Source organism: Gymnoscopelus braueri (genome assembly GCF_963280865.1).
Source record: "Gymnoscopelus braueri genome assembly, chromosome: 14".
Taxonomy (NCBI): domain Eukaryota; kingdom Metazoa; phylum Chordata; class Actinopteri; order Myctophiformes; family Myctophidae; genus Gymnoscopelus; species Gymnoscopelus braueri.
Genome location: NC_137619.1, coordinates 51,105,178 through 51,177,266, shown reverse-complemented (window position 1 = coordinate 51,177,266; position 72,089 = coordinate 51,105,178). Strand labels below are relative to the sequence as shown.

Here is a 72,089-nt window from a genome sequence, read left to right as displayed (position 1 = left end):
GGTCCCACCAGGGGCCCAGTTTTCCCTGTCCTTGGCGATTCCTATTCCGTGTCCATACTCGCTCTCCTGGCAATAAAGGGTTTACAGTAGCCCTGCGGTCATAAACTCGCTTGCGCTGCTCGGCTGCTGTCCCCATTCTCTGACTCGCCGTCCGATAAGCTGCCACCATGCGTTGCTGATGGTTCTGTACCCAATCGCCCACCCCCACTCGAAGTTGCGAGTTCGGCACCCCCAACTCTACGTCTACAGGACGTCGTAAATGGCGACCGAACATCAAAAATGCAGGGGCATAACCAGTGGCACCATGAACCGTATTATTATACGCATGAACTAATTCTGGTAAGTGTTCGTTCCAACGACCCTGTTTATCGGCCTCCAGTGAGCGCAACATATTGAGTAGGGTCTGATTAAACCTTTCCACCCCGCCGTTACCAGCCGGGTGGTAGGGGGTGGTGCGACTTTTACTAATACCATAGGTCTGACATAAGCTCTGCATAAGTTCGGACTCGAAGTTCGGACCTCGGTCCGAATGGAACCGGGCCGGGCAACCAAATGGCTGTATAATATGGGTCCATAGGGCACGGACAGTGGTATGCGCGGTCTGGTCTCGGGTCGGAATGGCCCAACTATACCTAGTGAATAGATCAGTAGCTACTAGAATATTTTGCCATGCGTCATGGGGTCGGCCTAGAGTGAGGAAGTCTATGGCCACTACTTCTAACGGGAAGGACACTTCAAACGGCTGTAAGGGGGCCCGAGGCTCTAACCTGTCTCTTTGCAGGCTGCAGACGACACAACCCTGCTGGAACCGACGCACCGCCCCCTCCATCCCAGGCCAATAGAAGCGGCGCCGGAGTTGCGCCAAGGTCCGTTCCACTCCAGCGTGCGCCGCAGCCACATGCAACCCTCGCCATACTTCCTCTCGCCGGAATCCTGGACAAATAAGCTGTGAATATTCTTCTCGAGTATATTGATCAGTCACTTGACGGTACAGTACATTGTCTTTCACTCGTAAACGGGTCCACTGTCGCAACAACTGACGAGCCTCCTGCGTCCAACCCCTCCTTTCCATTGCCGTCGGGGGTTTTCTCCGCTCCACACACCTTTTTACCACTTGTATATCAGGGTCCCGGTTCTGCGTTTCGCGCCACTCGTTCCCCGCCCACCCATCTCTCAGAGCTGCTGGCGTCAGCTCTATGGCTCCCACGACACCGGTTTGTATAGGGAACCTGGATAACGCGTCTGCATTGGCATTGTTTTTACCAGGCCGATATTTAATTTCAAAAGTAAACGACGCCAACTGAGCCGCCCACCACTGCTCCACCGCACCCAACCTGGCTGTCTGGAGATGCGCCACAGGATTATTATCGGTGAATATGGTAAATTGGACACCGGTCAAATAATCTTTAAATTTTTCGGTCACTGCCCATTTAAGGGCTAAAAGTTCTAATTTGAAGGAGCTATAATTGGCATCGTTCTGTTCGGTGGGATTGAGGCTCCGGCTTGCGTAAGCGATTACGCGCTCTTGTCCATCTTGGACCTGGGCTAGGACCGCTCCCAGCCCACGGCCACTCGCGTCAGTGTACACCACAAAGGGTTGGTCATAGTCAGCGTAGGCCAACACCGGGGCCTGCGTAAGAGCAGCTTTTAGCGCATCAAAAGACGTTTGGCATTCGGGGGTCCATACTATCTTACACAAATGGGACTTAACATCGTTGGGAATACCTATTAGTAAACTGTTCAGAGGCCTCGCAATGGCGGCGAAAGAGGACACAAAACGACGATAATACCCGGCGAGACCCAGAAATGCGCGGACCTCTCGCACAGTAGAGGGTGGGGACCAGTCCCTCACAGCAGCCACTTTCTCGGGGTCCGGGCGCACTCCCTCTCGATCAACGACATGGCCCAAGAACTTTACCTCCTTCTGTAAAAGTTTGCATTTGTCCAGTCGTAACTTCAGCCCGTGTTTTGATAACCGCTGGAACACTTGGTCCAGGTGCTGCAGATGAGAGGAGAAGTCAGGTGAATATACGATTATATCATCAAGATACACTAAAAGAGATTCCGTCACCTGACCACTCAAACATTGCTGCATGAGTCTCTGGAAGGTGGCTGGTGCGTTACACAGTCCGAACGGCATCCTCTGAAATTCGAATAGCCCCAAAGGGGTCGTGAAAGCAGTCTTCTCTCGATCGCGGGGGTCCATCCCCACCTGCCAGTAACCGCTGGCCAAGTCAAGGGTGGAGAACCACTGGGCTTTGGTCAGGCTGGTCAACGTCTCCTCGATCCTCGGCAGGGGGAAGGCATCTTTATGGGTCACGGCATTCAGTTTCCGATAGTCTACGCAGAACCGCCAGCTGCCATCCTTCTTCTTCACTAGGACGATGGGTGCGGCCCATGGACTGCAGCTTTCTGCGATGACGCCCTTCTCCAGCATTTCGCTCAATAGGGTCTTCATTTCTTTATACATCGACGGGGGCAACGGTCGGTGCCTCTCCCGTATCGGTGCAGCGTCCCCGGTAGGTATCTGGTGTTGCACTGTATCAGTTCGACCGAAGTCTTCATCGTGGACTGCAAACACCCTCTTCCATTTGTGCAGCATCGCCCGCAACTCCTCCTGCTGCTCCTCAGGTAAGTCAGTGCGCTCGGCCAGCGCCCGCATCTCTTCAGGTAAGTCAGGTGTCGGTTCGTCATCTTCCACACTCACAAAGGACACTTCCACTTCTCCATTGGCCCTCATGGACAGGTTCAAGTCCCTGTGTCCCTGGATGTCGGCCTCATCGACTGGATACAATCGTCCTAACTTCTGGTGGCGGCCCACGAACAGGCTGTAGGCATGGGGGTTACAGATCCGCACCGGGACTCGGCCACCTCTCACCGTGACCAGTGCACGGGCTACTCCAAGATCCCCTCCGTCTGGTAAGGCCTCCATCAGGGCTTCATAATCGGTTCCACTTGGTCCTTTCCAGGTCCGGCCCCACACCACCACTTCACTTTTGGCTGGGACTCGTATGCGCTGGTGGCCGACCGGCCACACATAACCCAGGGATCCATCCTCGTTGGTCACTGCCTCCACCCTCCTGCAGGCGGCGAAAGCGTCCTTCCAGAGAGTCCTCTTCTGCGGGAGAGGAAAAGCAGACCTCCCAGGCCATTTGAATAATGCGTACCAACACGCTTGTACAACGTTCATGCCAATGATCAAGGGTTGTGTACAGTGCTCATCCTTGACAATTACGACCCCCCTCCCTGGTATTTCCACTCCTTCCAAATTCATGTCCAATACTGCATAGCTAGTATAAGGTAGGTCGAGACCATTTGCGGCTCTTAATGTGAAAACCAGCGGCTTTTTCCCCAATTTTTCTTGCGAGAAATTTTCATCAAATAGACTTTGTTGCATTAGTGTGACTTGTGACCCCGTGTCTAATAAACCCTGCAAGTGGACCCCCTCTATGGTCACTCCGATGGTCGGACATTGTCCGATAAATACTTCAGTAGCCCTGGACTCCTCAATTGAGTGTTCAACCCCTGTTGCTCGGACCTCGGCGACAGGGCGTTTTAGTTTAATTGTACCCGGTCAGCTCTACAGAACCTAGCTATGTGCCCCGGCTGTTTACAATGGCGACATATTGGCCTACCTCCCTCATCCCATTCGTTGCGCTGGAACGGCTCGTAACGGCGTTCATGTCGAGGTGGAGTAGGCGGCCGTGGAGCGGTTGGAGGCGGGATGAGCGGTCGAAGCTCCTTCAAGAGTTCCTTGGTTAAACCTTGCATCTGTGCTTTCACATCGTCCATGATTTCTCGTTTCAGATTTTCCTTCCAAGCAGAGTCCTGTGGGGGTTTGGGAAAATTAATAGGGTTAACAGCATGGCAGGATATTTCAGTAGCTCTCGTACCTCCATGTTCAGTTTCTAGCAAGAGGGTCTCCGTGCGTAATGCGGCGAAGTCCTCATCCGGGTGTCGTCGGGCATATACGCGTAAAGCCTGGCCAAGGGGCCCTTCAGAAAGCCCCATAAGCAACTGTTCCCGGAGGATGACTTCAGAGGGGGCGGTGCCTGGGTCGTCTCGCCGCAGCCCGCAATAGAGCTCTCTAAGCCTCAAAATGAACGATTGTACACCCTCTCCTACCCGCTGGGTGCAGCTATAGAATTCTGACCTGATCTGTGAGACGGGCACTGTTTCCTTATATAAAGTGTCAAGATATTTAAATATTTTTGCCACAGTATCTCGGTCTGCCTCATCCACTACACTGATCTGCCGTTTGGCTTCGTCTGTCAATGTTTTTATCACCACAGCTACTTTCTTTGCTTCAGTTAAATCCTGCGTACTTAATAACCCTTTTATTTGTTCTTTCCATTCTCTATACTTTCCCTCACCTTCTGTGCCTCCAAACCTCGGCAACCATGGTGCACCTGGATAGACCGGCATCATCATCATTGTCACCACTTTTTCCAATACAAGAAAAAATAAAAAATAAACAAATATAACAGTTCAGTTTCTCCTGGTTTGTGTTGTTCTCTTTACCCAGTCCTGCCGCGCTACGCCAAAATATGTGAGCTACTGCCGACTGAGTCACATGTAACTGTGTCAATTTACTGGTGGGATAAATGACACCCTTTAATATATTCACAATTGGTTTTGGCAACAATAAAATATCAGATACACAATAAAGTGCGGGGTGCGTAAATGTTGCTTATGCCAATGGAATAATTGATTAACCTTGCAGACTACGCCACTTAGGTTTGGATTAAAGGAGCCTAAGAACTCCTTGATTAACTCTCTTTCTTTCAACAGGCTTTTTACAGGTTCGAGATAACTAGGTAAGTATTTAACTTTAGGAGAACAACACAACTTAAAACCCAGGAGGAAACTGAAGTCGACACAATGGATAAAAAGGGTGAACATACATTTATTTGAATTATCCCTGTTACAAGAGGCCTCTGTGCCTTTAAAACCAGCATACAAAATAAACAACAATCCTAAAATATAAACCCTAACCTCCTATGGCGCCGCTAAACTAACTAAAATGCAAAACAATGGGCGAAACAACAATAATAGCAAGAGCGCAAATAAACAGCATAATAGGCAACAGTACTTTTACAAAAGTAAAGTGCGGTGCTATATAAAGTGCGTTCAGTACTATGTGGACTTTAGGCCATTCAAATGCAACACCGGGGGTTCTCTTCGGCCAAATATGCAGAGTGTGCAAAATAGCAAATGTGCAAATTAATAGCAAGATGTGCATCAATTACTTAGGGATAAGTAAAGTGCAGGTGCTATTAAAATACAATAAAAGATGCTATAAATAATTAAGACAAGTGTGTGCAAATACTGGGGGAAAACAGGTGGAGGGAAGCCAAGCCAGGACTCTTCAATTGTTCGTCTGTTTCTTTATCACCGCCTGGAAGTACAGAAACAATAGGCCAGTTCAACTGTTTACAGGTAAGGTACTGTGGGCTGCTGGCGGTGGTGGCTATCACAAATCGAGTGTTGCGTGGATAGAAACTTACTCCGAAGGCAGCTTTCGCTGCCTATTGATGGAGTTGCGCGTCGCAACACTTTAGCCTCTCTTTCGTCCGCTCCTCTCCAGGTCCTGCTTCACTCTTTGTATGGTCTGGTCGTCGCTGCTTTCGTCCTCTCCTTCCCCTCTGCACACACAGTCTTTCTCGGGTCTTTCTATAATGGAGCCGTCTGCCAAATGTTTGCTCGTTGCTTTCGGTGGCTGGCAGCACGCACTCTCCCGTCTCTCACACCCTTTACCTCGGCTACGCTCTGGGACTTTCTGTGTCGCACCGGTCCTTTCACACACACTCTCCTGCTCCCTGTCCTTCTCGCTCCTCTTCCTTTTTGAACTGAGCGGTTTATTCTCATTGCACAGAGACACCGCGCCCTTCTCCGTCGTGGTTGGCTGTCGATGACGTGACCTGCTGTGGGATTGGGCCGTGGGGACCGCGCCCAAGCGTCAGTCAATCTCACAGCTGTTTGCTGTCATTGTCAATTTGGGGCATACCAAGTGGCTCGGGGACCGGGGGGAAAACATGTTCATTCATAAATAATACAGTGCAGTCATCACAATAAAGGTTAAAAGGGTGTTAAGATGATGAAACAGTGCATCAATATAAATAACAAAAAATAATAATAATGTCCCGTTTTCCACCCTGTCACATTAAGACAAATTGAAAACACGTCCCTGCTTCTGTTGTTCTTCTAATGAATGTTAGACTAATTTAAAACACACGTCCCTGCTTCTGGTGACTGATATTGTCCTTTTGGTATAAGGCCAAACACCCTGGAGTGGTTCACACAGGAGATGCTGAACTCTCTCCTCGAGGGGGGAAGTGTAAATGGCTCTGATTCCGCAGATAATTTGCTGGATCAGACTGTGGCCTGTGTTGACCGATGGTTGGAGAATTACAGAGAGCGTTGGCTGAATCTGTGTCTCCTTTTAAACCGTTGGTTAGAGCGCTTGTGTCATCCTGACATGTCATGATGCGTTATATCCATATATGGATTCCTGATCCTGAGGTCAAGCCATGTCCAAATTTAGAGTCTGTGATGTCAGACTTAAAGTCACAGTTATCTCCATATATGGGGTTCTGGGTGGTCAGTCATACCCAAATATGGTGTCTGTGAATGTGGACCCCACTGATAGCAGTCTAGAATGTATACGCAATTACGCATATATTATTTTTTATTATTACTATACTTGTGAGGACATCTACATTTTAGCAGAGGTGTAAAGTACTTAAGTACATTCACTCAAGTACTGTACTTAAGTTCAATTTTGAGGTATTTTGACTGAACTTTTTAGTCTGAACTTCTCAGTGTACTTTTTCTTCTACTCCACTACATTTCAAAGGCAAATATTGTAATTTTCCTCCACATTTTTTTTTTGAAAACCTTAGTTAGTAGTTACTTTGCAGATGTAAATTATTACATTATAAAACATATTTTATGCCTAGGCTATTTGAAAAATAGCAGATCTACAAGCTTACAATGCATCACGATGAGCTTGTAGAGCTGCTATTTTAAAACATTTTTGTACTTTTACTTTAAGTATAGGCTATTGTGAAGCCAATACTTTTGTACTTTAACTCAAGTAACATTTTGGACACAGGCCTTTTACTTGTAACAGAGTATTTTTATATTGTGGTTTTGCTACTTTGACTTAAGTAAAATATCTGAGTAGGCTACTTCTTCCACCACTGTATTTTAGGCAATTTTTATGAATAAGATTTTTTTTTAAATGTATTTTTTAAGCCTTAAGCCGAAAAATCTACAAGCTCACAATCTATTGCGCTGCAACATGTTGAGAGCTTATAGATCAGCATTTTTTTTGGGTGCATGACACTGGCACGCTACTAAAGTATAAAATCATAACTTACATTATTAGCCTATGATGTATATTCTGGTGGAAAGAGTGGCTGAATTAGTCTCCTGGTGAAAGGTTCAAGAAGGGAAGTCCAGTCCAAGGATTTCAGTTAGGTTTCTTTTTATTCCACCCAACAGGCAGACTGCCGGGTTTAAGGTCTGATTCAGCAGCGCACAGCATCACAGGTAACAACAGTACTTTATACCAGATTCAGATCCTACCCCCAAGGGAGGCCCAAGAGTTAAGACCCGCCCTTACTCCTTTGTCGTGGCTCGAGTCCCCGCCCACAGCCTGGTATAACATTAGCATTGTCCTTACAGTGTAACAAACTTGTCTTATTTCCAATTATCAAGCTTTACTATTACACAAAGGCTTGTTTAGTCATTCTTGTTCAACATCTCTTAAGCTTTAGAATAAGACCACACACATTATACATTCACCTTGTATGAGTGATTTAGACAAAAAGAGATGATTAAATAGCTTGACCTTATTCCTTAGATTCAAGAAGAGAAGTTACGTACAGTTAGCTGGTTTCTCCTCCAACCACTTTTCACCAAGGTTCACTCTTGTGTATTTACTACAAAATAAGCATTCAGTGTGAAATCAGAATATTTACAAGACTTCAATCTGAGTCTGCATGTCTTTCTAGAGACAGAGATCTTCTGGAGAGAGAGATAGAAAGAACAGCTGCATTCACCTTAGCCCTCTCCCTTGCATAAAGACAATAGTACTGTAATCAGCTCGAACCAAAACAAAAGAATGCTCTGTTGGACTCCAGCCAGCTTCAAACATTCTGTATACAATAGGACAATAGGTCTCTTTCCTGTAGGTAAACACACGTTTCTTTGGTTAATCAAATCAAGAGGTGTCTCTGTACTTTCACGGACCCCCACTTATGTATTCCATTTTCTCACCACACCTAGGCTTCTAACACAATGGCCAGAACTTTAGGGAATGCAAATTGATCGCATCTCAGCTCAGCCTTCATGAACAACTGGAGAAAACCCCCGACCAACATCTAAATTCATCAGGGTGTCTTTACTTCAAGCAAGTTCTGCTGTCTTATTATATCCTTACTTATATTCAAATATCACGCTTATGTTTGACAAGTATACATCAATCCCCTCTTGGGAGACTTAATAATGTCTACCATAAAGAAACTTTCAAACATTGGAAATAATAAATACTGTTAAACACTCTGGGTTAAAGTCTCCGCCAGCCATCTGTCGAACTTTGACAACGAGTGTCCTTTTCGTGTCCACGCGCACAGAATGTTCTCTGTCTTTCTTTTTTCGCCTGAGCTAAAAAACGCTGGTCTGTCTTCGTCTTGAGTGTCCAAGTTCTACTGGGGAATATTCAGTCCTTAAATCAGAAGCTGTTCACAGCTTGGGACATGAGACAGAGGGAAGTGGAATGTGTAATGGATCAGAGGTGGGGGTTGGATGTCATGTTTCAATGACACCTACAGGGCATCTCTCTCCACTGAGAGAGTGTACTGCAACTTTGTTGAATCTGGAAGGCCTGGACCTGGATTCCGGACCATGGCAGTATATCTGTGATACCACACCATCCAGCCATCTGTTTGATGGATGTGCTCCATCCGTCCTGTAGTGATGTAGTTCGAAGGCTTCTCACCGCTCCTCATCTGCTCGATGCCGCTCGACCTGAGACACTCACTCGTCGGCTGTTATCCGGGACCAGTAGACCTCCTGACCCCTGTAGAGATGAGTAGACAGACAGCCCTCCATGGACCCTCCTCTCTGAAGGGGGATGAGTTGTTGACGGTTCACCCCGGCTCCTGGTCCGTTTGAGCTGCATCTGCTGGTTTCCTGCCGCGGACACGCCTCCAGGTCTAGAGTGGGACTTTTTGAGGGACCTGGCATGGCATGGTCGGGGGCGTGCCGTTGCAGAACTCTGCTGTCCACTCAGCCTGATGTCCCCTCTTGGTACTGCATCCATCAGCGTCTCCAACTTTCTCCAACGCCATCAGTTCCTGACATGAAAATACTTGGAAAAAACTTTCCCTATACTTTCCCTAGGAAATTAGACATCCTTTTACAAATATCACATTTTAGCTATGCTTTAGACAATTTATTCCTACATAAATTACTCTGTCTCAATCTCTTTTTGTTATTTTTTACAAAACCATGATTCTCATTTGTTACTCATGGACCAGACCGTTTTAGCATTTTCCTAATAGTACCATTTTCCACAGTTTTAGCAACTTTTAACTCAATTTACCTAACAATACTTCAACATTTGTGTTATGATAATCTCTGTATAAGCGTCACCCCTCTTGGTTCTAAGTTTAGTAATATCAGAATTTTTACTCTCAATATTTTCAAAATGTTTACACGGTTTATGGCCTACTCAAATCTACTCTACTTAAGTACAGATTCACAAAGATCAGTGCTGGCGAAGTATCGGCACAAGGGTGTATATCCGTTTAAACAAATGTAACATAGACCTCCCTATCTGACTATCAGGTATTAACTAATCTTACTATCTTTAACCTATCGTTGGCCTCTTGAGCACGAGGATAAATCCTCCCCAGTTGCTTATTGCAACCCTCAAGGTCTGGCCTTTTACTAAAAACTATACTAATTACTTAGGTCTGCCTCAGAAAATTTGTCATCTCACCCCTGTAACCAATCGTCAACCAGCACTCACCCTAATTCTGTATTCTGTCGTCCAATGCGCTCTTTCTCTCAGCTCCTGACTCCTAACAGACACAAGGAAACAAAACGCATGATAACTTTCAAGAAGGACACAGAACATCTCTTATTTGGTGCTTGGGTTATTGTAAATGTTATCTGTTCCTCAAACAAGAGAGAGGTACAGCCTAGGTTTAGCCCCAGTGGTGAACCACTGAATTAGGTATTTTATTTCACTATCGAAACGATCCGTGAAGGTTAAAAGAATAGTGATTCAGACTGGGAACTGGTTACAAGCTGTCACTCAATTGAGGCAAAGTTTACAGTTTCATTTTAGCACAAAAGAGAAAAGACTGTGTTCTTAAGAAAAACATGAAAGAAAGGGTGTAATACCCTCACTTAACCATCAGAGGTAATCCATGGTTCTGTCCTAAGATCTCCTAAAAATAAACCAAATTTCAACAAAATATGGATCACATAAATCTCCCTGTAGCACATGGCTCAAAGGCCTTTTAGAATAAGCCTCTGAACCCGTGCATCCAGAAAGCCTGTGAAACTTCTACATAACCTTCAATTATAACCAAATCATTCGTTTCTAAATCCACACTGTCTATGTACCCATTCACGGCTGAGTCAACTAAATAAAGTGTATCTTTTTAGTTGAAGCACACATGCTAGCTTATCACATGTCCCCCAATATTTAAAGTAACACCAACAGATCCTAATGTGGTCATGTTATGCTTTTCCAATCTGTGATCAAACCTTGGTATTCGAAAAGAACACAAACAACCCTGTTTCTGGCCAGATAACAGGATCTCCAAAGGCATGCATTCCCAGGTTGTAGTCTCTCCAAAAACAGCCATGATCTAACACAAAAAGGACAACACACTCATAACAACATATTAGACCAGTTAAATAGTTAACACCGTCGCGGATAAAGCACAAATGGGTCAAATTCAAATTATAACAAAACCTTTTCCTTGTTTTAAAAGTACTCAATGCCTTACTTTAGCACAGATTAAAATAAACAATCTAAAACTCCTACTTGTATCTTTTACATTAGTTCACTATTTTCGTCCTCTTTCAACCACATTTAACAATCCATGCAGATCATTGTCGTTGTTTTACGGCCTAAATATCACCTATTTATTCAACACAAGTCCTTAGATAATCATTTTCACATTATTTAGCTAATCAGCATTCACTCCCCCTCTCAACTGTGGTCAACAGACCAGAGTTGGAAAAAAAAAAATCCAAATCATCCTCAATAGACTATAAAAATCAAGCCACTTCAAGCACCCACAGGCACCCAGTATCCCAACTTAAAGTCAAAAAAATTAGCACCTCCCCAAGACACATCAACAATCAAAATGTGTCGAAATTATCTTCCAACCCGCCAATAAGCCATTCGTGGCAACACCACAAATACAGCCTATGTAAAAATGTATACCAGACCAACCGCCTGCATGTACCTTGCAAAACGTAGTCCACTCCAGTAGCGTCCACCAGCGTCCACCACTCACAGCCTCCAGTCATTCAACACCTCACTGCATCTTCAACATTCATACAAGACTCTCACCGTGACTCACAAACATCCCCGCACTCACAACAAAGACTCATCAAAACACACTCACTGAACACATGCACACAAGACTGATATCCAGACTTACAAACACACCACATCACTCACAACACACTACACCTTTCCACTCACCTACTCACACACAACTCATACACAGAAAACACGGCTTAATCACACACATCCACACACAGGAGAAACTCCCAAGGTAGCATTATCACGAAAAGTGATAATTAAGATAGCAGTACACAGCCGAAAAGCCACAATACCACACATCGCCTCCAGAACCACAGTGTACTCACACACAAAGTACAAATGACCAGACGCTCCCAGCCTCCACCGCGCGCAGCCCCTGGTCACCCAAATCTCCACACCGCACCACTGCACTTACAACAACGCCTCATCACAAGAAAGCAGCCTTACCACGAAAGTGAAAAGTTTAAGAAAGTAGCACACAGCCGAAAAGCCCTGACGCCACATGCAAGCACATGAAGGACGAAAACCGGCCCGCCGCGTCTGCCAGCCAAACCGGAAAGCCCATAGCAATGACGAAATAAGGACTTTAGCATCACCACTGCCAATCCAAATCCACGCACCATTTGCAAGAGTCGCAGAACGGTCACCAAGTAAAGCAGCATTACAAACGTAATACCTAAAAACAAAAGGTCTACTCAAGAAAACACCTTCTGACCATCACAAGACATCTAAGTGCTCAGGGAAAAACATTTCTCGAATAAAACACATCAACAGAACATTATCAACCAACTCCGCCAAAAACATTAACTTTACACTTTCAATACAAAAAATAAAGTGACAGCCAGCACTTTCTCCAAGGGAAAGGTCCGGGTAATGATGGGACGTTGAATAACTCCCACTCTTCGAAACCCGAACAATGACTTCAAAGAAAGTAATATTTGCCACTTCAAGCCCCATTTCATCACATTTCCATCATTAATAAAACCACAGGCATTTTACGGGCATTCGACTCACGAAGTTCGACACGCGCCGATGTATCTGGACATCTGTACAAATATCCAGATCTTATAACCGGGACCTGTGGACTAGACCTTTCAAAGTCCGCAAACACAGTAAAAAGGTGCTGAATTATGCCTTCACGCCCGGACCCATACCGCCGGGCGGCCAATATACTCAGTGTGCGCTCCTTGACACATATCAGGCACACACAATTTTTCAAAACACCGGTCAGAGGTATCGGAAAGGGTTTGGAGCAGAGGCCCGGCTCCTGAATCCTAGAATCACCCACAGTCTCACTATAATATCACGGTACGCTAAGCCATATAACACAAAAGATCTATGATCTCCCGTGCGCATAACCCGCGCGCCCTGTTACTATATATATTCACCGCCTTACCAATGTAAAACAATTATCTCAAGCCCAAACTTTTTATCGCCTTATTATAGTTTGTCAGAGACACTACAAAATCTATTTACACTGTAAAAAGGTGGTGACCTATGTCCTCACACCTGGGTCCAGGCGGCCAATCAACTTAGTGCGTCGTCCATAGACGCATATCGGACACACACAATTTGTCACTAAGCACCAGTCAAAATCAGTAAAAAGGTCCCGAATTATGTCCTCACGCCTGGGTCCAGGCGGCCAATCAACTTAGTGCGTCGTCCATAGACGCAATATTGGACACACACAATGTTTCGAAACACCAGTCCATTTAAATGAGTCTGAAACATGAAGGCCTATTACATTGTTATAATAGGTATAAAATAGAACTTAGTAGCTTCCAGGCTTTTAACGGTCCTACAAGCTATTTGTGCCACAAAACACTTACCTTAACCTGGATTCCCCAAAAACCACCCCCGCCAGGAAACCAGCCCATCACTTCCGAAACCAAAAACAACAAACAAGGTCCTTTCGCATATTCTTCCCCCCAAAAAGAAGGAAAAAATAGTAAAACGACTGCCGACAAACGCCATTTCTGATGTATATTCTGGTGGAAAGAGTGGCTGAATTAGTCTCCTGGTGAAAGGTTCAAGAAGGGAAGTCCAGTCCAAGGATTTCAGTTAGGTTTCTTTTTATTCCACCCAACAGGCAGACTGCCGGGTTTAAGGTCTGATTCAGCAGCGCACAGCATCACAGGTAACAACAGTACTTTATACCAGATTCAGATCCTACCCCCAAGGGAGGCCCAAGAGTTAAGACCCGCCCTTACTCCTTTGTCGTGGCTCGAGTCCCCGCCCACAGCCTGGTATAACATTAGCATTGTCCTTACAGTGTAACAAACTTGTCTTATTTCCAATTATCAAGCTTTACTATTACACAAAGGCTTGTTTAGTCATTCTTGTTCAACATCTCTTAAGCTTTAGAATAAGACCACACACATTATACATTCACCTTGTATGAGTGATTTAGACAAAAAGAGATGATTAAATAGCTTGACCTTATTCCTTAGATTCAAGAAGAGAAGTTACGTACAGTTAGCTGGTTTCTCCTCCAACCACTTTTCACCAAGGTTCACTCTTGTGTATTTACTACAAAATAAGCATTCAGTGTGAAATCAGAATATTTACAAGACTTCAATCTGAGTCTGCATGTCTTTCTAGAGACAGAGATCTTCTGGAGAGAGAGATAGAAAGAACAGCTGCATTCACCTTAGCCCTCTCCCTTGCATAAAGACAATAGTACTGTAATCAGCTCGAACCAAAACAAAAGAATGCTCTGTTGGACTCCAGCCAGCTTCAAACATTCTGTATACAATAGGACAATAGGTCTCTTTCCTGTAGGTAAACACACGTTTCTTTGGTTAATCAAATCAAGAGGTGTCTCTGTACTTTCACGGACCCCCACTTATGTATTCCATTTTCTCACCACACCTAGGCTTCTAACACAATGGCCAGAACTTTAGGGAATGCAAATTGATCACATCTCAGCTCAGCCTTCATGAACAACTGGAGAAAACCCCCGACCAACATCTAAATTCATCAGGGTGTCTTTACTTCAAGCAAGTTCTGCTGTCTTATTATATCCTTACTTATATTCAAATACCACGCTTATGTTTGACAAGTATACATCACCTACATGAAATGTAGGCTACAATATCAACAGCAATTCTAGGGCTAGACATGTTGCCACTTGCAGTTTGTTATTATGTTTTTTGGCTGTATAATATGGTCTGGTGTCTGTTGGTCCTTTACATAAATAAATAAATCATATCCGTGCTTATGTTGTATTTGAATGATGCTGTTTGATGCCTCGTGCATTTTCTGTTTACATTTCTATTACTCGGCCATATTGAGTGCATGCATACACTTCACAAGTAGCATTACTGTAAACTATCATGTCAAAATGTGCTTTCAGAGGCTTAAATCCTCTAAAATTGCCAACAGTTTAATATCTAGACAGAGAGTCATGACACAGAATGTCCAGCAGAGGGCAGCAGTAGCACATAAACAGGTTGAATGTGTCTGGCGCTGTTGCTGTGTGTTGGACAGGGGTCTTCAACGTTTTGCAGGCTAAGGACTGGCCCTTAGCTGAGACAGATTGATTGATTGATTGATTGATGTACTTTATTTAGTAAGACATGAGAACAACAGTACATGGAAGTACAAATTCACAATACAAGGTGAACTAAACTGGAAGACTCATTAAGCACTGAGCTTGTTTAAGTTTAAGATGAGATCCCCATGCACACAAATCATGATGACATATAAGAGACAGACAGATATACACACTACTATACAGAGCGTCATACAATCAGCTTACAGGTTACTGGTATGAAGAGTGAAAAATATAGAAGAAAAAAAAGAGGAGGGGGAGGGGGGGGTTAAAGGGATATTTCACTTTCAAATAAAATAAACATTTAAAAAATATATTAAAAATAAATGGAAAAAGTAATGGAAAAATCACGGCCCCCTCACGCATTAGAGTGTCCTACTAATGTGTGAGGGGGCCGTGATTTTGCCATAACTTTTTACATTTTTTTAAAATATTTATTTTTATTTTTTATTTTATTTGAAAGTGAAATATCCCTTTAAGACTTAGACAGGGTCCATTTTTGAATTGCAGCCTCCTGAAGGTGTATCTAGGGCAGTTTTGAAAGTGAGTAGGGTTTTACACTCCTTTACTCCTTTTGGTAGGGCATTCCACATTTTTGATGAATAGCATGAGAACGAGTTCATTCCCTTAGTTGTGCCAAATCTGGGTTGAACATGATTCGTGGAGCTGCCTCTGGTATTATGATCGTGGACTTCATTAACGTTTTGGAAGTATTTTGACAAATACAGGGGGATCCCAATGTTGTGGTGTATCTTGAAGACCAGGCCCATAGCAAGTTGCTGTACTCTGTCCTCAACCCTAAGCCATCCAATCCTAGCAAAATGAGCAGGGGTTAGATGGGTTTTGGGATTGAGGGCAAGAAGTAGCCTTACTAGTTTGTTTTGGGATGTTTGGAGCCTTGTTTTTAAGGCATTGGAGACGAAGCTGGGACCCCCCACTACATATTGTAATAATAAAATAAAATAATCTTAGACTTGTTTGACAGTACTAATATCAGTGTTGTGTAAATTTGTGTTTTTTTGTTTTTGTTTATTGACTTATCTTTTCTATTAAAGGACGACTTCACCGCTTTTTTTTCCTATCACTCAAAGATTTGGAGTTGGACACCCCCCTGTAGTAACTCTGAGGACCCCCTAGGGGTCCCGGACCCCCTGTTGAAGACCCCTACAATATAAATGATAATGTATTCACATTCTGAAGCTGAATTAACAACTACAGCAACAACAGGACTGCAGCTTTGAGTATAACACCAGGAAATGTTACTCTTTTCTTCCCCTTTAGACAGGGGCTGTGGAATGATGTAAGAAAATGTAAAAAATCCATGAGATTTTGACAGTGAATTATTTTAGAATATTTAAATAGGAGGCATTCAGTTCATGTTGTAACAACTAACACCTTGAACCATCTGTCATATAAACAGCTCCTGTCTGCTGTCACTACTACTACATATACCAAAACTTGAAAAAGTGCTCCTCGGAGCACAGGTCTCCGCCAGGTCAGGTAGGATAGTGTGGGGCAGCAATGTTGGGAATTCGCCAATCAGGCTGGAATGTGCAAAATCAGGCAGATCGGACGGATCCGTCTTGATCAGTTGACTATAGAGATCATGTGTACCGATTTGCGTGAAGTTTGGATAAAATCTGAAGGAGTAATATAACACAATGAGTTTTATATAAGTTGGCCTCCTGGTGGCGCTATAATAGGGCAATGTTGAAAGGGTGGCATTTGTTTGTCAACGTAGTGCAAATGTGCGTGCGAAGTTTCACCGCAGTCGGACGCTGCGTTCGTGATTTGCAACATTTTGTTCAAAACGGGCCACTCCTACAAACTTTAGATGTCAATCTTAGCCAATCAGGATGGAATACAAAAAAATCTAACAGATCCGTCTTGATCACATGACTATAGAGATCATGTCTACCGATTTGTGTGAAATTTGGATAAAATGTGAAGGAGTAATATGACAAAATGTGTTTTATATAAGTCGGCCTCCTGGTGGCGCTATACAATTGCAGATGTGAAAAATGCAGGGCAAAGGTTTTTCCCTGACCTCTAGGGAGTGCATATACAAAGTTTTACACAGATGGTGCAGTTATGGGTAAAAACAGTAATCGGCATGTTATAGTGCCACCATGAGGCTGATTTGAAAATGTTCACGTGGTATTTCCTCCGCGGCATAGTGGGAATGTGCGTGCAAATTTCACAGAAATTGCATGCTGTGTTCATGATTTGAGGCATTTTGTTCAAAACGGAGCACTCCTGCAAACTTTGGAAGCCATTTTTAGCCAATCAGGATAGAATATGAAAAATCTGAAAGACCGTTTTGTGTAATGACTATAGACAGGGATGAGCTGTAGGGGGTGCTATGGGGGGTCGGCGACCCCTTAGTTCTGGCGCTGGCTGGGGGGCTGGGAGCTCCACATGCACGCGCGAGCACGCACCGTCAGCTGCGGTCTTAACACCTTAAAGTTTAAACAATAGCCTCTCAAGGTTCGCGCCGTCAGCGGCGAGCCGTTCTCAATAGCGTCTACCTGGCTGCTTTGCATAACATTAGGCTACTCGAAAAAAGGCATGGACTTGAATTGAATGTGTACATTCCTCTCACTGCAGAGTGTGAAGGGGAAAGAGGTTTTTTGAGACAAGACAAAGACAAGTTCTCTGATTATTTTAAGTACTTATGTGTGGGTGAGTCTATGTGAAGGGCTTTTATATAAAACTAAAAGGAAAATAAAATAATTAATTAATTGAAACAAAAATAAAAACAACAAATTAACAATGCAACTAAATAATACGATATAATTACATTAAAAATCACATGTTGAATACAGTATTTCAACTAGCACTGAGCTGATTGGCTATGTGCACATGCGTGCACGTGACGTCAGAAAATATAGCCCCCCTAGTTCAAAAATCCACAGCTCATCACTATAGAGATACTGTGTACCGATGCGCGTGACGTTTGGGCAAAATCTGTAGGAGTACTGTCAAAAAATGTGTTTTGCAAAAAGCAGCCTCCTGGTGGCGCTATAACAGGCCCATGTGAACAATTTGGGGCAAAGGTTCTGAATTGGCATCCAGGGAGTGTGTGTGCACAGTTTCGCTGCGATCAAGCCAACGGTGCCGGAGATTACCTGTTCACAGACGGACACACACACGGACACAAACACGGACACACACACGGACGGACGGACAGGGTGCAAAAGATTCTCTCTCGCCATGCCTTTCGGCCTGGCGGAGACAATAACATTTTGAGTTGGGGGCGGGAGTGGCTCGGGAGGTAGAGCGGTGCCCGTCTCGGAATCAGAAGGTTCCCGGTTTGATCCCCGGCTCCTCCTGGCTGCGTGTCGAAGTGTCCTTGAGCAAAACATAAACCCCTATAACTGCTCCTGATGAGGGGGTTGGTGCTTTGCATGGTTTCCTCTACCTCTATGGTTTCCTCTTCCTCTATGTGTGAATGTGTGAATGTGTGAATGTGTGAATGTTGTGAAATACGTTTGAAAGGCCAGACAGACTAGAACTGGTGCTACAGTGCAGTGGTCCATTTAGGCAACGGTTCTCAAACTTTTTAATTTCAAGGACCCCCAAATTAATATGTATTTGGCTGCGGACCCCAATGTGAAAATATTTTGTCCCAGATTTGTGCAAGATTTGTGCAGAAGGCCGAGCAAGACTGTAGAGCAGTGGTCCTCAAAGTGGGGTCCAGGTACTCTCAGATTTCCTTCAGGGGGGTTCTAAATGGACCCTTATAAGTGTGTAACTCTGATAGTGTACAATTGGACCATTTCTACACTGTTACTACAGTGTACAAATGGTCTACACTGAGTTAAGGGGCATTCTTGAAATGTAAAAAATTTAGAAACACTGCTGTAGTATACCCAAATCTCCTGGTTTCTGATTCCTGGTTTCCTAAACCATATGCGTTATCGCCTTCTTACTCTGTGTTTTATTTTATTGTATTATTGTCTCTGCGAGGCCGAAAGGCATGGCAAGAGAGTATGTTTTGCACCCTGTCCATCCGTCCTTCCGTCCGTCTGTGTGTGTGTGTCATTCTGTCTGTGGACAGCTAATCTCCGCCACCTTTGGCATAATCGCAGCGAAACTGTTATAGCGCCACCAGGAGGCCGCTTTTTGCTAAACAAATTTTTTGATAGTACTCCTACAGATTTTGTCCAAACATCACGCAAATCGGTACAGAGCATCTCTATAGTCATTAAACAAAACGGGTCTTTCAGATTTATCATAATCCATCCTGATTGGCTAAAAATGGCTTCCAAATTTTGCACGCACATTCCCACTAGGCCGAGGAAGAAATGCCACTTTTTAAAAAAAAAATCTACCTCATGGTGGCGCTATATCAGGTCGATTCGTGTTTTTACCTATAACTGCACCGATCTGTGTAAAACTTTGTGCACTCCCTAGAGGCCAATGAAAAACCTTTGCCCTGCATTTTTCACATCTATCTTTTATAGCGCCACCAGGAGGCCGACTTATGTAAAAAAATAAAAAAATATTACTCCTTCAGATTCTATCCTAATTTCACACAAATCGGTACACATGATCTCTATAGTCATGTGATCAAGACGGATCTGTTTGATTTTTCATATTCAATCCTGATTGGCTAAATTTTTTTGCAGGAGTGGCCTGTTTTCAACAAAATGCCGCAAATCAGGAACGCAGCGTCCAATTGAGGTGAAACTTTGCAAGCACATTCACACTACGTTGAGGAACAAATGCCACCCTTTTAACATTGGCCTATCATAGCACCACCAGGAGGCAGATGTTTGGCAAAACATTTAAATTGAACATTAAATATTATTCCCACATTTTTTTGTCCAAACATCACGCAAATCAGTACACATTATCACTATAGTCAAGTGATCAAGACAGATCTGTCCTATTTTTCATATACCATCCTGATTAGCAAATTCCGAACTTTGCTGGCCCACAATAACCTACCTGACATGGCGGAGACCTGTGCTCCGAGGAGCACTTTTTCTAGTAAGTTATATCTGTTACTCCTAGCAGTATCTTTTTTCTGTCCTATGTGTTTCATAACTGCAGTACTGCCATGACAAATTAATTTCCCCCAAGGGATCAATATAGGTCTAGTATATAGTATCTATCTACTGTTGTGACAATAGCAATGAAAGATGTATGCACATTGATCATAATTTTAATGATGTTTGTTACTTTTCTTCATTTGGTATCAAACTTAAGCCCATGAATAATACAATAAGGATTTAATAAGGATTTAATAAAGTAAATAACATTGCACCATGCCCCAATATCTCCAATAAAACAGAATATTATGGATACACAAAATAATACAAACTTGTCTTCATTTTCTGTTTAGTTTTTTGGTTAATTTGTTTTCATTAGACGACAAATCATCTTCCCACATCAGACAAGTTTGTAAACAAGAGCAACTCAGCAACAATCATTTAGCCTTTTTAGTAAGCGTTGCAATAGAGTCCTGAGTCAAAACATTATTACATTGAACGTAAACATATATTCATTGATGTACAACATAATATTCCTTTAATCTGATAAAGTATTTCTGATATCATATTTATCACCCCAGAGACCTGTATACTCTATGCATGAAGAAAACACTTCTAGTATCTTCAATATCTATTGTACTGTACGTAGGAGTGTAACCAGACTATTTGGAGCAGGCAGGTAGCATCATCAGTAAGCCTGACAATGGGTCTACTTTGGAGCGATTCATAGCTTACTTGTAGTTGATCTTCTCCTTTGTCAGCGGGTTCCACAATGTCCTTAGTATAGTTGGTGTGGGACTGATTTAACAGAAGTACTTCTTATTGTCTCCTGCAACCAGCAGTGAAAACTCTGAAATCTTAATTTTGCCATCCTTGAAATTCTCCACATCATGCTGTGTCAGCCTGCCGTCCTTCAGGGCGTTTTTGATGGGGTACTGCCTGCCACTCTTACGATCTTGTAGTGCAGATATCCCACCATCGGGACCCATAGAGCCTATCACCTCCCAGTCACAATACTGTTCCTGCAGGTTGATGTACTGCTGACGATCCATCAGACCGGACAGGTAAGCTTCATATGCAGACAGTTCCTGGAGTGTGTCTGGATCCAAAATAGTGATATTGGTAGTCTTTGTTGTACCTAGACATAGGAAATGTACAAACAGCTTTGTGAACGAGGCCCATTGTGATTAGGTGACATAATACCTATATAAGACATTGAAGTTCATAATATTTAGAGAGAGATCGTACATTTTTACACTCCAGGCAAGAACAGGGGTGTGAAAAGGCTCTAAATTGTGATTTCACCAACTTCTATGATTCACCTCCAAATAAACATCAGAAGAAATCAATGGCTCAGGTAGGCACGGTGGTAAAGTGCCTGCCTATATTGATATGTTTTATTTGAGAATTTTCGTGTGGATGGGAGGGATGGAGAGATCAAATAAACAGACCCGATGAAAACTGAGTATTTACTGGAGTATTTCCAATTGTCTATACTTTTACTTCTACTCCACTACATCTCAGAGGCAAATATTGTACTTTTACCCCAACAATTATTTGAAAACTTTAGTTAGTGCCTAGTTACTTTGCAAATCTAAATTATTATATTATAAAACATACACTTTAGTTCTATTTTATACATAGGCTATTTGAAATTAGACGATCTACAAGCTCACAACGCGTCGCATCTCAATGCGTTGTGAGCTTGTAGATCTGCTATTTTCAAACATTTTAGTATTTTTACTTTTGGTACTTTAAGTACATTTTGATACCAATACTTTTGTACTTTTACTCAAGTAAATTTAGAATTCCGGACTTTTACTCTCAAGTCTCATCCTACTGACCTGTCTTCAATTTCTCCACTTCAGTCTTCAGATCACAGGTCTGCTGAGCTGCAATGACAGATATTTGTACATTTTGATGAACCATCAACTGAACAAGCAAACGATAGGCAAGGTTTTAAAAAATCAATTTCTCACCAAGACGTGTGTTTTCAGAGATCCTCCATCCTCAGCTCTTCAGCTCTCTGTTTCCGTTGTTGGTCTTTCTCTATTAGTGTTTTGGCTCTCTGTGTCAGTAATCTATTACTTTCTGTCCGTTGCTGCTCTTTTTCTGTCTGTAGTTGGTCTTTCTCTTTTAGTCTTGTGTCTCTCTCTGTCTGTTGTTTTTCTTTTTCTGTCAGTAATGTAAACTTTAAACCTTTTGTAAGCTGGTCTATTTCTGCCTGCAGTTTATTACTCTCTGTCTGCTGGTCTTTTCCTGTTAGGCTTTTGTCTCTCTTCATCAGTTTCTGGTTGATCTTCTCCAGTTCATTCTCTCTTTTCTCCAGTAGTTGATCTTTCTCTTCTAGGCTCTTGTTTCTCTCTGTCAGTAATGTATTACTTTCTGACAATTGTTGGTCTTTTTCTGTCAGTAGTTTATTACTTTCTGCCAGTTGTTGGTCTTTCTCTTCTAGTCTCTTGTCTCTCTCTGTCAGTAGTTTATTACTTTCTGCCAATTGTTGGTCTTTCTCTTCTAGTCTCTTGTCTCTCTCTATCAGTAGTTTATTACTTTCTGCCAGTTGTTGGTCTTTCTCTTCTAGTCTCTTGTCTCTCTCTGCCAGTAATGTATTACTTTCTGCCAGTTGTTGGTCTTTCTCTTCTAGTCTCTTGTCTCTCTCTGCCAGTAATGTATTACTTTCTGCCAGTTGTTGGTCTTTCTCTTCTAGTCTCTTGTCTCTCTCTGTCAGTATCTGGTTGATCTTCTCCAGTTCACGCTCTGTTTCTGTCAGAACATATAGATAAAACCAACCCGGTCTCCCCCCAAACACGTTTATATAGCACGGATTCACCAAATAAAATCCGTGCATAGATTACTAGAAACTCTGAAACTCCGTGCATAGGAGACCCATTATCCCCTCCATTAACTTCAATGCTAGGCGGAGACAGTCACGTGACTCTTTACGCTCTCCCCATCACGGTGAAATAACACAGATTTCAATTCCGTAAATACACAACTATAAACCCCCCCAACCCCATTCCGCTGGCGTAGCGGTCCGGGCACCTAGGCTCCAAAGCAGCCTGACAGCGTTTGTGAACGGCGCTCTCTCACAAATGCCAAATATAAGCTTGCCCCAAATATTAACTAGGTGTCCGAAGTATTTGTGCAATATATTAGTCCACGTTTTTCAATAAAGAAGTGTTCTAATCCCGTCTGTGGCCGAACGCCATTTCCCCCCCTCGACTTTCTGTTTACATTGAATGTAATTTTGGCTTTCACCGGATGCGTCCCGTCTCAGAATCGGCCACAGACGGGATTAAAACACTCCTTTTAATTAAAAAATATGGATTTATACATTGCACAAATTCTCCGGACACCTAGATAACATTTGGGGCAAGCGGGTAAGCACCTTATATTTTACATTTGTACATGTTTGGAGAATTACGGGCTTTACTGGTGACATTGCAGGGCAAACTGCGGGGGCTACGCTCTCCCCATCACGGTGAAATAACACGGATTTCAATTCCGTAAATATACAACTAGAAACCCCCCCCCAACCGCCTTGCCCGGATCGCTGGCGTAGCGGTCCGGGCACCTAGGCTCCAAAGCAGCCTGACAGCGTTTGTGAATGGCGCTCTCTCACAAATGCAAAATATAAGCTTGCCCCAAATATTAACTAGGTGTCCGAAGTATTTGTGCAATATATTAGTCCACGTTTTTCAATAAAGAAGTGTTTTAATCCCGTCTGTGGCCGAACGCCATTTCCCCCCTCGTTTACTTTCTGTTTACATTGAGTGTAATTTTGGCTTTCACCGGATGCGCCCCGTCTCAGAATCAGCCACAGACGGGATTAAAACACTTCTTGATTGAAAAATATGGATTTATACATTGCACAAATTCTCCGGACACCTAGATAACATTTGGGGTAAGCGGGTAAGCACCTTATATTTTGCATTTGTGCATGTTTTGAGAATTACGGGCTTTACTGGTGACATTACAGGGTAAACTGCGGGGGTTATAAAAAATAGCACGGATTCACCAAAAAAAACCCGTTTATTTACTAGAAACTCCGTGCATGGGAGACCCAGTATCCCCTCCATTAACTTCAATAGCGCGTATGCAAATTAGCCATGTGGTCTTACCAAAATTGTTAGACCAAAATTGTACATAAGTACTACTTAAGTTCAATTTTGAGGTATTTGTTATACTTTTTTGGAGTATTTCCAATTTTCAGTACTTTTACTTCTACTCCACTACATGTCAGAAGCAAATATTATACTTTTATATATATTATATTATACTAATATATATATAAAAATATTATACTGTTAAAACTACAAGTTACTTTGTAGATTTGGATTATTATTATTATTATAGAACATACATTAACCACTTCAGCATACATTTCAGCCATTTAAAAATAGCAGATCTACAAGCTGACAATAAGCTTGTAGATCTGCAATTTTCTAGTTCATTTTAAAATGTGTAAACTGAACTTTGAACTACATCGTGTGTATTGTATTCTAATAATAATAATTATTAATATCAACCAAAAATATTATTTTCATTTTCACTTTCTTTAGCTCTGGTCTGGTAAACCGAAATCTGGTGGTGGTCAGGCCATTGCATGTATTTATGAATTATCATATCATTTGTGGCAATGCGTTGTAGGCTCTTATTGATAAAAAAAAAAAAAAAGTTAATCTAATAAAGTTGACTAACGCGTCAGAGAAGAGGATCCGGTTTTCAATGAACCGGAAGCAGTATCGTCAACGCCTCCAGAGGTCGCTTCTTGCTCTTTATTGCGTTACACGTAGGTAAGATTAAAATATCTTTTTGTTACGAAATCACGGTATCAATGTAATTAATTTCGTTGTGTCAGTGTTATAATTGTTTTGCATCACGTTACATGATGTTTTGGAATCATTGCATTGTCCTCGTACAGCTTATATGAATGAGGTTAGCTTAGCTTAGCATATTAGCTGCCTGCTAGCTTACGTGGGCCTAGCAGTAGAAGCTACCTGTTTTCTTAATGTGCAATTTGTTTTAATAAGTACCAAATCTTGGTGCGACATGTTGTACGACTGTAGAGCAGGGGTCTTCAACGTTTTCAGGCCAAGGACCCCCTAGCTGAGAGAGATATGAAGCAGGGACCCCCTCTATATTGTATTAAATTTTCCCTCGACACATATCCCAGTGTCAAAAATAGCAGATCTACAAGCTCACAGAGCTTGTAGATCTGCTATTTTTGGCTTAAGTTCTCCCCAGAATAGGGATGCTAGGGTTCAAGTGATTAATGTAAGAAAGAAAAATCATACCACACAGAGATTTCGCGGTCCCCCTGTAGTAACTCTGAGGACCCCCTAGGGGTCCCGGACCCCCTGTTGAAGACCCCTGATTAATGTTAAAGCTAGCAACCTAGATTTGGCTCAACAAAGGGAATGAACTCGTTCTCATGCTATACAACAAAAATGTGGAATGCCCTCCCTAAAGGAGTAAAGGAGTGGAAAACCCTACTCACTTTCATAACTGCCCTAAAGATACACCTTCAGGAGGCTGCAATTCGAAAATGGCCCCTGTCTAAGTCTTAACCTACCCCCCCCTCCCTGTTTTTTTCTCCTCTTGTACATATCTTTCACTCTTCATACCAGTAACCTGTAAACTGATTGTATGACATTCTGTATAGTAGTGTGCATATCTGTCTGTCTCTTATATGTCATCATGATTTCTGTGAGTGGGGATCTCATTTTAAACAAGCTTAGTGCTTTATGAGTCTTCCAGTTTAGTAGACCTTGTATTGTGAATTTGTACTTCCATGTACTGTTGTTCTCATGTCTTACTAAATAAAGTACATCAATCAATATGGTTGCTCTTGGGCAGAAACCTTGTATCTCCATATTTCATTTTCATTGTGTAAATAGCAGATTAAGCATGTAGAGTGGATATTTTCTGTATTTTAAAATGTTTTAATATAACAACTTTAAAAAAGGAAGTGTTTTGGACCTAAAAGGTTTCCACCCAACAGCAACGATATCTAAAAATATGCAATAAAAGGTATACACATATCATGTACGTACATTATGTGCAAAAATACAATAAGTGATATTACAGACAAGACTGAAGATATTATTTATTCAAGAGCGTTTATATGGCACCTCTCATCACCCCATATGGTACAAGCAAGGGAAGTGTGGTTTGGCTCTGCAGACTGTGCTAACAATACCATCTAACGTTAAAGCTGCACTATGTAACTTTCCTCTTCTCCCCCAGATTTGAACCTGGTTTCCTGTGCAATTGTAGAACGAATAGAGCCGTCCTGTTTGCCCAGGGGATACATTGAATCCTGAACATAAGGTACAAAAATGTGTCAGGTCCTGTGTCTCACTGTGTCTAGGTGAGACATGACCTTTTACACCATCTAAATGTCACAATAGAAGAGCTTGGAGACAAAATACAACCACCCCAATTGTAGAATTTATATTTTTATATTGTATTAACATACTCTACTATACAGATTGCTGGAGGATGAACCAGTAATGTTTTTAGTCATTATATCCACCACCTTGGAAGAGTAGTTAGGAATACAGTATATGGTGTAGTTATATGGTAATTATGTCCATATTATTGCCAGCACTGTGAAGTTATACACATAGTTACTGTGAAGTAATACTTTAGTGTGGTATGTAATAATTTACACTTTTCTTGTCTTTTGTTTCAGTAAAATGTCAACCAGCCGAAAGAGCGAGTCTTTGTCGTCCAAGGCCAAATTGGAAGCTCTTGCTGAGGTCGGGGATGCATTAATTGAGAGCGAGGTAAGTTACATTCTCGTTGTACATACATGTGCAAATAATTTAACTCCTGTTAGTTGATGCCTATTTCTATACATTTCATGACGTGTCCATATAGAGAGCTACCAGCCAGCAACGTGCAGGTACAACAACAACTAAGACGCCTGTCCCTCGGGTGACCTGGTCAAAGAGAGACAGTGATGGGTTGCTTGTTCGGCCCAGCCCAGCCCAGCCCAGCACCAGCAAACGTAGGAAAAAGGCCTCATCCAATGGTTAGTCTCTATCTCATAAAATTAATGGCAAGGACTAATTCATGGAGAGTGGTGTTTGATTTGGAGTAGGTATAGGGTAATAATTTTTAAGTGTTTGTGCTTTTGTTGTGATATTTATGCTGGCTAATATTTGGTGTAATGTGGTTTGCTATTTTTACTTCCAAACAGTTGGTCCATCTACATCATCTGTCTCCTCACCAAGTCTCAGCTGCCAAGAACCTGGTAAGTGTAAAAACTACTTAAAATACACTCCTCAAAAGAAGACTGGCGCTGATCCATCCATCCATCCATCTTCAACCGCTTATCCGGAGTCGGGTCGCGGGGGCAACAGTTCCAGCAGAGAGCTCCAGACCTTCCTCTCCTGAGCAACATTAGCAACTTCCTCCTGGGGGATCCCGAGGCGTTCCCAGGCCAGTGTGGAGATGTAATCCGCCCATCTGGTCCTTGGTCTGCCCCGGGGTCTCCTCCCAGTGGAACGTGCAGCGAGGACCTCCCTAGGGAGACGCTCGGGAGGCATCCGTACTAGATGCCCGAACCACCTAAGCTGGCTCCTTTCCAAGCGAAGGAGCAGCGACTCTACTCCGAGTCTCTCCCGGGTGACCGAACTTCTCACCCTATCTCTAAGGGAGATGCCAGCCACCCGTCTGAGAAAACTCATTTCGGCCGCTTGTACCCGCGACCTTATTCTTTCGGTCATGACCCACACTTCATGACCATAGGTGAGAGTAGGAACGAAGATTGCTCGGAAGACCGAGAGCTTTGCCTTCTGGCTCAGCTCTCTTTTCGTCACCACAGTGCGGTACAGCGACTGCAATACCGCTCCTGCTGCTCCGATTCTCCGGCTGATCTCCTGCTCCGTCCTCCCCTCACTCGTGAACAAGACCCCGAGATACTTAAACTCCTTCACCTGGGGCAAAGCCTCATTCCCTACCCGGACTGCACAATCCACCGGTTTCCTGCTGAGAACCATGGCCTCAGATTTGGAGATGCTGATTTTCATCCCAGCTGACGCTGGCGCTGATGTTGCAAATAAAGGTATGTTTGTGTTTTTCCTGTTTTTCTCTCCCTAAAGATTTTAATATGCAGAGGCTCGAGGAGTTTCTACAGGACTCTGCATGCACTGATGTGCAGGATTGTGCTGAGCTGCCAACATCGTCCTCTTTGATAACTTGGAGTCAAAGGCAGAAGGCGGTTCAACTAGGTTGGCAACGGGCTAGAGAAGATAATGTGGACAACTTGCTGTCAGCGGAGAGCATTGTGCATATGACGTGTCAACACTGTCACTTGAAAGAAGCTGTCATCCGTTGTGGGGAATGTATGCCATCAGAGAACTTTTGTGTAGAGTGTGATCGTTTGGTACACCAACGCCACACTCTGCACAATAGGCAAACCACCATGTGTGGTTATTATAAATACATTCCTCCAACAGAGTCAGTGAAACTCAGTGATGGTAAATACACCATATGTGAACAAGGTTTGTGTCTCTTTAAATTAACAGACAACATTGTCTCCTATTAAAACCTGTTATCCACGTACCTTCACACAACCCACACTTTTCATCCTGATTGTCCTTTGCCCTTTCAGATTGTTTGCTGCCAACAGCCTTTCCTGCAAAGATATGCACCTGTGACACATTTGACGTTGCAATCTCTGCTGGTAGATCCATCATACTGGTTTGCATAAATGGTAGGAATTTAATTATCTATGTAGATACACACACAGTATGGATACAGAATGGTATGTGTTTAAAATACATTACTTTAGTTCCTTGTTACTTATGTCTCTCATGTACTCTCAGGCCGTTATGATCTTCACATTCCGGTGCTAGAATGCAAACAGTGCAGTAAGCAGTGGTCTCCAGAAGTCAGGGACTTTATAAGAAGTGGCTACTGGCCTGCAACCATGCAAAAACCAACACAGACACTGTTCGATCAAGACATCTTCCATTCCTTTGAATCGATGAAGACAGCAGCTCCAGGAATGTCTAGACAAGCCTTCACAGCAATGTTGGACCAGAGAACTAAGCATTTTGGAAGAGTGAGTAATTAGTTTGATCATGTCGTTAGACATTTAAACTGATTGTTATCTCATTTGATTTTTATGTATTTCTTTCAGACTGGCAAAGTGAATGCAGATTCTTTTCAGAAGGGCTTTCTGCAGTACATGTACTGCAACTCTGTTGAGAACCAGCTTCAGATAAAGGAACACTTTGTCTGTCCAGCCTGTTGCCCTGAAATGGTGGCTGTTTCAGTTGATGGCAACAGAAAACTCTACAGGTTCCAGAAAACAAACCAGTTAGTTTGTCGTTATGTCCTTCCTATTAACATTATCGTAATACTATTGTAATTTTCTAATCTGATACTTCAGCTGTTGAATATAATATCTCTAATCTTTGTGACCTTGTTTTGACACACACATTTTTTTGTAGGAGTGAAGAGCCAGGGTTCTTTGATGGACTGTTCTTGGCAAAAGACTCTGAGGTGTCCACTTTTGTTGAGGAGGTCCGAGGAGTTGTAAAGAGTGTAAGTTTTAAACAAGTGAAAGATGGTTCAGCCAATAAAGAGTCTTGATTGTAATATTTATGTTTGAGTATACAGCCCTGCTATCTATTGTCTTGAATCAACTACTAATATGTTCCAACTATGTACTTTGGTAGACTGCAGGAAAAGCGATGTGTGGGGATTCTCACTGGAGAGCCGCAAGAGAGACATCCAAGCAGACCAACAAGTTGGATGAAGAAGGTGTTGAAATAGCAGTTTGTAGACATGGAATCCTTCTCAGAGGTTGGTATTAGTATTGATGTAGTCTTGATGAATTGAATAGAGAAATCATAGATGATAATCTAAAGCCCCTTCATTGTGTAATATGCTCCCTAATAATTGTTTCCCCCAAAAGGTCTAAATATGTATAGAGGCGAAATCTTCGCATATCCGATGTTTCTCCAAAAAGCCTTCCAGAGGGCTACATTCTTAGCCATGGATGTGACCTGCCGATACGTGCCATACCTGGAGAAGGTGTCGGAGAAACTGAGCCATCTTCGACCCCTTCAGCAAATGAGACCTTGCTTGTCTGTGATGCATGCCAAAGCACACAATACCAAATGCGAGGTGACGCTTCTTACTGCTTGTTGTTCGACATTTTCGTTACGTAAATTACTAATTTAAATTGTCACAATGAATGACATTATTAGCCACACAACAACGGTCTGAACTGACCCAAAGCATAACCCAAGTGACTTCAGGCTATGCATCAATATTGATCATGCTGTCCACACTCGGTGAAGAAGTCGAGCAGGTCAACAGTTTCCTCTCCAGATGTGCCCTGACCACAAAGTATATGACAAAGTCAGGTTTGTAAGCTTATTTAACCCCCTGCTAGCCTGCAAAGGTACATGTACACATAAAACATTTTCAACATTTTAATTTGCATTTGTGTTCTTTACAGTAAGAACTGACATGCTTACTGTCCATGCAATGGGGTGGAATCACCGTAAACAGAATGGCCTACACATTGCTTTGTCTTCCAGATACAAAAAGGTATGTACATGTATTGAAAAAGTGTTAACTATTTCAAGCAGTTACATGTGTAACTCTGATTATGATTGAACTTCAAATCCTATTTTGTGAACACATTTTTAAATTACGGTGTTCTGTGTTGCAATTTTGCAGACTCTAGAGAAGACTGTGGAGGTAACGGAGAACCTCAAGAAGTTGCAGGAGCAGTTGCATTGCAGCGATGACATGCTCAATCAGTGGGTTGTTGATGTCAAGCAGTGGGCCAGTACCGGTACATTTCTTTAAAAAAAATTCTATTTGGCTGTAATGCATATAGCTGTAGCCTATATATGTTATGGTGCGGGGATGGGTACTGTAATTAAGTCATAAGTGTGTCCATTGAGATCCAGTTCACTGGGCGCTAGGGTGACGCAGTGGTAAAGTGCCTGCCCACCACCGCAGATGTTGTGGGTTCGAATCCACCGTGTCGAGCGTCTATACGAACACAATTGATCCGTGTTCAAGGGAGGGAAGCCGCGGGGAGGGTGATATTTGTCACTACACTTATTCCTACGTGCTGGGGCGGCACCTTTCGGCAGGGAGTGTTGTCTTGTATTGATATGTAATGTATTCAATTCTTATTTGAAACTTCATCTTGTTAAAAAAAAAGGAACATCTCGGGTACGGTATAGTGACACAGCAACGTGCTTTTGTTTATCAAGACTGGATATTTTTGTCCTTTTTTGTTTTTTTGCAAACTCATCAGCATAAACAACCTCTGTTATGCGGAAGGAGCTTGCTGGTTGGTTAGTCAGGGAGTCACAGGGACCAAATCTGATGGTTGACAATGAGTCCATAATCAGAATCTGTGTGAACATGTATTTATTTTTTCTTAGGAAGTGCAGCGGACAGTGCTGTGGAACTTCATGCTTTGCAGCTGTCCATTGAGTCGCTTTTTGTGAGCATCTGCCAGAAGAAGCACTACATTTACAGACAGAATGGTATGTATAGTTTAAGCATAAATTATTCAGCTGGCACTTGCAGTATGTTGATTGTGTTCATTAAGAGACTGTCTTTGTGAAAAAACACTGTAAACACGGCAATTCAATTGCAAACAATTCAAAACCTACGTTGCTCGTAAAATAATAAAAACAAATACATTAAATTCATTCATTCATTCACTGGACAGAGCCCCAAAATCTCATCACAGCTTTTTGTAATGCTACTCTTTTATAGATCGCAACAAAAGGAGGCAGAAGATCAGCCAGAAGATTGGCCAGGAGAAGAAACGTTTGCTGGACGATCTCCAAAAATACAACCAACAACCTGGTTCATGCCCTGTGGACATAAGCTCTGTTGTGCAGAAACTGTCCAACAAAGCTGCAGAGAGCATGATATGGCCTTGGCAGGAAGAGAACACAGGTGTTGAAATAATATCTCTGTTAGACTTGTTTGAGATGTAACTTTCTGTATGTATTTATAATTAATCTTTAAATGTTTTCATTATTAATGTTGTCATTCCTTCACAGATGCTGTTGACATTCTCACCAAGAAGCAGATCTTTGACCTGGTGATGCTTGGATCACGTCTGGCCGAAGAAAAGCTGATTCTGGTGAAGGAGATGATGCAGCACTGTGGGTTCCTCAAGGACTCTGTAGCAAAGGTCCAAGCACAGATGGGCACACAGACAAGAAGTAAGTGTAACTCAATCTGGCTTTATTATGCAATTGTCAAGTGATGGCTATCATGTTGGTATTTGGTCAATAACAAAGGCAAAATTACCTGCAAATATTGTATGCTTATAGATATAGATTGACACTATTTGTGAAACCCACCTCTTCAGGAAACACTGCCCTTCCTCTTTGCCTGGCCTACTTGTTGTTAACTAGTTGTACGAACTCTTGTTTTATTTTTGTATTGTTTTATTGGATCTTGTTTAGTCGATACACTTATTTGTTTTAGCTCGTGCTCATTTGATTTTGCTATTTTGTCTCATCTGTTTAAGAAAGTAGGTAGCTGATATATTGCACTTTTACCTTAGCGCTAGGTATACTCTTGTTGGTTGCTTGTTTTTGCAGGAAATGCACTTAAGACTTCTGGTGATTAGTAGTTTCGTTCCCTACCTATGTTGAATGCACTTATTGTAAGTCGCTTTGGATCAAAGCGTCTGCTAAATGACTGTAATGTAATGTAAATTGTCTATGTATTTAAGATCTATACTGTCAGAAAATAAAATGTTTAGTGTGAACTTCATTCCATTACGCTTCCTTATTCTTATTTCTATTCTTGTGTATACATTCTAGCTTTTCCAAGTGGATTGACAGAGGAGGGTTCCAGGGGCCTCATCAGTCTGCTGAAGAAAAGATTTGAGGACCTTAAACACCAGCAGCAGACTGCAGGGAGAGCTTACAAGGCCATTCTGGAGCCAAGTCCAAGGTTGTTGGAACAGGAGATGGAGGAGGAAAGAGACTGGCAGTGGCAACAAGACAGCTCGGACGAGGACGATGATGATGACACAGCTTCCCTGTGAATTTGTTCCCTCTGGTGTTAATGCCCGTCTCTCAGTCCCCTCCAGTCCCCTCCCTTCCCAGTGACTTGTGGTGTTCCGCAAGGAGGTATACTAGGACCTTTACTGTTCCTGATATATGTGAACGATATGTCTTCAGCTTGCGACTGCAAACTGTTCCTGTTCGCAGATGACTCGGCTCTGCTGATCTCGGACAGGCTGCAGGTTGAGAAAACTCTCAGTTCTGAACTCAACAAGATCTGAATCTGGCTCTCCGACAACAAACTATCATTACACCTGGGTAAAACTGAATCCATCCTCTTTGGGTCCAGTTCTAACCTTAGCAAGGCTGAGAGTTTCACGATCAAAGTGGGCGATGATGTTATCACAAGAAAGGAGGAAATTACCTACCTGGGTTCCATCTTGGAGGCAAACCTCTCCGGTAACAAAAACGCCGAAAGAGTGATCAAAAAGGTCAACCAAAGAATACGCTTTTTTTATAGGATTGGACGTCTAGTCAGTAAGAATACTCTGAAGATTCTTGCAGGGGCCCTCACACAAGGTTATTACGATTATGCATGCACCTCATGGTATAACAACAAAATATCACCCAAAACAAACTAGTAAGGCTACTTCTTGGCCTCAATCACAAAACCCATCTAACCCCTGCTCATTTTGCTTGGATTGGCTGGCTTAGGGTTGAGGACAGAGTACAGCAACTTGCTATGGGCCTGGTCTTCAAGATACACCACAACATTGTGATCCCCCTGTATTTGTCAAAATACTTCCAGAACGTTAATGAAGTCCACGATCATATCACCAGAGGCAGCTCCACGAATCATGTTCAACCCAGATTTGCCTCAACAAAGGGAATGAACTCGTTCTCATGCTATTCATCAAAAATGTGGAATGCCCTACCAAAAGGAGTAAAGGAGTGTAAAACCCTACTCACTTTCAAAACTGCCCTAAAGATACACCTTCAGGAGGCTGCAATTCAAAAATGGCCCCTGCCCCTGTTTTCTTCTCTTGTACATATTTTTCACTCTTCATACCAGTAACCTGTAAGCTGATTGTATGACGTTCTGTATAGTAGTGTGTATATCATGCTGTATAAGCATTCTACTGTGAAGCCAAGCATGTTTAACCTGTGTAATGATGATTCTGTGTTCTCTAACATTTCAGCTAACACCCCTGATGTCATTGTTGTTAATGAAAACCATAGGGAGGTGTTCATTCTCGAGGTTGGCTGTACTTTTGATAACAGCTTTATAGGAAGCCCTCCTAACCTAAGTGCTAAAATATCATCAACTAGAGCAGACCATCTCTCAGCTAGGCTACAGATGTAAACTTGTGTTTTTTGTATCTTTGGTAGTCTAGGCCACGTGCACAACTTGGTTGTGAGGGGCCTCCAAATGGCCGGCCTCTCCAAAAGGAGGGCTAAACAATTAGCAAGGTACTGCTCAATATCAGCGATAATAGGAAGCTGCTCAATTTGGTGGAGGCATTGTTTCCTTTACCCATGATTGTTGTCCGACAAGTATGCCATCTTTTGTTTTGTATGTACAGTAACAATGCTCTGCCTTACATGCACTTTGTAACACTTTGTCTGACTGCACTGGCAGCGTTTCTGTCCTTTGTACACCTGCTTATGTGGACATAAATAAATATTTCAAATGTGTATCTGTCTGTCACTTATGTCATCATGATTTGTGTGAAACTGTTGCTTTCATTCCTTTATAATTATCTTCTAAAACAGTGGTTTTCAACCTTTTTCATGGCAAGGACCCCTAAATTGATATACATTTGGCCACGGACCCCCATCTGATTTTTTTTTTGTGCCAGGGACCCCCAGAAGAGAAGATTTGTGATAAAAATTCTTCAAACAATTTCAAGATTCGAAAATGTTCAAAAATAGCAGATCTACAAGCTTGCAGCGCCGCACCAAGTGATGCGCTGTGAGCTTGTAAATCTGCTATTTTTTAATAGCCAATGGTTACAATATGGATAAAGGGGTGAAAATGTATTAACACCCTTTGCTGGGGACCCCTCAAGGACTACTGGTTGAAAACCACTGTTCTAAAACAAGGCCCATTGCAAGTTGCTGTACCGTCTTCTACCATGAGCCATCCCATCATTGCAAAGTGAGTTGGTGTTGAGGGTTTAGTAGTAGTCTTATCAGTTTGTTTTGAGATGTCTGTACTATAGATTTTAGTGACATCGATAGGGAAACACATGGTAGGGATCTACCATATGGAATAGCTATTTGGAGAAAAAAATCCTACGCAATATCAATGTTGAGGTATATGGTCCAAAATATGTATACTATTCAGGAACAACGTACTGTATACAGTTTATTCAAAATTTCTAAGAATGTTATTCAGCATGATGGTATATATAAACACATGTTTATAGATGTGTGTATAAACATACGTGTATAATGAAAACATACTTATGTGTTTGGATAAACACTCAGATGTTTAAATGTAAATATTGTTGATCTTACCTGTTTTTCTCTTCTTTTTTCTTTTTTCTATGTTATAATTACACAAGGTCAAGTATCATATTGCTGGACACCCATTTGTTTCTCCAAGTATTGCTAAGTGTATTAGAATTGTCATAGTTGTAATGCATTGTAACAGCGTTAGAATGTATTATAATCCTTGTTATTGTGTGATTATCAATCATAAGTGGTCATTGGGTGTTTTAAGTAAAGTAATTACATTCATGAAGATGAATTACATTCCCTGCTTCATCTCTCTCAGCTAAGGGGTCCCTGCTTCATCTCTCAGCTAAGGGTGCCTGCTTCATCTGTCTCAGCTAAGGGGTCCCTGCTTCATCTGTCTCAGCTAAGGGGTCCCTGCTTCATCTCTCAGCTAAGGGGTCCCTGCTTCATCTGTCTCAGCTAAGGGGTCCCTGCTTCATCTGTCTCAGCTAAGGGGTCCCTGCTTCATCTGTCTCAGCTAAGAGGTCCCTGCTTCATCTCTCTCTCAGCTAAGGGGTCCCTGCTTCATCTGTCTCAGCTAAGGGGTCCCTGCTTCATCTGTCTCAGCTAAGGGGTCCCTGCTTCATCTGTCTCAGCTAAGGGGTCCCTGCTTCATCTCTCTCTCAGCTAAGGGGTCCCTGCTTCATCTGTCTCAGCTAAGGGGTCCCTGCTTCATCTGTCTCGGCTAAGGGGTCCCTGCTTCATCTCTCAGCTAGGGGTCCCTGCTTCATCTGTCTCAGCTAAGGGGTCCCTGCTTCATCTCTCAGCTAGGGGTCCCTGCTTCATCTGGCGTCAGATCAGTCAGAACGTCTTTCCTGCATCTCTTCCTGCCTGGCTGCTCTGACACAGCAAACGCTCTCTTGATGCGCACTTGGGAGCGCAACGGCGTGGGTGCATCCGTTTTGCATTCACTGACAACACTACTTATAAGTTATACTGGGGATTTGCAACATGGCAACAGGTGACGGCAGGGTCTCTGGTTTCTCTGACACAGAGAACACTCTCTTCATACGCACTTGGGAGCGTGACGGCGCGGGTGCATCCATTTTGCATTCACTGACAACACTGGGTCTATTGTTTTAATTGAATTCTATGACTGTGTATACGGCAAAAATCAATATATTGAACATATTTGGCCACTGTATAGGCCTAACCCAGGGGTCTGCAACCTGCAGGCTAACACTTGCTATGCATACAATGTCTATAATACCGTATAAACATAGTTATAATACATTATAGTCTGCTTATAACACTGTATAATTAGTTATAAGAGCTCATAGTCATAATTCCTTATAATGATAATCATGAGTGAAAAGGTCAAGTATAAATGCACTGTTATATGCATATAACACTGTATAATTACAGTTATAAGCAATCATAAGTAGTCATAATGAAATCATAATACATTACAAACCAGTTTTTAATGACACTTTCTATGTTCATTTTGATAGTTCTAAGACATTATAATCATTTTATAATACTTTATAATCACCACTAAAATGCATTTTAATCACTGTTAAAATATATTATACTGTCATAAGTCGCTCAAAGTGGTCATTTGTTGCTTTAAAACATTAGACAAAATTATAATAGTTGACCGTATAAGTCATTATAGAATGCTTTATAGTGTATTATGATTATTCTTATAAAGCATTATGAGCATTAATGACTTCTTACCTACAATTATACAGTTAGAATACAGATTATAATACATTATAAGTATGTTTATAATGCATCATAGACATGATGCATTATGGATAGCAAGTGTCCATTATCAGACCTAAATTAAGCTTTCAACTTGTCTATTCCCCATATGACTGGCTATCCACAGACTTTGAAGCAATTACTTTAAATTGTGGAAACATTACACCTTATATGTCAACTGTTCAAATCATGCATTTACTTCTTACCATTTCTCAAATAATATTATTTAGCATTCTTCGAGGAAAAAATAACCAATATAACATTGAGGTGCCCACGCTTCTGGTTATCTGCTGTAGTACTTGCTGAAGAGAAAAGCAAAAAGTGCAATATGGACATCAACAGTCTACTACAATGAGTTACGGTTGTTTATATCCCATCTACATCAGAGCCTCAACACATCACTTTCAAAGAAAATCTATGGTTTCTGTACATAGGTTTATTGATACCAGTGTTGATTATTTCATGCATGTCTTGAGTTCCGTGGCAACACTTAGCCCTACTGAGCAAATGAATGAATGAATGAAACAGTGATTTATAATCAAATACTTTATTTGTACAAAAAAATACCAAGAAAAAAAACTCAATCCACGCCGTTCTCTGTCACCTTCAGCTGGACGTTTTCGGTCAGGATCCACTGTGGCGGAAATGTTTTCTTGCTGAAATAAAAACAGATGATAGTCCTTACTAATGCCAAGGAAGTGTAGCATATCACTCCAGTTCTTAAATCCTTACAGTGGCTCCCTAGATTTGAATTGAATTGATTTCAAAATACTACTGTTAGTCTATAAAGCTTTCAATGCTATAGGGCCAAAAAACATTTCTGATCTTGTACAATATCATGAATCACCCAGACCTCTCAGGTCATCTTGGAAAGGTCTAGCCTGGTAAACCATCCCGCTCACGTGAATTCACATTTTCATATGTCTTATGTAGACCGGTCTGGCCCCAAGCCGTGTTTTGCCGTCGCCAAAAAGTGGAAGAGCCAATCGGCGTTTGCGCTCAGGGCCCTGTGATTGACAGACGCTGTATGAATTGATGCGACCAGGATAGTTTACCAGGATAGGAAAGGTCTGCTTTCTGTCCCAAAAATAAACGTGGGGAAGCATTACTTAGTTTTTATGCACCACATCTCTGGAACAAACTCCCAGAAAACTGCTGGTCTGCTGCCACTCTTATGTCTTTTTAAAACACAACTAAAGACCTTTCTGTTTGCCTCCCTCTTTGATTGACGTTATTTTCTGTTACTTTCTTCTGCTCGGTTATGTTATTTTTATTTTAAGTTTTTTTCCTTTGCTTGTTGATGTGTGCAAAGCACATTAAATTGCCTTGTTGAAATGTGCTATACATATAAAACTGCCTTGCCCATAACCCATTTGAAATAAGCCATTTCTAACCAACCTATCTCATCAAAATTATAGTCACTTTGTAAGATGCTTATTACAGAAAACATAGATAAAACATGAATGTTAAAGCACATGCTTCTTAATTAAGGTGAAATGTCCCTTTCAGCAAAGCTTATAAGTCAGAGAAAAAAAGTTACCATTCAGGGCATGGGGCCCAATGTACCCGGGACTGCATCTGGCCCTTGGGAAGAAGGAAAAGGGGACAAATAATCAAACTTTTATTTTGATTAAATAATTACTAACAGCTTCTAAAATCCTGTCAACATATAACCAAATTGTCACAGGTTTTGTTTATAATCAGAGCTCAAACAGAAAATAATTCACATTTCAGGCAAAAGGCAACATTGTAACCAGTTCATATACACTGCATACTAACTTTTCTTGTACGGGTCTTCGGTTCCACCGACTCAATGGGAAATGGCGCCATCGGGTTCTGGTGATACTGGCAATCTGAAAATAAAAATGATCACATTTTAACTTTCTTTTAATGAATACAATGTAATTTTGTCCAATCTGTATAATCAATTAACTGTATTTGTGTAGACTCAGGGGTCGAATAAAAACAGACAACATAAAAACACCATACATACAGAAAGAAAGAACATCCCTATACCATAAAAACATCAGCTATTACAAGAGACAATCGTACCAGTGTTTCCAAAATGTTGACCGATACCTGATAACACTGAGGCTGGGGTTAGACAGCAGCATAATAATAGAATTGCAGAACAACAATGCACCATCTTGGTTTTCTCCAAAGTATACATACGCAATCATTATAAGCAACCAAAAGCTTATACATGCTTGCCTTCCTGAACTTAACCCAACAGGCCGGGCGGTATACAGGGGAGTACAGTATGCTCTGAAGAGTTTACCTTCACATCAATTTAACATGAGTAGAATTTCATCCCCAGCATGTTAGCTTGAGCTTATATACAGCGCTGCCTATACAGATCATCATCATCAGTCAGTTGGTCTGTTATAATATGCACCAGATACTTTGCAATACTACAAACAGATAACACTTGACCTGAGAGTTCCTTATCCCCTCTCGTCCAGAAAATCATTACAACACTCTTTTTGACATTATAGTTCCTCTTCGCCTTGCCTACCTGTTGTCAACTAATTCTACAAGCTCTTGTTTTATTGGTTCTTGTTTATTCGATACACTTATTTGTTTTAGCACTTGCTCATTTGATTCTCCTATTGGTCCCATCTGTTTCAGAAAGTAGGTAGCTGATATATTGCAATTTTACCTTAGCGCTAGGTATCCACAAGTTTCCTAGGCTGTGAGGGCATCACTTCCTGTCGATTTCATTGGATATCATTGGATTTCATTGGATCAAATCGACAGGAAGTGATGCCCAGACAGCCTAGGAAACTTGTGGATACTATTACTTGCTTGTTTTATAAGAGAATGCACTTAAGACTTCTGGTGATTAGTAGTTTTGTTCACTACCTATGTTGAATGCACTTATTGTAAGTCGCTTTAGTTAAAAGCGTCTGCTAAATGACTGTAAAGTAATGTTATTCTCATCAAATGCTACTCCATAGTCAGAACGTATATGTAGCAGCTGTTGAAACCCAGCACTGCTAGGAGAAGGTATAGCCAAATCGTGCGCGTACATAAGATGGTTCACTAAGGTGTTTCCAATCATGCAACCTGTTTTACTGAACAGAAAGATTATTCATGTACAAATTAAATAGGGCTGGCGAGACTTCTGGCTTCGATATTTATCAACCCCTTCTTTCAGAGCATAGATACATACATACAGTAGATCAGTACCATGCTTTGCCTTGGACCCAAACTGATTGTCTGTGGTACCAGAAAAGGAACAAAATAGATCTAATTAAGTTCTTTCTAGGACCTTGGACAATACACTGGCTAGAGAAATCGTTCACTTGGAAACTCCCCAGATTGCCAGCTTTGTCCTTAATCACTGGCACCAAAGTGACAGATAACATGGTGTGGCAGCAGACCATGTGTTATGACACCAGTAAAACACATGGCCAGAAGAACCGTTACCAGCTAGCTGTGCTATTGCTTGCTGAACCTCATTGGCTGTAACTCTAACAGCATCAATACTATGAATGTTGTCCACTTTACAGGGGTCACTCTTTACACAATTAAATAGGGCAGCGTAATGCTGCCTCCACAGCTCTGCTATATTGTCAGCTCCAGAGACACCCTCTATGGTGCAAGGTAATGGAGGATTACTCCTGTTCAGACTCAGAGCACAGAGCTTATGACCCAGGAGCTTTTCAGCAATAGAGTCTGCTCTCATAGTTCCTTCATTTGTACTAATATAACGTACTGCCAAGTGCCAACTAATACCTGGCATTAGTTAGCTTTTGTGGTCCAGGACAGGTTCCTGTCCGGGCCGACCCGTTAGGACCCAAGGCTAATATAGGCCCTCTTTGCCTCTGCAAGGTGATATTGTTAATACAATATAACTTATACAATTGGGATGTTTGTATTTTGTCTCCCTGCTATTCTATTGAGACATTTAGATTGTGTCAAAGGTCATATCTCACCTAGACACAGGATCTGACTCAAATATTTACCATAAGGTCTTGTGGTAAGGTTACCACAACATTCAATTTATCCCCTGAGCAAGCAGGCAGGCGATATTAGCTCAATGGTAAAAATGGCAGCACATGCACAGGAATCCAGGTAGACGAGGAAAATTACATAGTGCAGCTTTAATTATACAAATATTTATAACAACAGTTATTCATACCATCATCCTCCTGTTTCCTTTTTTGGTCCGGGTCCTCTTGGCTGCCACCGTCACCAGAGCCGTTCTGTATGGAGGAGGAAAAGAAAGAGTGTAAAATGGCAATAAAGGCCTGCGGTTTTTAGCATCGCAAGCCAGGTTCTCTGACCTCCTTAAACGCCACGTCCCTTCCCTCTCCTTCAGGTCTGGTGCATGAGTTTTAAAACTTATTTTTATAGAGGAACAGGAGTATTTTAACTGGCACAGCCTTGCACTGGTAAACAGCATCTTCTATTCCGTATCAGCGCTTACCGTTTAGTCGCCCCCTTCTTCCTCTTCTTCACTTCCTCTGCCTCCACCATCTCTTCTTGGTCCTTGTCTGTCTCCCCCATAACCATCTCTTTGCCCTCATGTCCAGCCATTCCTTCTCGAACCGAATCTCCTACCACAACTTCCCCCATCTGTCTCCCCCCTCCATCCTCCATCCCTTCTCCCTCAGAATCTCCTACCACAACTTCCCCCATCTGTCTCACCCCTACATCCTCCATCCCTTCTCCCTCAGAATCTCCTTCTACATCTTTCCCCATCTCTCTCTCCCCTCCATCCTCCATCCCTTCTCGCTCAGAATCTCCTACCACAACTTCCCCCATCTGTCTCACCCCTCTATCCTCCATCCCTTCTCCCTCAGAATCTCCTTCTACATCTTTCCCCATCTCTCTCTCCCCTCCATCCTCCATCCCTTCTCGCTCAGAATCTTCTTCCACATCTTCCCCCATCTGTCTCCCCCCTTCATCCGCCATCCCTTCTCCATCCTCATCTCCCAAATCTCCTGTAGCATCTTCCCCCATCTCTCTCCCCCCTCCATCATTCTCTCCTACCTCTTCCCGCATGTTGTTCCCTTCAGTAAAATTGCAAGCTTTGAAAACACAAAAACACAAAAACAAAGAAAAAAGGTATAGTTAAGATGTTTAAAAAAAAATTGTTTTAAATCTGCTCCATTTGGACATAATACAGGACCAATGTCATGAATATATATATTGTGCTCCAACCTACCTTTCAAAAGGTGTTCAAAGAGGAGAAGAACCTTATCAAGGACCACCTCTCCCTCTCTGGGTAACTTGTGGGCGGAGTACAGTTCTGCCCCCCAATTTCCACCCTTTTTCATCTTGCCCCAAAGTAGTAGGGGAACGTAGCCCAACGCCTTCATTTTCTCCATCTTTAACAATGACAAGCATAAAAGCAAACTTAGAGACATTTTCATGGTAGGGTTACAAAAGCTAATGAACGGCTATTTCAGTTTAATATTAAGCCATTATGATACTCTGTCTTAAGCTGGTGTCGCTCACTGAAAAAAGCAGATCAACATGCTCTATATGCATCACTTCCAATATCGGCTAACAACACAGTCATACATAAATAAACTAGAAAATGTGCTCCTCGGAGCACAAGTCTCCGCCAGCAGACCTGTGCTATTTTAATAGCACGGGTCGTCTTGGTAGAACGGGTCGTCTTGGTAGAATGTGCGTGGTTTTTGGTGTTCTATAGGGGCGACTGAATATGTAGTGTCTGCATCTAAAAAATGTTCTTCTTGAAGCAATGTGTCATATGGGAGTCCTCGTAATTGACTGGTTTGTTCAAATGCTTGTCTGTCTTCTTCATCTTCATTGTCTTGAACAGTTTCAGCAGTTGATTGGTGTGTTTGATCTATGTCAGTTTTCTCTAGTGCTACATAATGTATTTGATCAAGGTGGCCAATTGTTACAGTATTAAGACTTCGGCCTTGTTGTGGGATCAATTCAACTCTATGGTCCTCTTCTGTGTTACTGTTGTAGATGAGTATGCTTTCTTAGCTTTGGCCTTCTGCGGCTTTGCTTGACCAATGTTAGGTGTTCTCAAGACTGATTGATCCTGTCTTACCTCACTTCAAAAATGTAAACAGCTTTTTGAAGTGACACACCTATTTATAGGATTGTATTTCGTCATGCGTTCCTCTAGCCAATCAAAGGCATTGGTGTCAACATATTGACACGTGTCACGTGGAGCTTGACCAATGTTAGCTTGGCTAACAATGTTTGCTCACACACGGCGGGACGAAGCGAAAACATACTCTCCACCTACGGCGGAGACAATAAACATTAGTCCTGTCCAGATACATGTCTATTCGGTTCATTTGCTATAGAGTGCACAAATGTACCCTTAAGTGGCCCAGGGTCTCTGCAAGTCAGTTTTAAGACTATTTTTCGATGTTTAACACCACTTTGAATGACGTTTAAGACCAATGGATTAGAAAAGTAAAGACTGCTGGGTTAATTTATGGGGTCTATATGTGAAAAGGCCCTTTGTAGATTGTTGTGCCAACTGGAACTTGCAATGACTGACGAAACTAGAAAAACAAAATGTTTTTTACCTGTACAAGCGAACGGTCCACAACCTTGGACTGGTTTCCGCTCTTTATCGTTTTCTTTGCCCACATTTGGGCCATCTTACGGACTCTTTCCAGGGATTTGGTGTGCCGAACCTTACGGGCCAACAGCTTCCCACACTGTAAGTGGGTGTAAGTGAGAGAGAGCTATGAGGCATAATAAAAATACAAATGGGTTCTAACTTAGCTGTGATACTTTCTTTCGAGACTTCTATGAAAGTAAACTTGGAGTTTAAATTAAAATTAACTTAATACACACAAAATATGCTGTTAAGTTAATACACCACATGTTTTAATCATATTAAAGGTAGCGTGGTAGAAATTGTCCATTATCTAGCCAGGCATTATGCCATAAGCTGTCATTAATACAATGCTAGTGGAGATGCTGCCATTTTTCTGTATTCCTAAAACAAAATATGGATAATTTCAATCACCTGAGTGACCACAGTTGAATACTAACAGACTCAATATCCAATTTTTGCCATAATAGGATGTAATTTATACAAATTACAGTCAATTTCTATTTCAACAGGTACCTAGCCATCAGTTGAGAAATGTTTTGAAAAAACACTAATGACAATGCCTAGTGTAACAAAGCAAAACTCTTGTCACTGTATTGCTCTGTCGACAAAGACTGAGGTATTTAATGCCAATGCAGTTCATTTGAACTTGAACTTAATGACTCTGGATATAATGTATGAAAATGGGGATTGACTGTTAATCAGGACTGTAGGCTAAAGGCTATTATATATGACCTACCTGTTTGCACAACCTTGTGCCACATGGCATTTTGGCTTTGCAGTGGGGGCAACTAGTTTTGTTTCGCGGCATTACCACTCCAAAATGTTTCTCTAGTGGGAAAAGGGGAAAAAAGCATTACTTAACGCAGCACTATATAACTTTTTTTAATGAATAAAATGTAATTTTATCGTATCTGTATAGTAATGCGTTAATACAATATCAATTCTACAATTGGGGGTTAGGTTAAGACTTTGACATTGACGGGGCCAGTTTGGAATTGCAGCCTCCTGAAGGTATTTTTTTAGGACAGTTTTGAAAGTGAGTAGGGTTTTACACTCCTTTACTCCTTTTGGTAGGGCATTCCACATTGTTGTTGCATAGCATGAGAACGAGTTCATTTCCTTATTTGTGCCAATTCTGGGTTGAACATGATCAGTGGAGCTGCCTCTGGTGTTGTGACTATGAACTTCAGAGGATCTGACACACATTTGTACCTGATGTTCAGGATTCAATGTATCCCCTGAGCAAGCAGGCAGGCTTTATTAGTTCAATGGTAAAGGTGTCAGCACTTCCACAGGAAACCTGGTTCAAATCTGGGGTTGAAGAGGAAAGTTACATAGTGCAGCTTTAACATTAGATCAGGGGTCTTCAACAGGGGGTCCGGGACCCCTAGGGGGTCCTCAGAGTTACTACAGGGGGGCCGCAAAATCTTCTTTCTTACATTAATCACTTGAACCCTAGCATCCCTATTCTGGGGAGAACTTAAGCCAAAAATAGCAGATCTACAAACTCTGTGAGCTTGTAGATCTGCTATTTTTGACACTGGGATATATGTGTCGAGGGAAAATGGAGCAGACCAAGTAGAACTTTTTTTTAATACAATATAGAGGGGGGCCCTGCTTCATATCTCTCTCAACTAGGGGGTCTTTGGCCTGAAAACGTTGAAGACCCCTGCATTAGATGCATAACAGCTTTACAATGTATTTTGCTTTTACTGATTTTGTATTTACGTATCTAATATAAAGTGTGTGTTTTTTGGGTTGCTCTACTACAGCAGGGGTCTTCAACAGGGGGTCCGGGACCCCTAGGGGGTCCTCAGAGTTACTACAGGGGGACCGCGAAATCTCTGTGTGGTATGATTTTTCTTTCTTACATTAATCACTTGAACCCTAGCATCCCTATTCTGGGGAGAACTTAAGCCAAAAATAGCAGATCTACAAGCTCTGTGAGCTTGTAGATCTGCTATTTTTGACACTGGGATATGTGTCGAGGGAAAATTTAATACAATATAGAGGGGGTCCCTGCTTCATATCTCTCTCAGCTAGGGGGTCCTTGGCCTGAAAACGTTGAAGACCCCTGCTCTACAGTCGTACAACATGTCGCACCAAGATTTGGTACTTATTAAAACAAATTGCACATTAAGAAAACAGGTAGCTTCTACTGCTAGGCCCACGTAAGCTAGCAGGCAGCTAATATGCTAAGCTAAGCTAACCTCATTCATATAAGCTGTACGAGGACAATGCAATGATTCCAAAACATCATGTAACGTGATGCAAAACAATTATAACACTGACACAACGAAATTAATTACATTGATACCGTGATTTCGTAACAAAAAGATATTTTAATCTTACCTACGTGTAACGCAATAAAGAGCAAGAAGCGACCTCTGGAGGCGTTGACGATACTGCTTCCGGTTCATTGAAAACCGGATCCTCTTCTCTGACGCGTTAGTCAACTTTATTAGATTAACTTTTTTTTTTTTTTAATCAATAAGAGCCTACAACGCATTGCCACAAATGATATGATAATTCATAAATACATGCAATGGCCTGACCACCACCAGATTTCGGTTTACCAGACCAGAGCTAAAGAAAGTGAAAATGAAAATAATATTTTTGGTTGATATTAATAATTATTATTATTAGAATACAATACACACGATGTAGTTCAAAGTTCAGTTTACACATTTTAAAATGAACTAGAAAATTGCAGATCTACAAGCTTATTGTCAGCTTGTAGATCTGCTATTTTTAAATGGCTGAAATGTATGCTGAAGTGGTTAATGTATGTTCTATAATAATAATAATAATCCAAATCTACAAAGTAACTTGTAGTTTTAACAGTATAATATTTTTATATATATATTAGTATAATATAATATATATAAAAGTATAATATTTGCTTCTGACATGTAGTGGAGTAGAAGTAAAAGTACAGAAAATTTGAAATACTCCAAAAAAGTATACCAAATACCTCAAAATTGAACTTAAGTAGTACTTATGTACAATTTTGGTCTAACAATTTTGGTAAGACCACATGGCTAATTTGCATACGCGCTATTGAAGTTAATGGAGGGGATACTGGGTCTCCCATGCACGGAGTTTCTAGTAAATAAACGGTTTTTTTTTGGTGAATCCGTGCTATTTTTTATAACCCCCGCAGTTTACCCTGTAATGTCACCAGTAAAGCCCGTAATTCTCAAAACATGCACAAATGCAAAATATAAGGTGCTTACCCGCTTACCCCAAATGTTATCTAGGTGTCCGGAGAATTTGTGCAATGTATAAATCCATATTTTTCAATCAAGAAGTGTTTTAATCCCGTCTGTGGCTGATTCTGAGACGGGGCGCATCCGGTGAAAGCCAAAATTACACTCAATGTAAACAGAAAGTAAACGAGGGGGGAAATGGCGTTCGGCCACAGACGGGATTAAAACACTTCTTTATTGAAAAACGTGGACTAATATATTGCACAAATACTTCGGACACCTAGTTAATATTTGGGGCAAGCTTATATTTTGCATTTGTGAGAGAGCGCCATTCACAAATGCTGTCAGGCTGCTTTGGAGCCTAGGTGCCCGGACCGCTACGCCAGCGATCCGGGCAAGGCGGTTGGGGGGGGGTTTCTAGTTGTATATTTACAGAATTGAAATCCGTGTTATTTCACCGTGATGGGGAGAGCGTAGCCCCCGCAGTTTGCCCTGCAATGTCACCAGTAAAGCCCGTAATTCTCCAAACATGTACAAATGTAAAATATAAGGTGCTTACCCGCTTGCCCCAAATGTTATCTAGGTGTCCGGAGAATTTGTGCAATGTATAAATCCATATTTTTTAATTAAAAGGAGTGTTTTAATCCCGTCTGTGGCCGATTCTGAGACGGGACGCATCCGGTGAAAGCCAAAATTACATTCAATGTAAACAGAAAGTCGAGGGGGGGAAATGGCGTTCGGCCACAGACGGGATTAGAACACTTCTTTATTGAAAAACGTGGACTAATATATTGCACAAATACTTCGGACACCTAGTTAATATTTGGGGCAAGCTTATATTTGGCATTTGTGAGAGAGCGCCGTTCACAAACGCTGTCAGGCTGCTTTGGAGCCTAGGTGCCCGGACCGCTACGCCAGCGGAATGGGGTTGGGGGGGTTTATAGTTGTGTATTTACGGAATTGAAATCCGTGTTATTTCACCGTGATGGGGAGAGCGTAAAGAGTCACGTGACTGTCTCCGCCTAGCATTGAAGTTAATGGAGGGGATAATGGGTCTCCTATGCACGGAGTTTCGGAGTTTCTAGTAATCTATGCACGGATTTTATTTGGTGAATCCGTGCTATATATACGTGTTTGGGGGGAGACCGGGTTGGATAAAACATATATATAAGTTTAGATGAACAACACATACTCAAAGAATCATATCTTCTCTCATATACGCATCTCTCTATGTATCTTGTTTCACTGTAATATTGCTGTATTGAAGTACATAGAAATATTTTTTAACTCTCTGCAGAGAGAGTGTCCTACAGTCTCAACACTCTTTCAGTCTTTGTCTGTCTCTCTGTCTCCCTTTCCACATATGTCAACTCTCTCTTTGAAAAGTGTGCATCTCTTCTTCAATTGTGATTTTCTTTTCTTTTGAAGCAATCTATTTGAAGGATAAAATCTTGAAGCAATCTATTTGAATTAATACCTTTTTCTCTATATACCAGACCCCTTGGTCGACGGTCGGGTACTTTACATATTGAGGGTCCATCGATTGACGTGGAAGTGCTGCCTCAAGGGGGAAAGAGAGATGTAAAACTTCAGGGAGTCTAAGTGAGATGTGAATTGTTGGATTGCTAGTATGCCATCTCTTCTATGCTATTTGTGGAATAAAGCTGAATGCCACAAGGATTTAAGGGATTACGTGCAGCGACAATTCAATAAGGTAAAGACCATTTTTTCAGTTTTATTTTTGCTTCAGTTGGGGATGCTATTTTTCTGTTGGATTATTGAGTGGACTATTATTTGGATTATTAATCGAGTAGTTTGGATTATGCTTTCCCTGTGGATTTCGTTTGGATTGACTACTTTCATTCGAGTGTTGTGTGGCATGCAGACTTGAGTTTGACACTAGACAATGTCAGTGTGTTAAAAAAATGCAACCACAAAATGCAAACAATGCTGAACCAAAGAGTCTACTGCCTATCTCTCCTCTGCTTCATGCACACAGGTTTGCATTACTATACTTGTGAGGACATCAACATTTTAGGACAGCAATTTTAGTAATGCAAATTTTAATAACATTTAGCAATTTTTCCACAAAAACTTCCAGCAATTATAAGACTTGACCTTAGTTATAAGTCATTATGAAATGCTTTAGAATGTGTTAGGATTATTGTTATAAAGCATTATGAGTATCAATGAGCGTTTATAATTATAATTGCATTGTAAATGTGTTCATAACGCATTATAGACATGGCATGCATAGCAAGTGTTACCACATTAAAGGTTTAATGACATTCACTTTTACACCACATTCAAAGTCTTTGTCCTGGTCCTTCAAAAGTGTACAAAAAGTTTTAAGTGAAAATTCCATTCCAGTGATCCATGGCAGGTGTTTTTCTCTCACATTTCTAAAGCCTTTTCAACTGCAATGAAAAAAGAAATCTTTGCCTGCGGGTGTCGCTGGTGAGGGATTTTGCCTGTCAATCATCGCCTCTGCTCCGCCCCCCCCAAAGGAAAGGATAGGGCAGGGGAGGGGCGAGGAGGAGAGTGGGCGGGATTAATCGACTGTGACCTCACTGTCGAAGGGCCAAGCTCAGATTACTTTTCAGCCTAATTATTCAGAAAACCCCAGACCACAGAAAATCCACTGAATGTTCTAAGTTCAGGTTTTTGGGCGGTGAAACCGCCCCTATAAGTGAGATTTGGAAAAATGTACATTTTCCTGCGCTGTGATCTGGGCCCAGGAAATTTGTACAATTATCCTGCGCTGTGATTGGCCAATCACAGTCTATTCAGGACTGTGATTGGCCAGTGTCACATGACACATGTGCATAGCCCTATATAAGTAACCATAACTTGAAAAAAACCAAAGTTTTGTTTTTTTCAAGTTACGGTTTCGTCCATCATAAAGAGTGTTTCAATAAATGTATTTATCTTTTGTACATGATTGGTTGACTCCATTCAGTATTGTGATTAGCTAGCAAGACACCGCCCACTTCACACAGGGTGTGATTTTTTGGGTGTAATTGAGGTCATAAAACCCCAAATAAAACATTGAAAATAAAAAAAGTGAAAATGAATGTCATGATACCTTTAACTTAACTAAGCGTACCGTATCTACCCTCTCTTCACCTACCTTTTGGTGTGGTTTCAAACCTCTTTGCCAGATCTTTCCTGCTGATCTTCTTCAAAAAATGCACCATGCTCTTATCTGCATCACTAGGGTAATTCTGCATGATCATATCCACAGTCTTCATCTTGTCAGCGTTCTCCAGAAGACTCTTTGGGAGCGGCTGGAGACCTTCAACATTTTCAGGCTTTTGCAGATACCACTTGAACCTGTCGAACTCCTCGATGTTCAGCTGATCCAGAGTATTTAAGATACGATCCTCGGGGGTCTCCATGGTGGTTTCCTGCTACAAACACACGACGTTAAAGGGATATTTCACTTTCAAACACGTTTGGGGTAGTTTTTTAATTTAGAGTAGCCAATTATTTGTTACCCCCTTTTTCTCCCCAATGCAGTCATTATGTCAATGAATTCCTTTCTACACACATTTCTGTGTTGTGTCACTGCTGTTATATCATACTGACTGACTCACCTGCCAGTGAGGAGCCCCCGCCAGGAGGACGTAGAGCCTTCGTCCTACTCCTCCCACCCAACACTCCCCGCTGACAGGTGCCGCCCCAGCCCATAGGAGTACATGCAATGACCAATATCACCCTCCCCGCCCGGCTTCCCTCCCCCCGAACACCATTTGTGTTTGCATAGATGCCCGACAAAGCCGGATGCACCACGGTGGATTCGAACCCACAACCTCCGTGGTGGTGGGCTTGTTTGGGGTCATTTTAACATCTACTCAGGATTTTGTGAGCACCAAAGACAGTTTTTAAGTTGTTTGATTGGGACCGTACCTATGTTCCCCAGGTTCTATGTTCCCAAGGTTCTATGTTCCCCGCTTTCCTAGGAGAGCGGAGAATATAGATGGGTTTCCGTGCGACGTCATCACAGAGCAGAGTGCGCAATCTGCGCATGCGTGGGGTAGAACGAACCGGAAGCGCCATTCACTCTGTTGTTATTTTCGGGATTTAGATAGGCATAATGCTGCTATTATAGGCATAATAGGCATAATGCTGCAATTATATACAAACAGATCCAACTTCCGACAAATCATTTTTATTGAGTAAAGAAGATATTACAAACTGCATAATTTAATCTACTTTCATTAAACCCGGTGAAGACCATTTCTTTTATGAATGTACAATGGCCAGAACTGCTGCGGGTAATAGCGCCCTCTACAGGCTCGTCCCTCCACTGCGCGCGCATCATCCTCTCATGTTTACAAACAGGAAACCCATCTATAGGACCTAACCTAAACCTAACCCTAACCATAACCTTAGTGGGGAACATAGAACCCGGGGAACATAGGTATGACCCCGTTTGATTCAGTATTTAGATATTTCATATTAATTGTATCAGACACGCCCCCTTCCTATACAAACCCATTGTAACTTCAAACTCCATTTTAACCATGTTAGATTCATCGAAAACACCAGTCCTTGGTTCTGGTGACTGATATTGTCCTTCTAATACATGAGAGGGCCTTGTTTTACCAATTACTTTTTTTCATTAGTTTTTTTTTTATTTCTTTGCGGAAATTATTTTTAGAAAATTAGATAATAAATTAAAAACGTAATTTAAAAAATTGAAAAGACAATATCAGTCACCAGAACCAAGGACGGGTGTTTTCGTTGAATTTATCATAGCTAAAATAGAGTTTGAGGTTATATGTATTAATTGCATCCATTTCATATTTGATTTTTACTTATTATTATTGAAACAAAAAAACATTATTGCTTAATAACTGGTCATTTTAGGTTGGGTTTTTATATGTCCTCGGAATATAACTTTAACGTGAGGGAGCAAAATAAACTCACCGCTTATTTTACACACGTTTGCCTCATTTGTCACATCCTTGTACTGTCAAACAAAGGAGAAGGGCACACACCAGTATTGCTGAGCAGTGGTGTGTAAAGTAATTAAGAACATTTACTCAAGTACTGTACTTAAGTACAATTTTGAGGGTACTTTTACTTTACTGGAGTATTTCCAATTGTCTATACTTTTACTTTTACTCCACTACATCTCAGAGGCACATATTGTTCAACAATTATTTGAAAACTTTAGTTACTAGTTACTTTGCAGATATAAATGATTACATTATAAAACATAAATTAACCACTTTAGCCCTATTTTATACCTAGGCTATTTGAAAATAGCCGACCTACGAGCTCACAATGCGATGCGTTGTGAGCTTGTAAATGTTCTATTTTTAAACATTTTACTACTTTTACTTTTGGTACTTTAATTACATTTTGATACCAATACTTTTGTACTTTTACTCACGTCAATTTTGAATTCCGGACTCTTGCTTGTAACAGAGTACTTCTACATTGCACTTTTGATACTTTTACACTTAAGTAAAACATTTGAGTACTTTTTCCACCACTGTTGCTGAGTTGCTGCTGACCTTGGTGCAGAAGTTAAAAGTGGAGAAAAGGCTGCACACTCATAGCCATGCCCACGACGCAGGATCATTTAATGATAACCAACATTTCCACCTGGAATGGTCTTCTTCAGGGATTGACGTAGCAAAAAATACTGCACAATGCGTCACCATCACATACACATTCCATATAATTGTACTGTACAATGCTACGATGCTACAGTCCTTACCTGTGGCAGTTATGTCCTGATTAACCCACCGTCCTCGTCTGTACTAAATGTAAAGGTAAACGTTGGAATGTCTTGCAGTTGCAGAGCAGTCACACAGCGTCAGGTGCGAGTCGATACCATGCAGATAATAATCAGGTTTCTATTGTGTGGCTCTGTAAAGTTATGAGCTGGGCGGGGAGACGGAGAGGCAGCTTGTCATACTGGATTCCTAAACACTTCAACAATGCTGCTGCATCTGTAGAAAAAAACAAAGAAAATAAGATTAAGAGTCTAAAAGCCTGACTATGGACGGCTGGTAGAGACTGTTGCAATACTTTATTTCATTAGTCCGCCGGCTATTCTAGGCTATAGGCTAAAATCGTACACTTTACGATAAAAGCATGAAATTTGGCACACTGTCAGAGCATGGCAACAGGGCAATCACAGATTTGTCCCGTGGAAATCTGGGCACCCATTTGCTTAAAGGGTAAGACCACTTTGGTAGAGGTTTGGGTTGTGTAGTTACCTTGCCATGATGTAACTCCAAAGGTGGGCAAGAAATCAAAAATAATTGCTCCATTGATTAGAAATTGATAATTCAAAATATGCTCCTCATTGACTTACATTGTACGGTAAAACAGCTCTCAACGTCACTCTTTTAGCACATAAACGAACGCAAACATAGCTGATTCAGACAATATAGAACATCACCAAACCCAGTACTGTTTGTTTTTTTAATAAAAATGTCAACTTCCTGTTGATTTTACTATTTGAAGATCTGGATCCGGATCCGCGGATCCAGTCCAGGTTTTCTACTTATTAAAAATGGCAAAATGTACAGGAAGTTGACATTTTTATTTAAAAAAACAAAAAAACAGTACTGGGTTTGGTGATGTTCTATATTGTCTGAATCAACTTTGTTTGCGTTCGTTTACGTGCTAAAAGAGTGACTTTGAGAGCTGTTTTACCGTACAATGTAAGTCAATGAGGAGCATATTTTGAATTATCAATTTCTAATCAATGGAGCAATTATTTTTGATTTCTTGCCCACCTTTGGAGTTACATAATGGCAAGGTAACTACACAACCCAAACCTCTACCAAAGTGGTCTTGCCCTTTAAAAAGTTTTTTTTTAAATAAACCTTTTAAATCTGTTTTTGCCTCGGGGGGCACCGCCTCCTCGGTTTGGACTCCCTGGGCTTCCATCCTGCCCCCCACAGCCACACCCATACTCCCCTCTACCCGTCTAGGGGGCGTGGTATTGTTCCACAGCAAGATTCTACCAAGCCCCGCCTGCCTGCCTGCCTTGCGATTGGCTGAAAGCAAAAACGAGAAAACAAGGACTCCGCCCCCCAGAGGAGACAGTGGGCGTGTTGTCACATTCTAAGTCAGCCCAGTGTGTGTGTGTGTGTGTGTGTGTGTGTGTGTGTGTGTGTGTGTGTGTGTGTGTGTGTGTGTGTGTGTGTGTGTGTGTGTGTGTGTTTTATGTCTGGCACAGCAGGGACAACAGATGGTACAAGGCCAAAAGTGATGAACCACCCTGTCGTCTTTCCATCATGGGTAAAGAAGTAAAGGTTTATGCAAGACATGAGGCTTATTGTTCAAAGCACCATGTTGTGATATATATATAGACAGACTCACTAGCCAAACCCCGTAGGTTAGTTATTGGGCATTTGGGCAAATATACGGCCGACGTATAATAATAATTCATAATTCTTATAGAGGAAACGCAAAAATAAGAATTCATTAATAAAACACAATTGCAACGCGCATGAGCTGCCAGTGCCCTCAACGGTGGTCAGTGTCATGAAGAGATAATTTAGGCAAAAAAAACTAAGACATTTGCCAGTATCTTAACAAGGTGCCGATGAGCCAAAGGGCCACTTAGCTCCAATGGTGAGTCATAAGATTATTATACAGATAGCTGGCTTTTCAGGGGACAGATTTACTCGAGGACAAGAGGAGATCCAACTTCTACCAGCTAAACTAGTTTTTATTTTTCATGGTAGCTTCAATAGTTGTGGTTTCTATTAAGGTGAACACGGTGATTACTAATAGCTCTGTCTGGAGTAACCATCATCCAAATGCATTAATCACATATACACTAACGCAAGCGAATTGTGCTCAAAAGCAGTATCAGTACCGATTGGCTTCAGCGATCATAACCTTGTAGTAATATGTAGGAACGCCAAAGTCCCAAAAGCAGGGCCGAAAATAGTGCTGAAGAGATCATATAAAGGGTTTTGCTGTGATTCATAGTGGATGATGTTAAAAGTGTATGTTGGTCTGATGTTTGTAAAGAGAGGGACCCAAATGTTGCACTGGATGTTTTCATGAAGTTGTTGTTACCAGTAATGGATAAACATGCACCTGTTAAGGAGTTAACCGTTAAAACAGTAAAAGCACCATGGATTGACGAGGAGCTAAAGGAATGTATTGCTGATAGAGACCGAATGAAAGGGGCAGCAATACAATCTGGCAATCATTCTGAGTGGCAGCAATATTGTAAAATAAGGAATAATGTGACCAAACTGAACAAGAAAAAGAAGAAAATGTATTATGTGACTAAGATAAATGATATAAAGGCAAAGCATGATGGAAAAAAGCTCTGGGGTACCTTGAATAACATCATGGGTAGGAATAACAACTCAACACCATCCTTTATAGAATCAGAAGGGGCATATATCACTAAACCATTAGATATTGCCAATTAACTATTTAATTGATAAAGTGGAGAAGCTAAGGCAAGGTATGCCAAAATCTGGTTGCGAGTTGTCCTATGTAAATATTAGAGAAAGTATTATGAAAAGTGTTGGGTAAAGTTAGGACAGAAGAGGTGGAAAAGTTATTGCTGGCAATCAATAATGATAAACCACCAGGTATTGATAACCTAGACGGTAAGCTATTAAAGAATGTAGCCAAGTTCATTGCTGCACCCATCTGTCATATTTTTAACGGGGTCATGCCTATGTTCCCTCAGCCCTATGTTCCCTCAACCCTATGTTCCCTCAATCTCTAACAAGAATTAGGCCCTATGTTCCCTCAGCCCTATATTCCCTCAGCCCTATGTTCCCCCATATCAATTTAGACCCTATGTTCCCTCAGGCTTCTTTAAAAAAAAAATAAGGTAAAACCGCTGGCAGTGGCGGATGAATTAATGAATTAATACCTGGCAATGAATGTGTTAATACCTTACAGAAAGCCCAAATATTTAAATGTTTAAAAAGTGTCCCACTCCGATCAGCTATTAATGTTATTAGTCAGAAATCTCGGCCGTCAGTGACACTTATAATCGGGGTTCCTACACATGTTCCATTTCAAAATTCCATACTTTCCAGATTCAAATTTCCAGAATTCTCTATTGATTCTTCAGACCATATTTGACATACAAGTATAATAGCTACATGTAGATGCTTAATATGTAACAAAATAGTTTTAAAATCCAACTTTACTGATATACCGATATACCTTTAACCCCTACAGTAACAGGGATGTTCATGTACAATTGACCAGTGAACTAGAAAGGAGAACTAAAGTCTATTGACATTGCTTTATTGGCTGTTTAATAAATGACTATAAATAAAGACACTCCTATACAGAAAGTTTGTGTGTATCTAACGCTAAAGGATACCTTTATGGCTTCCTTATCGTTTCCTTTATGGCTGTGTTCGTTGTCATTTCAATAGACACTGTGAATAGACTGTGACACAGAGCTTTTTTCTCCAATTCATTTTCGGTTCTTATTTATAAAGACAGAAAGAGAGACAAAAAATATGGAGGGCACAATTATATATATATATATATATTCTCAATAGATCATGGGACAATGAGTATAGTGCAGATAGCACTGCGCCGGTTAGTTTGTGTCCTCGGCATAGATGTTTGACAGTGGAAACTCGTCAAACTTTTCTGTGTACGAGTGACTTTATTTATAGTCATTTATTAAACAGTGTTGATATGATTGACCTAATCTAACAGCCAATAAAGCAAAGTAAATAGACTTTAGTTATCCTTTCTAGTTCACTGGTGAATTGTACATGAACATCCCTTCTGTTACTGTAGGGGTAATATAATAATAATGATATAAAGTGCTTACCAGGTGAGCACTTTATATTATTTATGGAGATGTACGGGCCTTAAACACGGAACTCCAAACACTATTTGGGGAAGTGTCCAAGGAGTGTCCAAGGAAGGCTGTCATAGTTACTCAATTGTCATAATCAATAAAAATAAATGTATGACCGTGATCCAAGGCAGGTTTCCTTTTGCAGAAAAGATAACCTGTTTACTTTTCTCATAATTACATGACTGCATGAATGTTCAAACAAGTTTTAGATTATTTGTGATGCTATGTATATAACAACCTTTAACAAACAACATTTTGTTTTAGCAAGAAAATATAACTTAGAGCACCTTTATGTATAAACCTGTCCACACATTTTTTAGATATAAAAAATGTAACCTTTTGTGATATGCCATGTCTATTGTCACACTCCATTTGTAGGATTTTAAACGGTTCCATGGCCCATGTAAAGAATATGTCTATCACTTGTTTAGGTATCTTGCTAAAAAATATCTCATGACAGACAAGAGCAAAATTTTTACCAATGAATCTGAGGGAACATAGGGCAGAGGGAACATAGGGTCTATTTTGGGATGGGGGAATATAAGGCTGAGGGAACATAGGGCTGAGGGAACATAGGGCTGAGGGAACATAAGGCTGAGGGAACATAGGGCTGAGGGAGCATAGGGCTGAGGGAACTTGAGTACGCTCCCTTTTTAACATGAGTCTGGGAGGTGATATATGCCCGCAAATCTGGAAAGTAGCCAAAGTTATTCCACTCCCTAAAAATGCAAAGAATGCCTTCACTGGCTCTAACAGAAGACCAATGAGCTTGTCACCTGTTCTAAACAAACTAATAGAAAAAATGGTCTTCACAAACACAATGCTATTTCTCTGTTAACAATCTGATAAGTGAGTATCAACATGCGTACAGAGAGGGTCACTCAACAGCCACAGCACTTACACAAATGACAGATCAATGGATGAAAGAGATTGACGAGAAGAAAATGGTGGGATCAGTATTATAGCGCTGCCTTTGATGTGATAGATCATAGAATTTTACTTGACAAATTGGTGTGTTATGGTTTTGCCCCAAAGGCGATATCATGGCTAGAAAGCTATCTATAATATAGATAATTATATTGCGTATATTTTAATGGCAGTATCTCTAATGCTAGATGTGTTGCGAGTAGAATGTATCAAGGAAGTTCACTAGGTCCTTTAAGGCGGTTACACACCGGCGAATGTGCGAATATACGCAAAATTCGGACTCGTTCCGAATAATTAAAAGACGCTTTTTCGCTTCGCTTTTCCGCTTTTTCGCGCCATGTACGCTTGCATTGACTTTATAAGGTTTTTAAAAAAAGCGTATTATTCGCACGAAAAAATCGCCCCGGTGTGTAAGGACCTTTACTCTTCTAAATTTTTACAAATGATTTTCCATTGGCTCTTGACAAAGTACAAGTCTCTATGTTCGGATGACACGACAATATATACACAGGCTACCACAATCGGTGAGATAACTGAGATTTTGAACAAAGAACTGAAAACGGTAATGGAATGGGTGACCAGCAACAAATTAGTGCTCAACATTCAAAAAACAAAAAGCCTTGTATTTGGCACAAATCATGTACTATAAGCTCTAAACTGCAGTTGAATCTGATGTTGAATAATGTAGAGGTTGAGCAGGTGGAGGAAACAAAACTCTTGGGAGTCATCCTAGTGAACAATCTAGGATCACAGACACACACACACACACACACACACACACACACACACACGCACGCACACACACACACACACACACACACACACACACACACACACGCACGCACGCACGCACACACACACACACACACACACAGACACAGACACAGACACAGACACAGACACAGACACAGACACACACACACACACACACACACACACACACACACCCTTTCACAGTTATGATTAGGATTTTATTTATTTATTTATTTATTTATTTATTTATTTATTTATTTATTTATTTATTTATTTATTTATCTTGTTTTACTTTAATACTTTAAAATTGTATATGATGAATGATATGAAAGTCACTGTTCGAAGGAAAATTGACAGAAAGATGTACATTGTTCATATCATTGTCCTGTAATGTCTTGTCGAATGTCATGTTTTTATGTTATTTGTGGACCCCAGGAAGAGTAGCTGTTGTTATGCACCAGCTAATGGGGATTCTAATAAACTCCAACTCAATTAAGGTATTCTATGTGTTGATGAGAAAGTCTAAGCTATGCCAGTGGAGTCCATTATTTTAGTCATAACAGATAATTATGTACATGATGAGTGATTAATGAAGGCCATGACAGGATTTGACACTAGCAATGTACTACTGGAGCACACCTCACCACACACGTGTGTGCACACACACACACGCGCGCGCACGCACGCACGCACACACACACACACACACACACACACACACACACACCTTAATGGTGAACAGGTACAGAAGTACAGTGTGTACAGTAGCACACACGTTGACAAACAAAAAACACGTTTAGCTGGAAGTTCCTGTCTCCTCCCGTCCTCAAGTAACACTGTCCTCTGAAAAGCCATCTGTCTATTTACTGTAATAACCATATATAATACACACCCACTCACCTTTGCAGGTAAGTGGCCCTTTTGCTCCTGCAATGTCAGATGGAAGCACTGTCTGTACTGATAAGACCCAATTATTGAAATCCCAAACATGGAATATACTTGGACCATGCCACATTCTCTGAAACCAAACTTGATCATACGATAGAGGACTCTGAGATTGAAATTGAAAACTACAAACTTTTCAGAAATGATAGGAGCATTAATGGGAGAAACGGAGGTGGTGTATGCATGTATGTACATATTGACAATGAGTGCATCCTTCGCGAAGACCTGAAGGATGCAGCCATTGAAGCTGTGTGGGTCGAGATCATTTTTAAAAATGCCAAGCCTGTGCTAGTCGGTACCATATACAGACCTCCTAACCAGACTGATTTCTATGAAAGACTTGAGGAGTGTTTGGCTAAGGTGGAGTGTGCGGAGACGATACTTCTTGGTGACTTTAACACAGACATGCTCCGTAAGGAAGCGTCAGTGTATAAGTCATTCAAGGGGTTTTGTCATCGGCACTCACTCCACCAGCTAATCACCCAGCCCACAAGGCTGTGTGTTTCCACTCAAACTACCATAGATCTCATTCTAGCAACGGACAAGGACAAAATCCTCAATAGTGGTGTTTCTACCTGTGGCATATCTGATCATAACATGATCTTCTGCACCAGAAAGAAACGTAAACCTAAGAACGGTTACCACAAATCAGTCACGATCAGAGACCTCAAAAACTATAAGAGTGAGGACTTAGATCGCAGGCTAGAGGAACTGGACTGGTCCGACGTACTAAACAGCACACAGGTAGACGAATCTTGGCTTGGTTTCAAAACCAAATTCATTCAAATTTTGGACAGTGTGGCTCCCATGAAAACCATCAGGGTCAAATCCCGCCCGGTACCATGGATGAATTCGGACATCCTTACTGCCATGAAGGTCAGAAACAAAAAGTGTTCTGAGCTTCATAAAGGTAGGATCAAACTCGCCAGGTGTTTTAACAAAGGTCTCGAATCCCACGTAGCTAAACTTGTAAAAGAAAGAAACAAGCTAAGAAACAAGGTTGGCATGCTCGAATTAGCAGAAAAAAGCTTCCTCGATGACAAAATTGAGGAAAATAAAAGCAAACCACGAGAGCTTTGGAAGCTATTCAACAACCTACTAGGCTGCAGCAAGAAATTGAAAACCAGGTTTACAAACATAAGCCTCAAGGTGAATGACACTCTCATCACATCCAAACATGAAGTGAGTAAAATCCTCAACATATTCTTCACGACCATAACCTCAGATTTGGTTGAAAAACTTCCCCCTCACTCTGGGTGCTATGGTGAAGAGCATGTTGACTCATTTTACAAAAAACAGGGTGTACGGAAAGATGATTTTAAACTCTCCCCTGTGAAAACAGAAGAGGTGTTTAAAAAATTGAGTGCTCTTCATCAACACAAAGCCACAGGCCTCGACAATATCCCCGCCAAATTTCTAAAAGACTCGGCCGCCTCCATTGCTCCAATCATTACCCACATAATAAACCTCTCCATCATACAGGGACGGGTCCCTAACGATTTCAAAAAAGCAAGGGTGACCCCTCTGTACAAAAAAGGAAACAAATTAGACCCTGGCAACTACCGCCCTATTTCTATTCTTAGCTCCATCTCGAAAGTCATGGAAAAAATAGTCTATGAACAGGTCGATAAGTATCTTGCCGAAAAAAAATCTAATCTACAAATTCCAATCTGGTTTCAGAACAAACCACTCCACTGACACATGCCTTCTCTATTTGAACGACTCTATCAAACAAGATGTCGACAAGGGCAAATATTGCGGCATGGTCATGCTGGACCTCCAGAAGGCCTTTGACACCGTCAATCACCCAATTATGATCAATAAGCTCAAAGCAATAGGTTTTGATGATACGTCAGTGAACTGGATGAGATCCTACCTGGAAGGGAGGGAGCAAGTGGTGGAAGTAAACGGCACCCAGTCCCCCCCCCTCCCCGTGACTTGTGGTGTCCCACAAGGAAGTATACTAGGACCTTTACTGTTCCTGATATATGTGAATGACATGTCATCGGCCTGCGACTGCAAGCTGTTCCTGTTCGCAGATGACTTGGCCCTGCTAGTCTCGGACAGGGACAGGCTGCAGGTTGAGAAAACTCTCAGCTCCGAACTCAACAAGATCTGCATCTGGCTCTCTGACAACAAACTTTCATTACACCTGGGTAAAACTGAATCCATCCTCTTTGGGTCCAGTCCTAACCTTAGCAAGGCAGAGAGTTTCACGATCAAAGTGGGTGATGATGTCATCAAAAGAAAGGATGAAATTACCTACCTGGGCTCAATCTTGGAGGCAAACCTCTCTGGTAACAAAAACGCCGAAAAAGTGATCAAAAATGTCAACCGAACAACACGCTATTTGTGGAGGATTGATCGCCTAGTCAGTAAGAATACTCTGAAGATTCTTGCAGGGGCCCTCATTCAAGGTCATTATGATTATGCATGCACTTCATGGTATCACAACACCTCCAAGGCCTTAAAAACAAGGCTCCAAACATCCCAAAACAAACTTGTAAGGCTACTTCTTGGCCTCAATCACAGAACCCATCTAACCCCTGCTCATTTTGCTAGGATTGGATGGCTTAGGGTTGAGGACAGAGTACAGCAACTTGCTATGGGCCTGGTCTTCAAGATACACCACAACATTGGGATCCCCCTGTATTTGTCAAAATACTTAAAAAATGTTAATGAAGTCCATGATCATAACACCAGAGGCAGCTCCACTGATCATGTTCAACCCAGATTTGGCTCAACTAAGGGTATGAACTCGTTCTCATGCTATTCATCAAAAATGTGGAATGCCCTACCAAAAGGAGTAAAGGAGTGTAAAACCCTACTCACTTTCAAAACTGCCCTAAAGATACACCTTCAGGAGGCTGCAATTCGAAAATGGCCCCTGTCTAAGTCTTAACCTACCCCTCCCTACCCCCCCCCCCCCCCTCCTTCATTTTCCTCTTTTGTATATATATATATATATATATTTTTTCTCTCGTCATACCAGTAACCTGAAAGCTGATTGTATGACATTCTGTATAGTAGTGTGTATATCTGCCTGCCTCTTATATTTCATCCAGTTATATTCGCATCCAGTTCAAAACCCTGGTGCTAGCCTATAGGGCAGTGAAAGGAACAGCTCCTTCCTACCTCCGGGCTATGGTCGATGCCTACACCCCTGCCCGACCACTTCGGTCTGCCACCTCGGGGCGACTGATTGCCTCGTCACTCAAGGGTCCTTCTGGCCGATCCACACGGTCACGACTCTTTTCTGTTCTGGCCCCACAGTGGTGGAATGAACTTCCCACTGATGTTAGGACAGCAGAGTCACTGCCCATATTTCGCCGCAGGCTGAAAACTCACCTCTTCAGGAAACACTACCCTTCCTCTCTGCCTGACCTACTTGTTGTTAACTAGTTGTACGAACGCTTGTTTTCTATTGCTGTATTGTTTATTGGATTATTGGATTGTTTATTGGATCTTGTTTAGTCGATTCACTTATTTGTTTTAGCTCATGCTCATTTGATTTAGCTATTTTGTCTCATCTGTTTAAGGAAATAGGTAGCTGATATATTGCACTTTTACCTTAGCGCTAGGTATACTCTTGGTTGCTTGTTTTTGCAGATAATGCACTAAAGACTTCTGGTGATTAGTAGTTTTCGTTCCCTACCTATGTTGAATACACTTATTGTAAGTCGCTTTGGATAAAAGCGTCTGCTAAATGACTGTAATAATCATGATTTGTGTGCATGGGGTTCTCATCTTAAACAAGCGTAATGCTTAATGAGGGTTTCCAGTTTAGTAGACCTTGTATTGTGAATTTGTACTTCCATGTACTGTTATGTACTGTCATGTACTATTCTCATGTCTTTCTAAATAAACTACATCAATCAATCAATCAATTGAATGCTTGTCTCAGGAATGCCACCTGCCAGTATACAGTGGATAACTTCCCAGTCTCCAAGTTTTCTAAATTAAGTATAGGCTAGCTAACCACTTTAACCCTGACATCTCAATTTTGGGCATGCCATTATAGGCTAAAAATACAAGAGAATTGCTGATCTACAAGCTCACAACATGCTGTGATGTGTTGTGAGCTTGTAGATCGGCTAGATTTCAACCAGTCAGGAAAGAGTAGGCTACCTTAAATTTGATAGCGTCCCAGTTTCAATTATACCTGCTCATATCTTTGTGTCATTAGTTCCAACTTCACTTGCTTATCCTGTATCCTGTAAGAGTTCTCTCTCCTGATTGGACAAAACTTGTATCCCGACCTGATATTGCATTTTCTGTTTACTAAATAGCTGGAGAGACGGGGAAACCCCTATTACTAAACGAACACTCTATATAGTAACGATTACTATCACAACATAGAGCTATTTAACACTGTTACTGAACTTACACTATAGCAATGATTAATTAGCCTAAAAGTGCTAATATTATTATGACATTACATTAGTACAGCCCACCAGCCTACAGTTTAATATCCAGACAGTCATGCCACAGAATGTCCAGCAGAGGGCAGAAGTAGCACATAAACAGGTTGAATGTGTCTGGCACTGTTGCTGTGTGTTGGACAGGGGTCTTCAACGTGTTGCAGGCCAAGGACCCCTTAGCTGAGAGAGAGACGAAGCAGGGACCCCCCACTACATATTGTATCTTATATTGTATATTGTATATGTTTGGCAGTACTATCATCTGTGTTGTGAAAATTCATGTTTTTTGGTTTATTTAATTAACTTTTCTAATATGTTGGATTCATGTTAATCGCAGACATTTATAGGAGTAGTTCACCCAAAATATAATTTGTTTTACTATCAATTGCATACCCCATGAAGATCTTTTAGTTTTTGTCACATTCCTAAGACAATAATTTGATTCATACCTGCGGAAAGATGCTTATGTCTGTGTTAGGAGACTCAAAGGAGACTCGAGACTCCGGAGATACCGCCGGTAATCAAATTATTGTCTTAGTGTAACCGGGTGGAGTTTTGATGTGTCATGTGTCATTTATAGGAGTAGTTCACCCAAAATATAATTTGTTTTACTATCAATTGCATACCCCATGAAGATCTTTTAGTTTTTGTCACATTCCTAAGACAATAATTTGATTCATACCTGCGGAAAGATGCTTATGTCTGTGTTAGGAGACTCAAAGGAGACTCGAGACTCCGGAGATACCGCCGGTAATCAAATTATTGTCTAACCGGGTGGAGTTTTGATGTGTCATGTGTGGGTGTGCCATTGAGACCAACTGATTGCTTGTTTCATTGATTGCAGGTGTTTGTGGGTGTGGTGCCAGTGCCCTTTAAAAGCAATGTGTTCTGGCACAAAGCTAGACTGAACATGAAGCGAGCAGAGTGGGATCCAGCATGACCGGCAAGGGATGTTTTTATGGTATGGGGTTGATTTGTAAATGATGTCTAAATGCTTATGGTTAAAACTGTAGATGTAAGTGAGGCAGCTTTCTGCGAAGGCGTGCTGCACTCTGCTCGCCCCGTGGTAAGTGTTTTTAGGTATTGCGTGCACGTAATGTTAGCTTGTTTCTGAAAATGTATTTGTTTTATTTGGTAATGTTTTAAACCCACTTATTTATTAGAATGTTGGTCCTCCCTCCTTATATGCCATATCTCATTGAGATTGCAGTAAACCCCCTTTGTAGTGTTGTGTGCTTTGTTTGCTGTGTATTAATTTGTGTTTATTGAGTCAACAATGGAATGAAATGGTAATTTATTGAGGAAGACCATGACTAATTTATTAATGTGGCCTAATGCACTGTTTTAACTTGATATGAATTAAATGTCAACTCTAACCTGGTGTCTTCCCTGAGCCTCCCTACCCAGTTCTTCTAAAGCTCTGTTACGAACCTCCTTTTCTTAAGTTAAAGCCTTAATTGGTTGTTGGTGAAATTCCAACTGGCGTAGTATTTTAATAACCTCAAAGTCCATTTGGTTACATTAGGAATGCGACAAAAACAAAACAAATCTCCATGAATTCACAATGCTTCATGGGATGTGTAATTGATAGAAAAAAAGCAATTTTTTGGGTGAACTACTCCTTTAACCACCACACCTCTTGCTAAGAAGAATCCCCTCAGAATAGGGATGCTAGGGTCAAAGTGGTTAATGTAAAAAAAAAAATAGCCTACCTATCACAAAAAGATTTGAACACCCCCCTGTAGTAACCCTGAGGACCCCCTAGGGGCCCCGGACTCCCTGTTGAAGACCCCTCTCTACGATGTTAATGATGATGTAACACTCTCTGAAGCTGAAACAACAACCACAGCAACAATGCAGCTTTGAGTACAACACGAGTGAACATGACTTTTTTTCTTCCCCCTGTGGAATGATGTAAGAAAATGTAAAAATCCATGAGATTTTGACAGTGAATTATTTTTAGAATATTTCAATAGGAGGCATTCATTCCGTTCATGTTGTTTTGCACTTCCTTTTGTATGTGACAACAACACACACGCTGTCACTACTGTGTTCTGAGGGCACAGCAGTGGCTCAGGAAGTCGAGCGGCCGTCTCGGAATCGGAAGGTTCCCGATTCGATCCCCGGCCCCTCCTGGCTGCCTGTCAAAGTGTCCTTGAGCAAGACACTGAACTCCTAATTGCTCGTGATGAGCAGGTTGGTGCCTTGCATGGTTCCCTCTGCCGTCATGTGTGAATGTGTGTGAATGTGAAATACAGTATGTAAAAAATAAAAAGAGCAGATATAGATCTGTTTCTTATTTTTTGTGTGAAAACGTGTGCATGTGTTTATATTTTTAATCAAATCTTTGCTTCTGGGGGTTCCTGGAACAAAACCTTTTTCATGTCAAGGACCCACCAAATGATATGTATTTGGCCGCGGACCCCCCATCTCAAAATATTTTGTTCCAGGGACTGTGTGTGTGTGTGTGTGTGTGTGTGCTGCGACTATACTATCACATCTTAATCTCATATCACTATGAACGGGATTAGCAGGACTCAGTGTGTACGTGCTCCTCTGTGTCTGCGCGTGTCCACGTGCACGCTCCTCTGTGTCATAAAGTCTTTGTGTTTTTGTTAGTTAATGCATTCTGTGTGCGTGCGTGCTTGCAATTGTGTTTATGTGTGTTTGAGTGTGTGCTCCACACCTTTGGATTTGTCTGTCTGTGCTTGCATATGCACAGTACACTGTTGCATTAGTTGTGTGTGTGTGTGTGTGTGTGTGTGTGTGTGTGTGTGTGTGTGTGTGTGTGTGTGTGTGTGTGTGTGTGTGTGTGTGTGTGTGTGTGTGTGTGTGTGTGTGTGTGTGTGTGTGTGTGTGTGTGTGTGTGTGCCCGCGCGAGCGCATTGTGGTGTGGTGTGTGTGCGCGCGAGCGCATTGTGGTGTGGTGTGTGTATAAGTGGTTTATGTTGGAATAAACAGATTATCTGTGTGTTATAATCCTCTGTGTGTTTTCAGTGGATCAGGAGGCAGAGTGGATCCATCTGGGATCTGGAAGGTTGCCGGTTCGATGCCTGGCTCCAGGCTCCTGCTCCTCCTGGCTTCGTGCCGAAGTGTCCTTTAGCAAGACACCGAACCCGATGAGCAAGTTGGTGCCTTGCATTGTGTGTACATGCTTTAAAAAAAAACACTTACAAGTAAAAGTATATATTTTTTTTTACAAAGCCTGTAGAAAAACCTATGAAAACATAGAAAGGCAATCAAATCAGCACAGTACTCAAGTAAATGTTTAGTTACTGTCCACCAGTGCTGGAGGGGTAACAGCGTTAAAATTAGCGCTGTTGTGTAACGGAATACTTTTTTGGATAACGAGTATCCTAATGCGTTAGTTTTGCAAATAGAGTACTCGGTTACTTAGTTACCTTTTCCAAAATGATGGCGTTACTTAGTGACATTTAAGACCTAATTTGTTGCCACAAAGGAAAAGGAAAATTCATCCGACACATTTGCACTGTTTCCTGATCTATGAACAAGCTTGTCTCTGTCAACGCCACGAAGACTTGCACGGATGTTACACAGGAATTGGCCAGGGCCAGCGAGGGTCACCACTTATGGTGAAACACTTTTGTATTGATTTGACTTTGGTAAAAGATATACAAGTAAAACTCATTCACACTATAACTTCAACCCAGGATAACACATTAAAGCATAAGGAGACACTTGTTTCCAATGTGGTTCTGCAGCGGCACTCTTGATTTTATGTTTATCAAACATCCTCGCAGAGGGGTTTTAATCGTCGTTAACGCAAACATAATCTAACGAGTATACTTTTCTCAGACGGTAATCCTGTAACGTTACGGAATACTTTTAATAGTAACGTTACCAAACACTGCTGTCCACCACTGATTATTTTCTTAACTTAACTTGTAACTTCAGTTACAAGTTACTTTGCAGATTTAGATGTATCTGCAGATTTAGATGTATATGGCAGTGATCAAAGCAATGGTTATGGCCATAATGTTAATGTTAAAGCTAAAGTGTTAAACACTGCTGTTGTGTATGGGTGTGTATGTGCGTGTGTATGTGCGTGTGCGTGTGTGTAAAGGTCCAAATGTATGACCCTGGGCCATTAACACGCTCCGAGGCCCCTGAACCGTGTAATCACAAAGTTGATGACCATATTGTGTGTGTGTGTGTGTGTGTGTGTGTGTGTGTGTGTGTGTGTGTGTGTGTGTGTGTGTGTGTGTGTGTGTGTGTGTGTGTGTGTGTGTGTGTGTGTGTGTGTGTGTGTGTGTGTGTGTGTGTGTGTGTGTGGTAGTAGACTAAACACTGACCTACATTGCTATTTTTACTGATTGGAGCTCGTAATGAGCCCTATTAACTCACACACACACACACACACACACACACACACACCCTTCATGCGGCTGAACGTTCATTGCTCATTCTTATCGTAACCACATGGACCCTGGGGTCCATATTACGGGGCGGGGGGGGGATCATTCAGTGTAAGTATCCGCTCACAACGAGCTTGTAGATCTGTTATTTTGGCTCTTCGCCGTATGATGAAGTAGGGCTTAAGTCACACATGGGCAATTATAATTTACTGTTTAGGCATATACCAGATACTCTTATCCAGATGACTCACAGTAAGCAAGGTAACACATGCATAGAATGCAGAGAGTGTAGTGCCTCAGTGAACTAGGATCACACGTAAACCAAGAACCTAGCATCAGTCTAAACAATAGACTATCAAAATATTAATCTGTACATTGAAACTATAGGATACCTGGTACACAACATTATATCTCTGATGTCGGGCAGAAACCAGCTAACTCCAAAATATTCATTTTTCAGGAAATGACAAAAACAAAACAAAAAGTGGAGTTAGAAGGTTTTGTTCATCATTTATAAGAACAGCTGAATGGACCTCCAAGCTCCAAATTTTTATCCCACGATTTTTGTAACCCATTTTTTTCGCCCGGTGCCAATTTCCTAAGTGATCCTGGGCGCTACACAGCCCTACACCAGCGCTACACCAGTCCCCCACAGCCTAGGGAGGCCAGGGCCGAGCTCATGCTTCCTTCAATGCATGAGAGCCAACTGACCTTCTTGTCACCTGACAGGGGGAGCTTCCCCGGTAGGACGTAGCGCGTGGAAGGAACACGTTATTCCAACCAGTTCCCTTCCCCTCCATCAGGCGCCCCAGCTGTCAGGGGGGAGGCAGTATAGCGACCAGGATTACTACTTTTTGTGAGGGTATTAACTACCCTAGGAGACACGGGGAGAACATGCAAACTACACACAGAAAGGCCCTTTCGACAACCCCACCTAGGGTATGGGCGCTGATGATGCGGAGGAGAAGACACGCCCACAGCGCCCACAGCGTCCCCGGCGGGAATCGAACCCAGGACCTTCTAGCTGTGAGGCGACAGCGCTACCGACTGCGCTACCGTGCCCCTGTCAGACACGGTAGCGCACATATATCAGCGTCAATGTTTGATAATGTGAGTGATACAGTACGGCTGTAGAATTGTAAAGTAGTCTTCTCACAGAGAGAACTCACGCAATGCTTTATGTACGACAAAAATAAAATAAATGATTGAAAAACAACAAAGATACAAACTGCACAATTAATGTAATGAAAACAAAACAGCAGACAAATTAGCACACCTGGAGGAGAAACCCAGAGACTATCCATAAATGCTTGTTTATCCTGTTCTCACAGGATGGGTCGCGACGCATCGTTGAGCTTGTAGATCTGCTATTTCCACAGAATAGGGACACTACTCAGGGTGCATGATTGTGCTTTTAAGCAGAGAATGACTCATAGATCCAGTTTGTTCCAGTGTGTTTGATGGCTGTAAAAAATAAATAAAATTAAAATACAGCATGTCATGTTCTGCATAATATTATACATAATATCATATTTTATATATCATCATATATTAAATATTGTATCATATATTAAACATATTATACCATATATTATATATGATGTGGATGTGCTGGAACAGCAGCTGTAGAGACATTAACACAGTAAGACTGTGTGTGTGTGTGTGTGTGTGTGTGTGTGTGTGTGTGTGTGTGTGTGTGTGTGTGTGTGTGTGTGTGCGACGCGTGTGCGTGTTTGTTTGAGTGTGTGCATAACATCAAGGTTGAGCGTAGGCAGACATAAAGGGACATGCCACATAAAGGGACATGCCACTCTGTTTCCTTTCACGTTTTGTTTACCTCTCATACTGTGATAGCCGATCTACAAGCTCACGCCTCGCAACGATTACGGCACTACCGTCGCACATAATCAACACGTTGTGTTGCACTTGATGATTTGTTCTTTCTGTAGGAGAGTAGCGTTGTCAGTTCTCTGTTGTTTCTGTAGGAGATTAATGACATAATGCTAAAATAACCTAATGCTAAAATGGTATTTTCAATAGAAAAAATACTTCCGTACCCTATAGGGGATAACGGAGTGACGTCAGGAATTTTGTACTCAGACAGACAGACAGACAGACAGACAGACAGAAAGTGCAATCAGTGCAATACCCATACCCTAAAACGGTCGTTAGAGGTAAGAGTCCTTGATACATCTATTATTCCAGATTATGTTACAGTTGACCTGGCAGGGCGACCATTGTGTGTTTCTGTGTAAATCCTCACAGCTACTGGCACTAAGGACATTCCACCCCCGGGTAGGTGAATCTGTTGTTTCCTCTTCTGCTCAGATGCCCCCAGTGGTGGAAAATGTACTCAAATGTTTTACTTAAGTAAAAGTATCAATACTGCAATGTAGAAGTACTCTTGTTACAAGTAAAAGTCCAGAATTGGTATCAAAATGTACTTAAAGTAACAAAAGTAAAAGTACAAAAAATAGCAGATCCACAAGCTCAGCTGAGCTTGTAGATCGGCTATTTTCAAATAGCCTAGGAATAGAATAGGTATAAAATAGGGCTAAAGTGGTTAATGTATGTTTTATATCTGCAAAGTAACTAGTAACTAAAGTTTTCAAATAATTGTAGTGGAGTACAAGTACAATATTATATGCCTCTGAGATGTAGTGGAGTAGAAGTAAAAGTATAGACAATTGGAAATTCTCCGGTAAAGTAAAAGTACCTCAAAATTGTACTTGAGTACAGTATTTGAGTAATGTACTTAGTTACTTTACACCACTGGATGCCGCTCTATATCTAGGTGGAGGGACAGAAAGACATTAATATTTCATAGGTTTATAATGTTTGTCATTGTCACTCAACGGTGGGTGCAGTGTGCAGGAACGGACAGCGGTCTGGAAGAGGCTTAATTAGCAGGATGATCTAAATGACGTTAATGTCATCGTTTGCATAACGGATTAATGAGGTTATTTATAGCATGTTGATCTGCTGTGTGAGTAGGACTATGTATTAATTTGTTAATCACCCGTCAATTAAGACTGTAGCCCCCGGACACTGACAAAAGCCCCTTTCAACTGTGTGTGTGTGTGTGTGTGTGTGTGTGTGTGTGTGTGTGTGTGTGTGTGTGTGTGTGTGTGTGCGTGCGTGCGTGTGTGTGTGTGTGCGTGCGTGCGTGCGTGCGTGTGTGTGTGCGTGCGTGCGTGCATGCGTGCGTGTGCACCGTGCACTCATTTTAGTTTCTTGAACAGCCCATTACTTCTCAACAAGGTAGCAATGCTTACATTAACCACTCAATACTTGTGTTAGGTCCTCTACAAGCTCACTGTGTGTGTGTGTGTGTGTGTGTGTGTGTGTGTGTGTGTGTGTGTGTGTGTGTGTGTGTGTGTGTGTGTGTGTGTGTGTGTGTGTGTGTGTGTGTGTGTGTGTGTGTGTGTGTGTGTGTGTGTGTGTGTGTGTGTGTGTGTGAGTGAGTGAGTGAGTGAGTGAGTGAGTGAGTGAGTGAGTGAGTGAGTGAGTGAGTGAGTGAGTGAGTGCGTCACGTCTGTCTGTCTGTCTGTCTGTCTGTCTGTCTGTCTGTGCCCATATATGCCCGAAATGCAATTGGTACAATGTAAGTTCAGGAGGGAAGACCACATCAGATAACAATCTCCTCCCCCATGTAACCGCCTCCAATCTGGGCGACATCAACTCCTCCCAAGCTCACCTGCTTGT

The 72,089-nt window shown here is 41.6% G+C and overlaps 2 protein-coding genes across 3 annotated transcripts; both read right to left on the bottom strand.

Annotated features, from left to right (window-relative positions):
• Positions 1–20,254: 20,254 nt before the first annotated feature.
• LOC308100264 (uncharacterized protein) lies at positions 20,255–52,989 on the bottom strand. Of its 2 annotated transcripts, none has more exons than XM_080449242.1 (5): positions 52,859–52,989; positions 50,258–50,534; positions 22,108–22,891; positions 21,973–22,020; positions 20,255–21,266 (listed from the first exon to the last, which is right to left on the bottom strand). In XM_080449242.1, the coding sequence occupies exons 2-3, from the start codon at positions 50,523–50,525 to the stop codon at positions 22,122–22,124; spliced, it is 1,038 nt and encodes a 345-aa protein (XP_080305368.1). In that variant the 5' UTR covers positions 50,526–50,534; positions 52,859–52,989; the 3' UTR covers positions 20,255–21,266; positions 21,973–22,020; positions 22,108–22,121. The 2 variants fall into 2 exon arrangements, with proteins under 2 accessions (XP_080305368.1, XP_080305367.1); XM_080449241.1 differs by having other exon boundaries at positions 50,258–50,537; positions 52,859–52,975.
• Positions 37,885–41,910, bottom strand: LOC308100123 (uncharacterized protein). The gene is made up of 5 exons (XM_080449027.1): positions 41,786–41,910; positions 41,498–41,561; positions 39,133–39,206; positions 38,894–38,937; positions 37,885–38,009 (listed from the first exon to the last, which is right to left on the bottom strand). The coding sequence occupies exons 1-5, from the start codon at positions 41,893–41,895 to the stop codon at positions 37,978–37,980; spliced, it is 324 nt and encodes a 107-aa protein (XP_080305153.1). The 5' UTR covers positions 41,896–41,910; the 3' UTR covers positions 37,885–37,977.
• Positions 52,990–72,089: the final 19,100 nt, after the last annotated feature.

Bases quoted from the DNA above. Each gene is read 5' to 3' on its own strand.
- LOC308100123 (XM_080449027.1), bottom strand. From the start codon at position 41,895: ATGGCTGGACATGAGGGCAAAGAGATGGTTATGGGGGAGACAGACAAG. The intron at 41,562-41,785 runs GTAAGCGCTGAT...TCCTCCATACAG, and splicing joins AAGAAGGGGGCGACTAAACG to AACGGCTCTGGTGACGGTGG. The intron at 39,207-41,497 runs GTATGAATAACT...TTTTATTTTCAG, and splicing joins AAGGAAACAGGAGGATGATG to ATTGCCAGTATCACCAGAAC.
- LOC308100264 (XM_080449242.1), bottom strand. From the start codon at position 50,525: ATGGAGACCCCCGAGGATCGTATCTTAAATACTCTGGATCAGCTGAAC. The intron at 22,892-50,257 runs GTAGGTGAAGAG...ATGTTCTGACAG, and splicing joins GTTTGAAACCACACCAAAAG to AAACAGAGCGTGAACTGGAG.